At 51.8% G+C, this 66,668-nt stretch overlaps 1 protein-coding gene and 1 long non-coding RNA gene across 2 annotated transcripts; one reads left to right on the forward strand and one right to left on the reverse strand.

The window, feature by feature from the left end:
• Window positions 1–25,130: 25,130 nt before the first annotated feature.
• LOC135967322 (uncharacterized) lies at window positions 25,131–34,334 on the reverse strand. Its single transcript, XR_010581334.2, has 4 exons — window positions 34,321–34,334; window positions 31,933–32,151; window positions 27,538–27,678; window positions 25,131–26,226 (listed from the first exon to the last, which is right to left on the reverse strand). It is a non-coding gene; the product is annotated as an uncharacterized lncRNA (long non-coding RNA).
• A 16,297-nt stretch (window positions 34,335–50,631) lies between these two features.
• FCN1 (ficolin 1) lies at window positions 50,632–58,941 on the forward strand. The gene is made up of 9 exons (XM_005580478.4): window positions 50,632–50,775; window positions 52,065–52,178; window positions 53,719–53,772; window positions 54,085–54,120; window positions 54,900–54,932; window positions 55,371–55,498; window positions 55,906–56,035; window positions 57,249–57,383; window positions 58,482–58,941. The coding sequence occupies exons 1-9, from the start codon at window positions 50,673–50,675 to the stop codon at window positions 58,727–58,729; spliced, it is 981 nt and encodes a 326-aa protein (XP_005580535.2). The 5' UTR covers window positions 50,632–50,672; the 3' UTR covers window positions 58,730–58,941.
• Window positions 58,942–66,668: the final 7,727 nt, after the last annotated feature.

A 66,668-nucleotide genomic window follows, 5' to 3' on the forward strand; every position in this document is an offset into this window, starting at 1 on the left:
TGGGGCTTCTCTGTGCTCCGTCCGAATAATGAGGATTTAGTATTTGTCGGCCGCTGCGGCTTACCAGGCATTTCCAGGTCCACATTTCACACCCCAGCTGCAGTCCCCCATCTCCTCTTCCACGTGCAAAAACAGGGCCGGGCCAGGCAAGCTGAGGTCACAGACTGTCAGCAAAGGAGCTGGGACCTGAGCCTTTTCCGTCAACAGAACTTTCTGGCCCCTGCAGATGTTTGGATCTTGCAGAGATGAGGCCCTAGGGCTGTCCTCAGGAAATGTCTTTGTCCTGCCTCCTGGATATGCATGAAGTCTATGCAGCCGGACCCAGGAACTGTCTTTGGAACCAAGCAACTGGCCTTCTGGAGTGGGAGCTGCCTTGGCAACCTTGCAATGTGGTGGAGTGAGCTCGGGCAGGGAGACCCACATAGCGGATGGACTTCCCCTCTGCTGCTCCTTGGCCGTGTGACCTTGAGCAGCTCACTGCACCTCTCTGAGCCATGCTGGGAGATGTCAGTGAGACACTGAGACCTGGACATTGGGCACCCAGTCCTCCGCCTGGCATAGAGAGGGGCTCCTGAAATGCTCCGGTCCCTCGCACCTTCCTAGACACGGTCAGCAAATGCTGCAGTGTCCTGACCAGACACATGCCAGGCCCTGGATGTCCCTAGGGTGGCAACATTTAAAATGCACCCAAGGGACCGGAGTTCCTTCAGGTTCCCTGGAGGCATCACTGCCCGCAGCCCACCTGGACTCGTCTTCATTTCCTTTCATTACTCGAAGCCTGTGTTGGATTTGCTGCAATTGACAAGTGAAAGAGAGAAGGTGCTCAGCCCACTTTCAGTGCCATTGGGGGTGGGCGGAATTTGCAGCAATTAATTCCAGGGAAGCAGCTTCAGGACAGGGCCCCAGGGGCTCTGTGCAAGGCCAGGCAGCTGCTCCGGAGCTGGGATGGAGGATGGTCCCTCCTGCCATGGGAACAGTCAGGCCGCCCACATCCTGCTGAAATCTTGAAATCTGAACTCTGTTCTACCCCCATAGTCATTGAGTGCTTGTCCATTAAGTAGCACACAATTGCTTTTTGGGAGTACACCTTGAGGTTGAATAAGATAGCATGTATACGATAGAGAATTGTCCCAATTATGTCTCTTCTCTCTCTCTTTTTTTTTTTTTTTTTTTTTTTAGGAAAAGGGACTGGAATGTAGCACTATGGAAAATTAAAATCTTGAGAAAGCAGCATTAGAATAAAATGAGTCTGCTTACAGGCAGCCCTTCCTCCCCCTGATTAATCAGACGGGAGGCTGCTGTGAGCAGGCTGGTTCTGGGGAGGCTGCGCGAGAGCGAGCCCCACGTCCACGCGGGCGGATGGAGCTGCAGATGCCCGAGGGGCCTGGCCTCCTTGGCTGCCCGTTTCCAGCTCTGAGCTGACAGCAGCTGCCCACGCCCGGGCCACTGCCAGCTGCTACTGCCCACCGCAGACACAGGCGCACTCCCTCTAAACTCTTTCTCAGGGTTCCTTCTCATCGTCTGAGAAGGGAGCAGTAATAGTGCAGACAGGGAGTCGCCTCGGGGAGCCTCATTCTCTCCACCAGGACGAGCTGAGGGTGCACAGGAAGGTTGACCGCCTCTTGGGATGCAAGTGGCGCAGGCACTGCTGAGGGGCACCCCGACGTGTCTCCTAAAGCTGAGGACACACGAAGCCCACGGATCGATTGTGAAGCATGAATGTGAAACTGCCTGTCTACGGTGGCCTGCGAAGGCACCCCTGCCCAGTGATCCTGCGCGGGGTGCTGCCGTGGGACATTCTCCCTCCTTTCATCCATGCAGTGGCTCTGAGGGGGCATGGGGGCCTGTCCCTGTGTCACCGTTGAGGGACTTGAGTTGAGGGATGTGGATGGTCCAGCCCCCCCAGGAGGCTGCGTAATTGGGCAGCATAGCTAGAGGCTTTTCTCAGGATGGCTGCTCTCAGCCTGAGTTGAAAACCCCTTGGGCAACCCCTCTTGGCCCAGTCTGGGCTGGGAGGCACTGGGGGACCCATTTATTGCTTTCACATCAAGTGAGCCCAGCTGCAAAGCTGTCCCCGAGACCAGAACTGTACGTGGCATCTGCCGAACCCAGAGTCCACCAGCAGCCTTGAAGCAGAGGAGGAAACTGGCCCAAACATTCAAGAAAGGAGGGCCCAGGGCCACCAGAGGGTAGCAACCAGCCCAGACCTCTGGTGCCACTGCCCACCAAGCCTGGCAAGGCCATTGTCCCCCGCCAGGGGCGTGGCTGCTAAATGCAGGGCAGGCATTGGGTGAGCTGCAGGCTCCGGGTGGCTGGGAGCCCCCTCCTCCTCCTCTCTCCATCCCCCAGAACAAGGTCACAGACTGGCTGGTGCTGCCCATCCTGGCACACGGGGCCTGCAGGCCTCACCCATGAGTTCTCTTTGTCATGGGAGAAACGGGGGCTTGGAAAAGTGGTTCTTAAATAGGCAGCGGCCTCAGGCTATTAGGCTCCTGCTCGTCCCATAGGCGCATCAGGACCAGCTCCCTAGCGGCCTTTTCAGGAAGACCCTGATGTCAGCAGGCAGGAGGTCCAGTGAAGGGGAGGACACGCCCACCTGGCTCTGTTAAGCTTGCTGTCTCACCCCTGGTGCATTGGCACCTGGTCTTACCAAGCAACAAACCCGTTTCCACCCTTCTAATGACCCCAGGCAAACAACTCTGCATCCAGACAGTTAGGAGGTGAGAAAGGCAAGGGCGGTTCCACCCTGGCATCTCAGCTACCTCCCTAGAGGCGGCATCAGGAACTGGTCACCATGCGTCTTCCTGCTCATCATGGAGCCTTTGGAGTTATCGATGAGAGTCCTTGGTTCAGCTCGATTACTTTAGAAACTTTATTTCCCCAGTTTTAAAAGCCACGCGTGTTCATCGTGGAAGGCTGCACAGTAAAGAGAAGCCTGCAGGCCTTCCTTCTTGGCTCATTTGCCAAGAATTTACTGAGGGCTCTGCCGTGCCCCATGCTGGAGACACGTGTCGCCGTGGGTTTGGGCCTCGGAGAGGCAACAGTTACAATGACTCACTGAGGCGCGTGTCCTTGCAAAGGGATGGCTGAAGGGCTGGGCAGGACAGGGAGGCAGGCCTGGTAGCACCAGATCCAGGGGTTTCTCAGATTCTGCTGTGAGGGGATGCAGAGGGCAAGGATGGGGGAAGGCTGTGGCTGGCCAGCATCACCGCCCGTCACCTCACAAAGACGGTGTGTTTGTTATCTGCCACTGTGCGGCAAATTAACCCAAAACATAGAGATTTCAACAAGAAACATCTCTTATCTCAGGGTCTGTGGGTCAGGAATTGAGGTGCTTCTGCCCCAGGGTCTCTCATGAAGTTGCAATCAAGTTGTTGGCCAGGGCTGTGTTTATCAGAAGGCTCAACTGGGGTGGGAGGAGCTGCTTCCAAGGTGGTACACTTGGCCATGGGCAGAGGACTTCAGTCCACACCATGTGGGCCTCTCGGTAGGGCTGTTCCTGGGTCTCTGCAATGTGACAACTGGCTTCCCCAAGAGCCAGTGACCCACAAGAGAAAGCAGGAAGAGGCTGCAACGCCAGGCTTGACCAACTCTGAGGCCACACTGTAACCCATCTGGACACCAGGTCCAGCCCACGTTCAAGGGGAAATGAGTTGAACCCCACCTCTCGAAGTGAGGATTGCCAAAGAAATGGTAGCCGTATCTCAGAATCTCTGAGAAAATCTTTCCATATTTCTCTATGCTGGCTCATGCCTGCAGATGTAAATATTCAATTTTTATAAATTGGATGGCAGTATATAACCCGTGTTGAATCTTGATCTTTTCATTTAAACATGTCAAGGAGAAGGTCTTGCATCTGGAAATGTGGATATGTGTCATGAGGTTTGATATTTTAGGCATTATATTTCAAATAACACCATGCCCTAATAAATGTTTCTTAAGTGAATAATGGACAAATGCCTGGTGCCACCATTAAATGTCTTTAACCCCTCACCTACAGGGCATTCCAGTTGTATTCAATGCTCAATTATTTTAGAATTTAGATAAATATTGCATGAGAGATGGCTGGTGTTCCAACCATGCTCTCTTTCCCTGGTGCACACATTTCCCAGGCAGTCCTGTGTGTACTGGAGTCTGGTCAATGGGACGTGAGAGGAAGTGCTGTGCCCTGCTTCTGGTCAGCCATAAAACACCTCACTTGTGGTCCTCACATTCTCTCCCTCTCTGTCTGCTAAACCAGAGAAGGGTGGTGCCATTGGGCAGGCAGGACCTAGATCCCTGCATCTCTCTGTGGGTTTCTTTGTTGGATGAAACCGCCAAGGTTTGGAGCTGTCTCTTACAGCAGTAAAGTCACCAGATCTTTGTGCTCTTGTCTAGGGATCTGACACATTCTCCAAGGGAACTGGGGGCTGGATCAAAGGACACATGTATCTTCAGCGTGGACACCCACCATCAGACTGCCCTCCACACGTGGCCGTTTCTCCTCCCAAGGGCTCTGTGGCCTGGCCTCCAGCTCCTGCAGGCGTTCCACAAACAAAGCAAGAGTGTGAACCCCAAAATGCACTCCCCAGAGTTCAGGTCTTGATGTCACCCTCTCCTTTCCTGGACTGGAAACTGCCTAATATGGGCCAACTGGGTCATCTCAGCGCTCAGTTCTGAAGACATGAATATCCAAGGAGCTACTCTGCAGTCTCGGAACAGTGGGTGCCCTGGGGCTGCACTGCACATGGGGCCAGGGCTAACTCCTCCCCAGCTGGGGCACAGCCACACCCTGTCCTGCTGCTCTGTTGCTCCGTCCTCCTCCTCTGGGCACTGGGCTCCTGGCAGGCAGCTTCTGTCTTGGCCTAGCTTAGCACACGGTAGGCACCGGAGACATGCACCGTGTGAACGAATCAAAACAAGGATGCGTGAGTGAACGTGTGGCTGACGTGCATGTTAGGAGCTGAACCAAGCTGCCCCTCACCCCAAATTCACATGTTGAAGTCCTCACCCCAGCAGCTTGGAGTCTGTGATCGTATTTGGAGGTAGGATTTTCACAGAGGTAACTAACTTAAAATGCGGCCATTAGGGTGGATATTAATCCAATGGGACTGGTGTCCTTAGGAGAAGGGGTGGTAAAGACATGGACACCCACAGAGAGAGAAGACGGCACCCACAGGCCAGGGAGAGAGGCCTCAGAGGGAACCAGCCCTGCCAGACCCTTGATCTCAGACTTCCAGCCTCCAGAACCAGGGACAATACATTTCTGGCGTTTAATCCTTCACCAAACATAACGCTTCATACAGCCGCCGAGCAGACTCATACGGGGGCTCGGTAGCTTGTGGCTACACTAGGGAGGTCTGAGGCCTCAAAGCCGGCAGAGGCCAGGGGCCTCTGGGGGTTCCAGCGGGTTCCTGCGATGAGGGCCCAGACACCCGCCTGCGACCTCGGCCCCGCTCACTGCTGCGTGGGCTGCCCCTGGCCGCGGTGACAGCTCCCACCCGCGATCCCCATTTTGTCTCTCAAACCCTGCGGATTTGCCCTCATTAGCTGCTCCGAATCCCATTTTTAGTCCTTTTATTTCCACACCTCTGAAACGTCAGCATATTTCACTTCGTTGCCAGTACAGAGCCCTGGAAGGCCAATTATTCCCCATTTGGAACAAGTTCTCTTCAGCATGAAGAACTTCACATAAAAAGTTATTCATTTTATTTCAGGCGGCTCGGAGAGAAGTCATGCCCTAGGATGAGTTAAAGAGAAAAAAAAGGTGCAAAAAAACCTGCAGTGTCGTGTGTGGGAACGCCGCATGCATGTGCCTCTGAAGAACACGTGAGCGACCCACGCTGCGAGCGGCGTCTGGCTCCCGGGGCCTCCCGTGCTGGAGCCGCTGCGGTCACACCTGGAGTTAAAGACACTGGGGCTGAATCTGGGTTCAGCCACTGTTTGCATGCCCAAGGGTAAGTTACTTAACCTCTCTGCCTTGGGTTCCTCTCTGTGCATGTGGCTGAGACCATTTCCGTCTCAGATGCGTAAAGTGGCCAGCACAGTACCCAGCCCCACAGCCAGCCAGCAGCCCCATCATGATCATCCCTGTCTGGGTTGTTCCCACAGTCAGCCCATGAGGCAAGTGGAAGAGATCTTACCAATTACGCAGAGGAAGAAAGGAAGGTTCAACCATGTTAAGGAGCGGTCGGGCGCCGTGGCTCATGGTTGTAATCCCAGCACTTTGGAGGCCGAGGTGGGCGGATCACTTGAGGTCAGGGGTTCGAGAGCAGCCTGGCCAACATGGCGAAACCCTCTTTCTACTAAAAATACAAAAATTAGCCAGGTGTGGTGGTGCATGCCTATAATCCCAGCTACTCGGGAGGCTGAGACACAAGAATGGCTTGAACCCCGGAGGTGGAGTTTGCCGGGAGGTGGAGGTTGCTGGGAGGTAGAGGTTGCAGTGAGCCAAGATTACGCCACTGCACTCCAGCCTGGGCGACAGGCCCTGTCTCAAAGAAAACGAAAAAGAACAATGTTAAGGGACATGTTGAGCCAGGCCAGATGCGGTCTTCTGATTTCAAGCATGCTGCCCTGTAGGACAGGCAGGCCCTAGTGTTAGGGTGGGGAACCGTGAGAGCTATGCAAAACAGGACATGCCTTCCACAAGCGTATGTTGATGTGGGAGATATTTTCTTCTTGGTATTTCAAATCAGCACATGCTAATAGTCACCTTTATGTTCTGAGCAAGTTACCGAAGAGTTTCTTTAAGGGTGTGTATTTGCTTTTGTGGTCTTTAAAAAGCCCAATTAAAGTTTATGGCTTTGGCTGGGAAAGCCAGCCTCCCCTTTGTTATGAAGTCTGCAGGCTGGAGGCAGCCGGGCAGGAGGACTTCCTACCTTGCTGCTGCTGGCCTGAGAGCCCGCCAGATCGTCAGCCTCCCGGGAAGGGCTTGGCATCAGGAACTAACAGCACAGACAAGCAGGCAGGCAACCTGTTACACTGTCCTTGCTGTCATACAGGGAGCTGCAGTGAGCTAGATGTGCAGTTGCCCAGACTGTAGCTTGACGGCTGCTCCTGAGAGGCGGAGGCACAGGGCACCTGCACTGGTGACAAGACGAATGGGGCACACGCACCAAGGTCCCCACAGTGGCTCCGGGCTGTGATCGTGGTGGCGACTTCCAGCAATTCTGTCACCTCCCCGCTGAGGGTGTGTCTGTTACCTGTTGGAGGTAACAGACGTCCATTTCCCATGAAGTGCCCAGCCCATGGCTATGGGACCCCCATACAGCGGATAAGAGCTAGTGGGGTCCCTGTGGTGTGCTGAGCCAGAGGACCACAAGACCCGCCTGCAGTGTTTGCAGCGAAGCTGGGAAGGAAAGCCTCGTACCTGAGTTGACGTTCAGTGCACGACCCGGGTGCAAGCTTGTGGCCATGGACGAGTGCCAAGGTGGAGAGAAGGTGGGAGACCAGGAGCCGAATAGCCCACAGGAGGGAGGCCTGGGAGCATGTGGGTGGGGCAGGAGCCGAGGGGCCAGACTGGGGCAGAGAATTGGGAGCAGTGGCAGAAAGGAGTGCTGTGCCCTCGGACATTGGAGTCTGCTGACCCCACTGGATAGCAGCACATCATGAACTTGGCGGAAAGCCCCAGAAGAAGGCCTCGTGAGGACACTGATTTGACATCTCCGTCAGCATGTGCTGGTGGCAATTAGCGTTTTATTTTGAGCTGTAAATAGACAGCCATAGTCCAGGATCCTGGCCCCAGTTCAGCCACCGGCCTCTGCACGCCCCTGGTTGCAGCTGCTCTTGGCCTCACTGTCCTCGAGAAATCAGGAGGTTGGGAGGGTTGGCTTCTAAGGCAGGCAAGCTGGAAGGTTCTCTGTGATTTTATGGTATGTGGTGACATTTAGCCAAGAAAGGGCAGCTCGGCAGTGGGGGTCCCGGATGCCTGGCTGAGGGCTGACCTTCCTCAGGGGTCCACTTGCCTTCCTGGAATCCGGCGGGGACTGGCTGCAGGAGGCCGGCTCCCTCCCCTCTCCCGTCACACACATCAGGGAAGTGCTGGGTGGTTTGCTCTCCGCGTTGCCCGTGGGCTCGCTAGGACAGCCATTGCGTGAGCAACTGTCAGCGTCCCTTGTGGGTGAGGGGTACGAGCTGTGAGCTGAAGCCAGATGGGAGCAAAGGCCTGCAGTGCCCCCATGGTGGGGGCCATGCCCAGGAACAGAGAGGCTAAGCCCTCCTTCCCGGCCCAGCCTCGGTCCTCTCCCCTTAGCAGTTTTGACAGAGCCCCAAGTGCACCTGCAAAACAGACAGGCTGCCGCGGTGCCGGGTGGAGAAAGGTCACCCTGCCCTTGCCTGTTCAGCATGGCTCTGTGGAAACGGCCTAATGACTAATTAAAACCCTGCCGCCCGGGTTGGAATACTAATCCTTACAGCTGCACGGGCCTTCGTGACACGTCTCCCTGCACATTCTGAAGAGCAGGGAGATGAGGCTGGACGGGAAGGTGTTGGTTTCCGTCGGCTTCTTGTTTCCAGCCGGGGAGCGGCCTCTGTCTTCCAGTTCTCAAAGTCGCTGTCAAGAAGTTAGAGTCGCTCCTTCTTGCTGTCTTTTTCAGGGCCACAGGCAGAATGGAGCCTCCCGGAGGGTCAGGGCTTCTTCCTTCCAATTTACTTCTTGCTTCTGCCCAAGGAAACCTCTTCAGCCGGGAGATCCCAGCTGGGACCTGGCTTGGTGGGAGATACATTCCCTCTGAAAGGTCTGGCAGGTGGTGGGCTGTGCCCAGCTGTGCCCACCGGTGGCCCTGGGGTGGGAATGGCTTTGCCATCTGCCTCGAATTTGCCCACCTCTGGCCACCCAGCTGGTACTCAGGCCCCGCCCAAGCTAGCGCTGGGGGATGTACGTCCCTGGGGATCCAGAGAAGTGACTTTCACAGGCTCTCTGTGTGTGGGGGAGTGGTGAACAGTGAAGTCTGAGACCCGCAAGGGTTGACCTGGCTGAGAAGAAGAGGAGCTGATCGGCCCTTGACCCAGCAGGCCCCAGCATCTGAATGGATCTCCTCCCTCAGCCCCATCCAGCTAAGCACAGCGCCCCGCACCTCCAGCCTTCACACAGTCCTCCCCCTGCCTGGGGGGTGTGTCCGGGGCTTGCTTATTCCTAGGTCCTCTGGCTTCAGGCCCATCCAAGTGTCCGTGGAGAACACCTTGCTGCACCTATCGAAGAAGGACCCCCCGGCAGTGATGCTCCGGAGCCACCTCGCTTTGTTTTGTCCAGGGCCTTGGTTGCAATCTGAAATGGACCCACACGGTATGTGTTCAAGGGTGGGCTGTCCTGGCCCCTGGGGGGGCAGCCCCACCGTGGCAGAGCCCCATGTGGCTTTTGCTCACAGTCAGCTTGAGAAGTCAGCCCTGGTGCCTTTTGCTTAATGAGTGGATGAAGGCGTGGATGGACAGACAGTTTCCTGCCCCCTCTGTGGATGCCAAAGAGGCTGCTGGTGCCTCATAGGGGTCGGAGCTGTGGCCAGGACTGGCAGCCGCTGCAGCTGAGGTGGCGTGGGGCACCCCCACCGGGAGCCAGGTCTTCCTCAGGGATGTCCCACCTGACACCTACCAGGGGAAAATGTTCCAGAGATGGTCTTGGGAGGAGGGGCTGAGGACAACATGGCTATGACTCAGACCCTCTACTGACCCAACTCCAAGACCCCCCAGGGCACCTGAGGCCAGGCTGCACTCTACCCAGAGGCCCTAGGGCAGCACACAGGCTCCTGAAGTCCCACTACCTGGGCCCCGAGGTACCTGCCTTCTCTCCAGGATGATCATGAACCACATTGAACTGGTCAACAATGACCCAAAATGGTAGCAGGTTTCAGACGTTCAGATGCTTTGGGAATGATGATTCAGGTCACCTCACCAAACAAGGAACCACAACCCTCCGAGGGCCTTGCTGAGGGCACAGGAACTATAGACGGTCATGAGGAGGGTGGTTATAGGACAGCTATGGCTGCATGACCAGGTAGAGACACAAGGTGTAACAGTCACGAGTTCTTATGCCTTATTTAACTATGAATCTATCAGTAGTTACAAACCACACTTCTCCTCCCTCTTCCATTTCCCTGCATCCAACATATGTTGCATTGATAGTAGTGACCTTCTGTCTCAGCAGGCTGGGCAGCCTCTAAGGTGGGCCCATGAAACCCTCCTCTTTGTATCTATGGCCCTATGTAATCCCCTCCCCTGGAGCGTGGGCTGGACCTAGTGCCTCAATCCAAAGAATGGACAGAATATGACAAAAGCAAAGGGTTATGACTTCCAATATTAGAGGTTAAGTCACAAAAAAGACCATGACTTCCATCTTGCATGCAGTCTCTTGTTCTCTTTTGCAGCTTTTGCTGAAGGAAGCAGGCTGCCACATTATGATTAGCCCCAGGGAGTGGCCCGCATGGGAGGAAGCTGCTGATGCAAACCAACAGCCGTGCACGTGAGCCTGGAAGATGATCCATCCCAGTCCACCTTCGGATGAGATCACAGCCTTGGCTGGAAGCTTTGCTGAGGCCTGGTGAGGAACTGTGAGCCACAGGCAGCCAGTTTAGCCATACCCAGACTCCTGTCCACAGAAGGGGTGAGATCATGTACATTTACTGTTGTAGGCCTCTGGGCTTTTGCGGTGACTTGTTATACAGCAATAGATAATAAATATACTTGGTGTTTAGGCAGTTTCCAGGGGGCTCCTGCTGTCCAACCTGACATGCAGCTCTCCTGCCCCACCGCCCGCTCTTCTGGCTCTAGGCTGCCACAACCAGGCACAAAAGCAAAAGCCTTCTTTGACTGCTATCAAACATGGGCAAATCCTACAATAAATCCCTCAGTCACATTTCCCGGTGGTTCTGCCTCTGTGATCAAAGCCTAATATAAACCTAATCCCCGTATAGTGAAGCCCTGTTCCCCTGCTCCCAAAGGATAAGAAAGAAGCTCTTTGTGGTTTGCAGCCGTTGCCAGGAGGATAGCAGCAATGCCTGTAGCCAACCAGACTTTCCAGTGAGGGCATCACACAGGAACACCCACGAAACTCATAGACATCGGCTGTGCCCTTTCAGAAGCAGAGACCAGGCCCCTGTGCCCAGAGGGTTCTGTGCCCCTAGGGCTGGGCTAGGTGGCTGGAGCACCCATGTGTGCACATGCACAAACACACACAGACACACACAGAAATACAGACACAAATGCACACAGACACACATGGTACAGACACAAACATACACAGAAATACACACGGACACAAATGCACACAGACACACATGCACACAGACACAAACAGACACGGAAATACACACACACATGCACACAAACATGACACAGACACAGATAGACACACAAATACACACAGACACAAATGCACACAGACACACATGCACACAGACACAAACACACACAGAAATACAGATACAAATGCACACAGACACACAGAAATACACACAGACACAAATGCACACAGATATACATGCACTCACAGACACACACAGACACAAATGCATACGTACATGCACACAGACACACACAGAAATACACACAAATGCACACAGAGACACACACAGAAATGCACACAAATACAAACAGAGATACACATGCAGACACACACAGGAATGCACATAGACACAAATGCACACAGACACATACCGAAATACACACAGAGATACACATACAGACACACACAGATATACACAGACACTTACAGAGAGATATGCACACACAAAGAGACACAGACACAGATACAAGCACAGACACATACACAGAAACAGACACAGACACACACAGAGACATAGACACACACATACACACACATAGACACACACGTACGCACCCAAATATACAGAAACACATGCACACACATGAATACACATGAACATACATACATAGAAACCCAGAGACACACACATACACACAACACACATGAACAGATAGACACACAGCTAGAGACACACACAGATGGAGAGTTTACTGCAGCCCCGTTTAAAATTTTTAACACCATGCCATGAAAAATGGCACCTCCAGCTGCACCTTCTAGACTCTTTCTTAGTCATTCTCTGAAGTTGGAGGGAAAAAGGGGTTTAGGAAGTATTATTCCACCTTGCCATGGACCAGTGGTGAGGGTGAGCCCCACCATGGTGAAGGACTTCCCAGTGTGGCACAGTTTAAAAGGAAGTCCGAGTCGGGGCAGCATGAAGACCACGTGCTGGAGGACATGTCTCCTGTAGGTGTGATGTCCCTGAAGTGGGCAGCCCCTCTCTTGCCAGTCTAGGCTGCCCTTTTACTGCCTCCTCACCTCCTGCCAGGGAGATGGCATGGCCATGCCAAGCTGTGATGGCACAGACGTCCCTGGCCCAGGCCACAATCTTCTCCAGCGAGCTCCTTCCACAGCAAAGGCCAAGGGGAGGAGACACACTACTGTGGCACAGAAGCACTTGGTGACCCCGGGCTGGCTGGCCATGCTGGCACCAGCTGAGCCAGAGGGACAGGAGAGCCTGCCACTCTGCAATGTGGACTGCATCAGAGGAGGGGGTGCAGAGCTAGAGGCTCCTGGAGCCCTCCTGAGCGTAGATAGGAGTCACTGCAGGACCCACAGCAGCCAGCCGAGCCCTGCCTTCCAAGAAAGTCTCACTTATCACTGCTCCAGGATAAACCTCATTCATAATTTGTGTGTGTGCACCTGCATTATTGATGCTCCATCTGAAAACCCTGTCCTGGATAGGGTATTATGAATCTAGAGACCAGTTACAGACCAGACTGATGGAGAAACTACGTATTTGTGCATTAATCATCACCTTCCTCTGACATGGTGGCTCCCACAGTGACAGAAGCTGGGGTTTGGAACCCCTATTGTCCGGCTGTAGCACCTGCCACTCCAGCCCCAGGCCCAGGGTCACATAGAGGGAGACAAAAGTGAGCGTGGATTCTCCTTAATTCCCTACTCTGCCAGCTGCCTTCCCTCTGCTCTGAAATGCGGGACCTGAGCTCAGACTCTAGGGCACTCTAAGCCGTGGCTGCATGGTGGGGTCCCTGGTAATGCAAGTCTTCTGGACACACTCACTCAGCTGGGGAGAAGTTTGCCAAGTTCTGGCTCAGATGACTAGGACAGACGGCCTGGCCTTCTCATGCTCAGGCCCTGGCAGGGCTACCAGATGCATCTCCCCGAACCCACCAGGCTTAGGTGCCAGAGGGCAGGACTTCTATGTCTTCATTCTTTTTCCCCAGTGCCAAGTGCATAATAGGAGCTCAATAAATATTTATTGAGTAAATAAACTTTGCATGAATTGTTATAAAATCTCTGCCAGAGTCAGCGCTACTCGCAGACTGTGTTTCTCTCTCCTGACACTTGATGGTTGTTAAATCAGAAAGCATCCCCTATCTTCATCCATCCAGCCATCCTCCCAATGGCGCACTTCTAAAGGATTTGTAACAGCTACAAGTACAAAAGTAGGTGACATCTGAATACATTTTTGGGCATTTGCATAGTGCTTGTTCATTCCTCAAGGTCTCACCCTAACGACTGTGTTGGAGATTATTGTGCCATGGGGCCTTAGGCACAAAGGGCTTGGGTTTGGTGCTGAGATTCCAACTTTAGCTGATGCATTGAGAGTAGCATAGGAAGCAGCTGGTGGGTTTTATTTGCAGCCTGAAGGAGTTAGCACAGAGGAGGGTGGAGGGCGAGCATGAAGGAACAAGAGAAAGCAAAGGACGCTGGGGTTCATGGCCATTCAGGGGTCTGCTGAGAGCACAGGAGGGCTTTGCTTTGGCACCGTCTAAAAATACTCAGAGTGCTCATCATGCCCACAGCTAACTTCACACTTAATTCAGAAGGACTGAAAAAGCTTTCTACCTCTCATCAGAAACATGACAAGGATGTCCCTTCTCCCCACTTCTTTTCAACAATAGGGTTCTAGCAAAACCTAGTCAGGAAAAAGAAACAAAAGATATCCAGAGACGAAAGGAAAAACAATTTCAATTTGCAAATGAAATGATCTTCCTAAGAAATCCATGAAAAATACTCTTAGAACAAATAAACAAGTTTGGCAATGTGGCAGGATACAAGATTAATATACAAAAATCAATTTTATTTCTACACACTTGTGACGAAAAAGCCAAAAATTAAATGTAAAGAAATTTCCTCTTATAATTGCATTAAAAAGAATAAAATACCTAGGGATAAATTTAACAAAAGAAGCCCAAGACTTGCACACTGAAAGCTACAAAAGGTTGTTAACAGGAATGTTTAAAGACCTAGATAAACACCTAGATAAACACAATGTGGGATATCTATCCCACAATCTTGAAGGGGATGACTTGCTGTTGTTAAGATGGTGGTATGCCCCCACATTTACCTACAGATTTGATGTAATCCCAATCAAAATTCTGCCTGACTTTTTTGGTAGAAATAAATAAATTGATCATAAAATTCATACAGAAACTCAAGAGATCCAGAGCAACCAACATATTCTTGAATAGAACAAAGTTGAAGGACTCAGACTTCCTGATTTCAAAACCAACTACAAGGCAACAATAAAGATTGTGTTTATTGGCATAAGAATAGACATATGGATCAATGGAATAGAACTGAGAGTCCAGAAATAAACCCTCACATCTATGGCCTATTGATTTTTGATAAGGGTGCCAAGACCATTCAATGGGGAAAAATAGCCTTTTCAACAAATGGTGTTGGAATAACAGAATATCCACATGCATATTAAAAAATTATCCATATATAAAAACTAATTCAAATGAATCAAAGATTAGGCCAGGCTCAGTGGCTTGTTTACACCAGGCTCAGTGGGATTATGCCTGTAATCCCAGCACTTTGGGAGGCCAAGGGGGACAGATCACCTAAGGTCAGGAGTTCAAGATCAGCCTGGCCAACATGGCAAAACCCTGTCTCTCCTAAAAATTCAAAAATTATCTGGGCATACTGGCATGTGCCTGTAGTCCCAGCTACTTGGGAGTCTGAGGCAGGAGAATCGCTTGAACCCGGGAGGCGAAGGTTGCAGTGAACCAAGATCAAAGCACTGCACCCCAGCCTGGGTGACAGAGCAAGACTCTGTCTGAAAACAAACAAACAAACAAACAACAAAACATGGATCAAAGATTTAAATGTAAGAGCTAAAACTATAAAAGCTCTTAGAAAAAAAACACATAAATCTTTGTGACCTTGTGTTACTCAACAGCTTCTTAGACATGAAATCAAAAGCTCAAGGAAAAAAAGAAAAGACAGATGAATTGGACTTCACTAAAATTAAAAGCTTTTGTGCTTTAAGACACAATAAATTAAAAAGACAACTGACAAAATGGGAGAAAATTATAAATCATCTCTCTGATGAGACACTTGTATCTAGAATAAAGAACTCACAGCTGGACGCAGTGGCTCATGCCTGTATTCCCAGCACTTTGGGAGGCTGAGGCGGGAGGATCACCTGATCCTGGTCTTGACAAGATCGAGACCATTCTGGCCAACATGGTGAAATCCCATCTTTACTAAAAATACAAAAATTAGCTGGGCATGTTGGTGCGCACCTGTAGTCCCAGCTACTTTGTAGGCTGAGGCAGGAGAATTGCTTGAACCCAGGAGGTGGAGTTTGCAGTGAGCCAAGAGCAAGCCACTGTACTCCAGCCTGGTGACAGAGCGAGACTCCATTTCATTAAAAAAAAAGAAAAAGAAAGAAAAGAACTCACTATGCAATAATTAAAAGACAGATAACTCAATTTTTAAAAAAGGGGCAAAAGACTTGAATAGACATTTCTCCAAAGAAGATACACAACTGACCAATAAGCACATGAAAAGATGTTCAGCTGCATTAGCCATCAGGGAAATGCAAATCAAAATCACAGTAAGATACCACTTCACATCCATTAGCATGGCTATAGTCATGAAGACAGATAATAACAAGTGTTGACAAGGATGTAGAGAAATTGGAACTTTCATATGCTGCTGGTGGGATGTCAAATCATGCCGTTGATTTGAAAACAGTCTGGCAGTTCATCAAAAAATTAATTACTGAGTTACCATATGACCCAGCAATTGTACCCCAAGGTATATGCCCACAAAAACTGGAAACATGTGCACATAAAAACTTGTACATGAATTTCATAGCAGCCTTAGATCTTAACAGCCAAAAAGTAGAAACAACCCCAATGTCTACCAACTGACAAGTAATACCTTGGAATAGTATTCAGCAACCACGGAGTATTATGCAGCAACAAAAAAGGATGAAGTACAGTTGTGTGCTTCAACATGGATGAGTCTTGAACACATTCTGCTAAATAGAGAAGTTAGTCACTAAGAGCATCTGTTGTCTGATTCCATTTGTACAAAATGCCCAGGATCAGCAAATCTGTAGAGACAGAAAGGAGATTGGTGCTGGTCTGGGGTCAGGTAAGACCTAGGGGAAGTGTGGGATTGGGGAATGACTGCTAATAAATACAGGCCTTCTTTGGGAAGGGACAATGAACATGTTCTCACATTAGACTGTGCTGATGGTTGCACGGCTCCGTGGAGACAGTTACTAAAAAGCATTGAGTTGTGTAATTTAAATGGGTAAATTTGATAGTATGTGGATGATAGCTCAACAAAGCTGTTAAAACAATCGCAATGACCAAGAAAGATTCTGTACCTACCCCTGGTCCAGATCTCAACTGACCCGTGGCATACATGCATGAGTGTGCTGAGTGAACAAGCTGCATCTGAGGGTGAGGCCTTGCAGGGCATAAGCGGAGGCCAGCCCCAGAGCGCCGGCGGGGCTGGGATGTGCGGCACAGCTTTGCCCTACACAAGGTGCACTCTCGTCCGTTTCTATTTGAGATACAATTTAATACAATATGATGCACAGATCTTAGTTTAGTAAATTTTAACAATTGTAGACACCCACGTAACTACCACCCTAAAACCCCCAAATTGTGGCATAGTGCCACCACCCTAGAAAGTTCCCTGGAGCACACACCTAGCCAAGAGTTGTGGGAAGTCATGGAGAAGGAGTGAGAGAAAGGAGGATGGACTCCCAAGTGGGGCCGTGCCTGCAGCCTGCAGGATGGGTTTGCAGAGCGTGAGACAGAGATCAGGTAGCAAAAGGGACCTTTGTCCTCCCTGAAAACTGATGGAAACTGAAGGAAAGAAACCCTTCTGCTGGAGGAAACGCAGCAGGGCCCACATTCCCAAAGCCCCTGGATGATGATCTTTTGGTCATTCCTTGTCCTCACCCTTGGGGAAAAACGTCAGCCACCATCTCTGCCCTGAGTCTGGCAAGGGGAGAAAGAAGAGAGAGGAGAGCATTCCCGAATTCAGGGTGCATTGGCAACAGTTTCAGAAAGGTGGATGGATGGGTCTATCCTTCGTGACCAGGGACCACAGATGGGTGAGGATGATGCGGACCTTGCCGCCTGCCTCAGCCCGTCCTTGCCCAGTATGCACCCTTACACCCTGGTCACCAGCCAACTCCATGCGCCCAGGGAGGCGGACGCCCCACACACAGGGTCTTGAGGGCACAGTCGGTGCGTCTTCCAGGGCCATTTGGAGAAATAGGAGTTTTGTTGTTGCTGTTGTTTTCTAACACAGTTTGGTCTGGGGTCTCCAAAAGGCCAGCTACAGATGCTATAAATCGATGGGTTTCTAGGGAAACCTGTCAGGACAGAAGACGAGTTTCAGCCACTGTGGCAGTGACGGGGCCAGAGGCAGAAATGGCCTAGAGGTACCATATGCTCTCCTAATGGCCTTTGCTTCCTGCTATTTATGAGCGGAGGATGCTCTGAGTGCATTGCTCTCAATCAAGGACACGACCAGCAATCACTCTGTGTGACTCAGCTGCCAGTGGGCCACGGGGTTGACCCTGGAGAAACCTCAGGGCCTGGGAAGGCCGCCAGTCAGAGCCGGAACCCGGCCTCAGTCCCTCCCGCCTGCACACCCCTCTACAAGTGTGACCTTTACTGGCCTCAGTCCCCCCGCCTGCACACCCTTCTACAAGTGTGGTCTAAAGGTCCCGAAATATTTAGCCCCCCCACCCCTTGGCCTCTGGGACAAGAAGGGAGCCAGAGATCCAAGGGATGAGAGCCCAGCTTCAGAAATCAGACAGACAGGTGTGGTCTTAGCTCTTCCGGCAGGATGTGACCTTCAGCTGGGTGCCCCCGGGAATCTGTCCCCACTCACATTGCAGTGGAGAGGTGGCGCTCCACTCCAGGGGCGGGGCTCAGACGCTGGACCAAATTGAGGACCAACTAAAACAGGGATAGGGTAGAAGCACCTTTCCATAAGACACGCCCACCAGTGTGAGCTGACCGCTGCCATGGCAACACCTGGGTGTTACCTCCTCTTTCCAGGGCAACAACTTCAGGATCTAGAAATTTCTGCATAAACCACCCCTTAATCTACATGTTATTAATAGTAGATATAGACATGACCGCAGAACCGCCCTGAGCTGCTCCTCTCGGCGCACTGCCTGTGGGGTAGCCCCGCTCTGCAGGGACCGTCACGGAGCTGCAACACTGCCTCGTCAATAAAGCTGTTTCTTCCACCCCACCATGGGCTCGCCCTTGAAGTCTTTCCTGGGTGAAGAGAAGAACCCAAGCGGGCCCAGCCCCACTTTGGGGCTCCCTACTCTGCATCAGCATGATGGGCCTAATGGTCGACTCAACGTAGGGAGTACCCAAGTCAGCGCATGCTGGGGACTCGGCAGTGGGGCCGTCCTGAGCCGAGGAGGAATATCCTGGCAGACTGGCCGGCTGTCATCGGGAATGGGATTGTGGTCGGCACAGGAGCCCAGCTGAGGACACGCATGAGTCAGGGTGGCAGTGGATGCTCTCATGTTCCGGGACCCCAGGCAGGGGACGGTGTAGCTATGCCACAGTGTACACAGGAAAAGGATGAGGGGCCTCTGAAACGTTCATAGTTGTTATTTCTGGGCAGTTCTTCATGTTCTTTAAATTTTCTGCTTTTCTCCAGACTCTTTACTGAGCACGCAGGGCCTTTATAATCAGAAAGTCACTGCACTCAAAGCTGCACGGGGGCGTGGCACCATGGACATGGCACACTGTCAGCATGTCATATGCCTCACATACAAGCTCACATTTCTCGAGGTTTGCCCATGCACCCAGCCGCCTTCTGGGCTCTTGCTCAGGCTAGGACATTGATCTCATTACCCCCCAGTAGGCGAGGAAGGGGCACAGGTCGGGAAAGTTGTGCCAGGTCATGTGGTTCGTAACTTGTGCAGGGAAACCTCTTGTCTGAACTGTGTTTCTCCTCTACTGTCACACTTCAACAGTCATCAACACAGGACAAGACTTCTGTGACCCCCAAGGCTGCCCCCTACACACACCAGCCGCAAGTCTGGGCCCCTGGAACTTGTGACCAGCCAGCTTCAGGTTGGTGTTCCCATGACCCACTCTTTCCGATTCTGTTAATTTGCTGGGGCAGCTCGCAGAGCTCAGGCAAACACTTACATTTACGGATTAATGAAAAAGACTATTGCAAAGGACACAGATGAAGAGACGCATAGGCTTGAAGGGGTGGCCTGCCCCTCCACACCTGTGGGCGCTTCTCATTAGGTGGAACGAGAGACTTGAGAAAAGAAATGAGACACAGAGACAAAGTAGAGAGAAAGAAAAAGTGGGCCCAGGGGACCAGCGCTCAGCTTACAGAGGACCCAACCAGCACCGGTCTCTGAGTTCCCTTAGTATTTATTGAGAATTATCTTTACCATCTTAAAGATAAGGGAGTGGCAGGACAATAGGATCATCGAAGGGAGAAAATTAGCAGTGAGACATATGGACAAAGATCTCTGTGACATGAATAAGTTCAAAGGCAAATGCTGTGCCTTGATACGCATATACAAACATCTCCATAAACCTCTTAGCAGCATTGCACCAGCAAGTCCCGCCAGCAAGTCCTATCTCAGTAAACAGAGCATACAATCGGGTCTCACACCAAGATGTTCCATTGCCCAGGGACGGGCAGGATTTTTAACCAGCAAGCTGCCTTCAGGCACTTGTTTAACAAAGACACATCCTGCACAGCCCCAAATCCATTAAACCTTGAGTCACCACAGCACATGTCTCTTGCAAGGACAAGGTTGGGGGTAGGGTCACAGATTAACAGCATCTCAAATACAGAACAAAATGGAGTCTCTTATGTCTACTTCTTTCTATATAGACACAGTAACAGGCTGATCTCTCTTTCTTTTCCCCACATAGGCTGAGGCGGGAGGAGGGGACTCAGAGCTCCCACATGCTTCCTGGCTGCACCACCCTCCAGGAACCTCACTGAACCGAGTCCTCTTGGGATTTTAGGGAAGCTTCATGACGTCAGCATTCCTCCCCCCTTGGCGTAGGATGGGACCCTCTCATGAGAGGGTCTTAAGACCCACAATCCGAAAGGCGGGAGAAGTTTAGGGTGCCGCCTTGGGGCAGGCAAAAGGAGGGCAGGAGAGGTCAGAGGCTGCCCATGAGGCCCAACACCCTCAACATTCTAACGCAAATGGGAACAAGTGCTATGGGAGTTATAAGCCAGGAGCCGCAGACGAAAACCCGTCTCTATCCTAACAGCACCTAACTATACAAAATCTATTTCCTGGCCACGTAGTCGCTTCTTAACATAACCTTGGTTAACAGCACGGTGTTCAGTGCTTACAGAACACGTGGCCCTGGAGTGAGTGTGCCGGTCAGGTTCACGCAGATTTAAAGGACATGAAGGGAACCCTGGACGCTGCTCCACAAAACAGACCCAGGAATCCCTGTGGGTGGCCGGTGATGGGCCCCTCTCACCCCTGGGGAGATGGACTGGTTGCAACCTGTCCGCCAGCACTGCCAGGCCAGGGTCAGGGCTGGAGACATCCAGGGCAGGTGCAGAGGTGAGGAGGTCCCAGGTGAGCACCCTGGGAGTGGGGTGAGCGCTGTCGTGGCTCTCCTGGGAAGGACTGTGGGAGGCACAGGGGTGTCAGCAACGATCTGAGGCTGTGCTGTGGCCCTGAGGCTTGCTGTCCGTGGCCTTCGTGCTGCCTCTCGCCTCCTCTGGAAACGAGAGTAACTGACCCGGCTGCCCTGACCCGGCTGACGGAGAGCCTGGGCAAAGGGGTAACGGAGCAGGACCTGCTTTTCAGGTCAGGAAGATCGGTTTGAACCTTAGTTTCTCACGCAGCTGCAGGTGACAAGGACCTGCAGCTGTCCCTGGCAGGGCAGGGCCCTTCTGTCCAATTCTGAGCTGAATCTTCCAAGCCAATGGTCTCACACACGTGATGTCAGTGTTACAAAACCCGCGAGGCTACCAAGCCGCTGAGAAACTAGGGTCACCTGCAAGTGAGCAGGCGGGCGGCGCCGGGCAGTGTGGGGACAAGGACGCCTGAGGATAAGCCTTCTAGCACATTCTAAGGGAACCAGTGCCCTCTGCCCTGCTGGTGCTGCCCCTAGAGACTTTGATGGCTGGGTTTTGGGTGGGGCTCGGCTTCCGAATGTAAGAGGCCAGTGTGGGGTCCTGACGTGCAGCTGGGCTGGGGGTGGTGTTCAGAGCGCCGGGCTCCCTTCCGCTCTCCTCACCTGTCATGCAGGGACCTCCAGCCTGCCTTCCCCGGGCTGCTGGTTGGGGAGGGGTGTGGAAGTCTGTGGAGCAAACGTGGGTGGTCGACACTGCTGTCCGTCAAGTGGAGCAGCCCTAGAGCGGCACAGCCTGTCCGCCCCCAGCATCCTTGGAGACAGATGGCCGGAGCCTCTGCTGGGTGGGGGAGAATTCCGCACCCTCATGGCTGGAGGCGAGGCCGTGGGCGGCCGGCTTTGGGAGCTCCAGGCTCTGCCTCCCACGCCCACTGCTCTGGGCACGTGGCATCACTCTGTGGGGTGGGGATGGCGGCAGGCCTGATTGGCTCTTCCTGGCCCCCCAGTGACCTAGTGGGAACAAGCGCTGCAGGACCAGGAGAGAAAGTGGGCGAGGAAGCAGGGGAGTGTGGGGGTGAGCAAGTGTGAGCGTGCAAGCAGGTGTGCCCAGGCATGCATGAGTACAGTGGCTGTGTGCAGGGGTGTGTCTGTGTCGTGTGTGTGTCTGGTGTGAATGGTCTGTGTGTCTGTTGTGAATGTGTCTTTGCCTGTGTGTGTGTGTGTGTGTGTGTGTGTGTATGTGTGTGTGTGTATCTGGGGTGAATGTATCTTTGTGTGTGTCTGGTGTGAACGTGCCTGTGTCTGTCTGAAGTGAATGGTCTGTGTGTGTGTATCTGGTGTGAATGCATCTGTGTGTGTATCTGGTGTGAATGTGTCTGTGTGTCTGTTGTGAAAGTGTCTGTGTGTGTGTCTGGTGTGAATGTGTCTGTGTCTGTCTGAAGTGAATGGTTGTGTGTGTATCTGGTGTGAATGTGTCTGTGTGTCTGGTGTGAATGTGTCTGTGTGTGTCTGGTGTGAATGTGTCTGTGTCTGTCTGAAGTGAATGGTTGTGTGTGTATCTGGTGTGAATGTGTGTGTGTGTCTGGTGTGCATATGTCTGTGTGTGTGTCTGGTGTGAATGTGTCTGTGTGTGTCTGGTGTGAATGTATCTGTGTGTGTGTGGTGTGAATGTGTCTGTGTCTGTCTGAAGTGAATGGTTGTGTGTGTATCTGGTGTGAACGTGTGTGTGTGTCTGGTGTGCATATGTCTGTGTGTGTGTCTGGTGTGAGTGTCTGTGTGTCCGTTGTGAAAGTGTCTGTGTGTGTGTCTGGTGTGAAAGTGTCTGTGTGTCTGGTGTGAATGTGTGTGTGTCTGGTGTGAATGTGCCTGTGTTTTTGGTGTGAATGTGTCTGTGTGTGTCTGGTGTGAAAGTGTCTGTGTGTGTGTCTGGTGTGAATGTGTGTGTGTCTGGTGTGAATGTGCCTGTGTTTTTGGTGTGAATGTGTCTGTGTGTGTGTGTCTGGTGTGAATGTGTCTGTGTGTGTCTGGTGTGAATGTGTCTGTGTGTGTCTGGTGTGAATATGTCTGTGTGTGTGTGTGTGTCTGGTGTAACCCTGTCCCAAGGAGTGGCCCAGCCATCTTTCATGGGTCGCAGACTGTGACATTTGGGACCACCAAGCAGTGGGCTTCCACTGGTGCCCCCAACCCCACCCCACGCCCCTAGCACCAGGTGGCTTCGTCAGAGTCACGGCTGCCTGTTTGGGCGGCTCTGGGCCCTGAGCGGAGAGGGAGAGGGTCAGACACACTCAACTCACTCTTCGACCTTGGCTTTCGCAGGGGAGCTGCCAGAGGAGCCACATAGCCTCCCCAGCCCACGGTGACCACCCTCCTGCCGTGAGGCCACTGCTCGTGAACCTGAGTCCCATGTGCATTTGAGGGCACCTGTGGCCCCAGGCTCCGGGCCAGGGCCTGGCTCAGGGCAAGAACCAAGTTAACTGTCTTGTGAATTGGGGACGGGGTAGGCTGCGTGGGCAGAGGTGACGGAGGGCTTCCCCACCCTCCGCCCTGCCCTCTGCCCTCTGCCCTCTGTCCTCTGCCTTCTGCCCTCTGCCCTCTGCCCTCCGCTGTCCTCCCTCTGCTCTCCAGGTGACTTTCCCCAGGACCAAGTGCGGCTCTGCCCTGGGAAGAGAATGGAGCAAGGGTCTCCTGGCAGAAATTAGGAACCCAGGACGTTACCTTCAACCAGCCAGGCGGCCTGGGTCAATCCTCTCAAGCTCCATACCTAGTATTCCCATTTGTATAAAGAGGATCTCCATGCTCTTTGAGGGCCAGGATCAGATCTTACAAGTGCAAGGTTAAGGTCAGGCTTTCCAGTGACAAAAGGTGTGCAAGCTGACACAGGTGAGGTTTTGTCGACCTGCTTACTGGTTTTCTTCCTCATGAAATCCCTGCCTACTGTATCTCCCCCTCGCCCACCACCTGCCCCCCAAACATTCCCCGCCTGCCAGGTAGGGAGACCTGCAGTGAGGGCACCCATACGCAGGGTTTGTGTGTCCCTCAGGAGGAGGTGCGAGGGCGATGCCGGACAGAGGAGGTTGGCTAAGCTTGGAATTTCGAGCATGAGCAGGGGTGCCCTGTGTCTAAGCCAGGCATGGAGCAGGGAGGGGCAGGGAGCACTTCTCCATCCGAGGAACTCTCGGGGCAGCACGCAGCCTTGGGACAAGCTCAGCTGTGGGGCCCGGAGGATCCGGGTCCAATTCAGCGTCAACCTCCACTCATTCCATTTCTCCTGAGTCCCTGGGCCTCAGTTTTCCCATCTTTACACTGCACTATGGGGCTGCAATGTGCAGGGTGGTGAAGTTGGATGAGATGAGCCGACTTTGCCTATGTTAGTACCTCTCATACCCACATTCTCCACACACTAGGCCCGGGGCAATGGGGAGCTGTGATCCAGCAAACCCCTCCAGAAAGAGGGACCGCAAGACTCTGAAATAAGTAAACAAATCAGTCCCAGAACGAAGGCGGAAAGGAAAGCCGTGGGGACGCGCTTCTGAAGTCAAACACCCTGCACTCAGTAAGGCTCCTGGCAGAGGAAGAGTGAGAGCCCCTCCCAGGCCAGGCTGCCGGCTCCCCTGGCGCCTTCCCGCTCGATCCTATTAGCCAGCGAGCAGCAGAAAGAAGCAAAGCACACGCAGGAGGAACGCAGATATCAGAGACAAAAGACAAAAGGCAGGGTGGGGCTGGGAGGAGGCGCCGCTTGCAGGCCCGGCCAGGCCAAGCTCCCTGGAGAGGAGCCGCACGACGCCAGAGGGGAAAGCGGTTTAGCAAACTAGATGGATTCCTCTTATTAGACAAAGCCCTGTCTCCGCCACTCCCAGCTCTGCACAGGTACAGAAAAAGGCGCTCCATGGGGGGCATCTTACTCCCACCTCCACCTGGGAGGGGCTGGCGGGCTGGGAGACGGGGAGAGGGAGAGGGAGAGGGAAGAACCCATCCCCGAGGCTGGTCCCCAGGTCCAGCCCCTGGAGCAAGCTGGAGGCCTGTGTGATGAGCACCCTGGCTTCTTCCGTCTCCTGCAGGGTCCCAGGAAGCTGCGATGCCCCCATCAGCCCCGGACTCTTTTCTCATGTGGAAGGGTCATCTGAGAACCCAGGTCTAGTAAGATCCAGTAGGGGCTGCATTCCCTCCGGGAAACCTGGCAGGTGAGGTTGGGAGGGTCGTCCATCCACCTGGCCGTCGTGCACTTGAGCGAGGCAGACAGGGTGGAGGCAGAACGGCGGGGTGCTGCGGGGCAGGTGGGCGTGAATCCCCTGCCAGCCCGGCCCGCAGACAGGGATGCGTTAGGGTCCGTCGATGAGAAAGTGTGCCTGCAGGCTTGAGCGGGGCTGGAGCCTCCACCACCCACCTGTGCATGGCAGCTGTTGGTGGGGGGCAGTCTGGGCAGGGTGCCCGGCGGACCCTGTGATCTGAGTCACGGCGGATCCCATGTGTCTCATGTAATCCTCCCCGCCCGGACCTCCCTCGGCCATTTTCAGGACCTTGGGAAGGAAGAAGGCATTTGAACATCTTCAAGACCATTTGCAGGTGAGGAAACCGAGGCTCCAAGGAGGTGCTCAGGACCTTGCAGCAGGAACGTGAGTCAGGCCAGTGCACCTGCCAGGCTCTCATCCTTTTAGTCCAAGAGGGACGGCACCCTCCATTTCCACTTGGCAGGGCCCAGGAGCCAGGCTCTCCCACATGCCCAGCGCCCGTCCCGGAGGAAAAACACCACTTCCCAGGATCTGACCCAGAGCGGACTGTGGAAAGGGAACGGTGTGTAGGCAGAGAATCTCTCTGGAGACCTCCGCTGTGCCTCAGTTTCCCTCTATGTCAAATGTCAGCCTCTGAGCGTTGAGGGTAAACTCTATTCATCATTGGAAGATTGTCCAGAGAAAACACCGAAGAGAAGCCCTGTCTCAGAAAAGCCCCCTGCACGTGCCCCCTCCCCCATTTACACCTGCTCCCCACCCATGTGCCTGTGCCCCTGGCAAGTCACTGTCGTCTTGTTCCTCTCCCGGCCTCGGGGCACATCAGTCAGGACAGAGGCAGAGCAATCAGCTCCACATTGCCTGCCAGCTGCAAGGGGCGGGGGCAAAAGAAATGTTTAATTTATCACTGGTTCCGAGAACTGAGAAAAAAGTAATAATAATTCTGTCTTGAGCACCAAGAGCCTGTTATTTACGGCCGCAAAACTTTCACAACAATTTGAATGCAAAACAGGGTGCGCCGTATTCATAGCCGTTTGTCCCAATTGGAAAGGAAGGCGTTTGAGAGCGAAATAGCACTGCAAACTGCTCGCTAAGAAAATGGCAAGACAGTCTGTGTTCTGAGGGAGGCTGGGAGCTGGAAATGGGCAGGTACCTGAGAAAAACAGAACAAAAGCAGGTGCAGAAGGCGGTCAGTGGCAGCCTGTGCCAAGCAGAGCAGGGCGGCTTTCTTTTTATTTAAAATAACATTTTTATTGATTCCTGAATTCCTGCCCAGACGCGACTGGGGAGGCAGGAAGCCACATGGACGAGGTGCCTGGGGAGAAACCCCGTGGTCTCCCAGAGCACACCCTCCCGAGGCTGCTTCCACTCTGTGCCGTGTGGCGGGGGCGGTGGGCACGGCTGACTCAGTTTCCCTTGCTCTTACGGCGAGCACCAGCCCTTCTCTCCCAGGAGCTGAGATGATTCATGAACCACCGAGGAGAGATTTGAAGATGAAAAATGTCCTTGCCGTCTTGGGGATTAATCATCGCATAACGCATCCTCCCTCTCTGCGTGCCGACTTAATTACCTGCCGTCGACAAAATGATTCTCCTCCTGTTCCTCTCCGGAGAAACGCTCCCGTTCGGAGCCCGCGGTACAGATTCTCGGCAAAGAATCAAAGCTCTCTTTGCAGCAGCAGGAAGGCTCGGGAGTGTTTTTCTAGAATGAGAGAGAACAAAAGCAGCCTCTGCTGGAGAGGGGCCTCCCAGGTTCAGAGGGGACAGACCAGGGAGAGACAGAAATGGCTCTAATTTTGTGATTTAAAAAATAGAACTCGGTCCTGTTTCCTCCCAAGCCTACTGAGAGGAGTCCTCGGCCCTTCCGACAGCTTGCTCCAAGGTGCAGAGCGGGGCAGGGAGCATGACTTTGCCTGGAGTTGGACCTGTGTTGTCCTGGTTAGGGCCCTCCAGAGAGCTGAGCCTACTGTCTGTTTCTGTCTCAAGACTCGGTCATTGGAGAGTCTTAGGGATACAGAACTTGCCTTGCTGACCCTTCCTGGGGCCATAACCACTGGACACCCGGGCTTGCTTAGCCAAAGCCGTGTCCCACGTCCTTGTGGGTCACGGCCCTTTGATTTGTGTGTGTGTGTGTGTGTATGTGTTTTTTTCTTTTGTTTGTTTGTTTTTATTATTTGAGACTGAGTTTCACTCTTGCCCAGGCTGGAGTGCAGTGGCGCAATCTCAGCTCACCACAACCTCCGCCTCCTGGGTTCAAGCTATTCTCCTGCCTCAGCCTCCCAAGTAGCTGGGATTACAAGTGTGCACCACCATGTCCGGCTAATTTTTAGTAGAGACAGGGTTTCACCATGTTGGCCAGGCTGGTCTCGAACTCCTGACCTCAAGTGATCCAGCCTCCCGAAGTATGTGAGCCACTGCCCCCAACCTGGGTCATGGTCCTTTGTAAAGGGCCACTCAACACTGACCTGCAGCTTCTCTGTTCCCTGCAGCTGGGGCAGGGTCCACCTTGCTTGGGGCCATCCTCATTCTGCTTGTCTGACATTCTTTAGTATCTGTTAAGGTTTGTTTCACGCCTTTCACACGCAGATGTCCTGGTCATCCCAGTTCTAGAAAAGAAGACATTTGAACTAGTCTGAACGATCAGACAGGGTTTTTTGTTTGTTTCTATTTTTTTGCTCCTGGTAATGAAAGTAATAAATTCTCACTGCATAAAATTTGGAAAGTAAGAAGAAAATAATGTAAAGCAGTAGAAAAAGCCACACCGACTCGCTAATATCTTGGAATGTTTGCTTTCTGTCATTTTTCCTAGGACTGTAATTATTCCACCTGGCCAGGGTCATCCTGAACACAGCATCACACTTGACTGTCTCTAGGCAAGGAGACGGGAAGGGCTTTGGTGGGCAAAGCTAACAAGAAGGAAAGGGCTCGGATAGAGGGAAGACGGGGCTCTGCTCCTGCTACTAGCTGCTGTGTGTTCTCCTGCCAGCTGCTCACCCTCTCTGAACCTTGTCCTTTGGTCTGCAGAACTGGCACGGGGCTGCCACAAGGACAGATGAGCTACAAGTGATGGCAATGGGTTTCTGCACAGACGCCCCTACAGAGAGCTCTGAGATAGCACCCCCTGCGGTCCCCTGCCCACCACCGCCCCATTTTGCTTTTCTTCAAATTGATCTCCACCTGCCACAGTGCATGCCAATGCTGGTCTCCTTCTCCCCCGCCCAGGGGGAGGTGGGGAACCTTCTGAGAGGGAACCTGCTGTTGTGTTCAAGGCTGTGTTTCTGGGGCACATGAGGCCCGGGCTGGGTGCTCAGTGAAGCTCTGATGAGTGGATGCAAAGCTTTCCAGGAAAGAAGGGGAGGGCACGAGGATGGCTTAGGAGGAACGGGAGGGGACCAGCAGAGGAGCCCAAGGACAGGAGGTCACAGAGCACCCTGGCAGCTTGGGACGGGAGTGCCATCCTCTTCGTAAGCTGTGCAGCTGCCTCAACCCCTGAGCAGGCACACAGCGGGCACGGGTAGGAGGCCTTCCTCCTGGCACAGACAGTCCCACAGCCCATGGGGCGGCAGAGCCTCCACCCCGGACACTCCTGCTCCCGGATGCAGAGCAAGAGGTGGCTGCGGCCTTGAGGGATGTCACGCAGAGGCTGCCGAGAGCACGGTTCACTGAGAGAGAGAAGCCAGCAGGCCTCAGCCATGGAAGCCGGTGCCCAATTGGTGCCCAGTTGTGATTAGAGAGTCCTATTTCAATGTGGGCCCCTCAGGCCCGTGTCCAGAGGCCTCTGTCTCATGGAGAATTGTGCTCGGCACATCATTTCTGACCCTCTTGAAGGATTATCTGCTAGTCCTGGGGCCTGGGTGCCACGTTCTGCATAGACAGCCATGACTGGGATGGAACCTGGACCAGCCCCCGCAGCAGCTGAGGGTCCACCCATCAGTTCAAATAGAAGGACCCCGGATGTCTGCCTTGGACACCTGGCCCAGCCCTTTGTGGACTGATGGAAGCTCCCCTTTCCAGGGCTCTGGGCCTGTCTCCAGAGCTGGAAGCGCTGAGGACTCCCAGCCCTGGCCGTGATGAATGACAAAGCCCACACCTGCCCACCCTGTTTATGTCCACCCTCCTGTGGTGGATGCCCTTGTCTTGTCTCCGTGATACCGTGGGCTTCCCCTGGCAGAGGCTCCGTCACAAAACTCTGACTGATGTTTACTCATCCCTCTCCCCAGCAAGCCCCGGGGAGCATCTCGCAGGCGGCCACCCCGCCAGAGCCACCCACCTCTCCTAGTGCTGGGTCACTGCACGCACGCAGGGCTGAGTCCTCCACTCCCCCCATCTGCCTTCAGAGCCAGAAAATCACCCACTGGCATTCATCAAGTTCCCGAGTCAGTTTTAGGACTGGAGGGACCTCCTGAGACCTGCCTGTGTTCATTCACTTGTCCGTTCATCATTCATTTAGTGGCGGTTGTAGGTACATTGCTCAGGAAAGAGATGTGATCCCTGAGTGCCTGGCCTCAGTGTGCTGAGAGACACGTGAAGTGGTCCCAGGGCCACGGTGGGATTCTGAAGGTGCAGCGTGTCCTGTCAGTGGGGAGACGGGAGGGTTATGACTGGCCGGGGCAGACAAGACGGAAGGACGAGTAGCAGTTATCAGGCAAATACAAGTGCCCAGGGCAGAGACTCCGGCCCTGGGAGTCCTGGGGGTGGCAGGGTGAGTGCCCAGGCGAGGGCCATGCCTGGCACTCACACGATGAGTCGGGCAGGGAACGCAGCTGGACCCAGAGGGCCTAGAGGCTGTGAGGAGGGCGATCTGCCTCTCTCTGTAACAGGACAGCCCAGGAGGGTCTGTGCTCAGGGGTGCCACATGCCCCTTATGCTCCATCTCACAGCTGGGCCCAGTGGCGCAGGACTGCCCGGGATAGAGAGGCGTGCCAGCAGTGGAGGGGTGGGGGCGGCTGGGCCTGGGCAGTGGCAGCAGGGGAAAGGGACGTGGACAAAGGTGAAATGGACAGGTCTGTGGATTGTGGGGGAGCCTGGATGTAGGGTGGGGGGCGTCATGGTCTTCCCTGCCCCTGCAAATGAGGCAGCAGGCTCTTGGGGAAGCTGGGAGAGGCAGAATTGGGCTGCTCTGCTGAGGGCTTCTGCACAGAGTTCCAAGTTCCAGAAGCTTCTGGGGGTTGGGACCTGCCTGCATAGTGAGGTGGATGAGTCCAGGCCTGCGGTACATGGCCTCTGCCATCGGCTTTGCTCTCAGTGCAGAGCCGGCCTCGTCCTCATTGTGTAGCTCAGGATTTGGAGGCCCAGAGAGGCAAGGCCAGCACCCGCATGGGCCAGCTGCATAACCCAGGTCCAATTCCAGGTCCCAGAGCCAGGCTCCATGGTGACCCACTGCCAGGGATGACAGGCAGACTGCCACTCCCAACAGAGCCTCAGCTTTGTCACCTGCAGGGCAGGAGAGCAGCAAGACCTGCTTGGAAGTTGAGCGTCCCCGTGCCCAGCAGGCATCCCGCCCTCCTCTGCCTCTTGACAAAGGCCAGTCATCCCGTGCTTCCGACACCAGGGCCGGGAGGAGCAACGTCCCCCTCTCTGGGCCCGTAGGCCTTTGACAGGTGGGGACGCCTGTCCCTGCTGGGCCCCAGGTTTGTATTTGCAGCCACAGAGCAGAGCAGGAAAGAGCCAAAGTGACCCGCCAGGAACCTCAGCTCTTCCCTGTCTGGGTCCTGCCCTGACCACATCCGTCACTGTCAACACCAGGAGGAGAGCGTGCGGCGGCCCATGCTCCCTGACAGCAGCCTTCCCTGAAGAGCCAGGCCCACCCCACGGACCCCAACCTGGGGTCTCTCAAAGGCTCTGGGCACTGCCTTGGCTGAAGCCAGTCCTGAGCTCCAACTTAGGGACAGAACCAGCCACCCTGATAGACGGGGCTTGGCAACCTCCCAGATTCCCAAACACAGCCCATGGGCCCCTTCCAGCCTCAGGTTTGGAGAGGCAGAGGGGGAAAGTCCCAGCTAGCCAGCCAGGGGCAAGGAGAAGGTGCGCTGGTCTGGTCAGTTACCTCCCTGACTTCCTCATCCATGCGACAGCTGAAGCCTGTGACAGGAAGACGCAAGACCAAAACCAAACCTGTCCCTAAAGGTTAAGCTTATCGGTCCTTACGTGAGAGTGTAAAGTTTTTTTTGTTTTTTTTTGAGACGGAGTCTTGCTCTGTCGCCCAGGCTGGAGTGCAGTGGCCGGATCTCAGCTCACTGCAAGCTCCGCCTCCCGGGTTTACGCCATTCTCCTGCCTCAGCCTCCCGAGTAGCTGGGACTACAGGCACCGGCCACCTCGCCCGGCTAGTTTTTTTTTGTTTTTGTTTTTTGTATTTTTTAGTAGAGACGGGGTTTCACCGGGTTAGCCAGGATGGTCTCAATCTCCTGACCTCGTGATCCGCCCGTCTCGGCCTCCCAAAGTGCTGGGATTACAGGCTTGAGCCACCGCGCCCGGCCGAGAGTGTAAAGTGTTTTAATTGGGTAAGCTGACGCATCCTGTTAGCTGAGCTAAACCAGACGGAGCTGATTGGAGGAGGCAGAGCTGATTTGAAAGATGAACCTCCAGCCGAGAGTGCCCGTGAGGACACTCAGGGGCACCAGGGGCTTCCTCCTGCAAAGCTGCAGGTCCTCATGTGCCTGATGCTCTCCCGCTAATGGTTAGCTCTGCGACCGCCTCCAGGTTGCCTCAGTTTCCCCAAATGTAAAATGTACGGTGAAGTCTCCCCTCCCCTCTGCGGATGGGACACGGGTGAAGAAAGGCAGTCCGGTGACCTGCACCATCCCAGGTGGCTCTTACTGAAGGTCGGCCACTATTGTTAGGTCACATGCACATCCTTTACATGGAAAATGATTGCAACCTGCACCTGGACAGTGCTACCAGCTGTGGGCCACCAGCTCTGCAGGGACCCGAGGCCCCAGTGCAGGCTCAGAACGAGGCAGAAACAGCCCCATGCACCGCTCCAGGCATCCACATTCTCAGGAACCAATCACCCTCCTCCGTGCCTGTCTGGGCCCTCATGGGAGCGATTCGGGGCTGCTCAGGCCTTGGTCCTCTCGTCCTAAGGGAAGAAAGCCGAAAATACCTAGATGTCTAGATGGCCCTGGATCCATGACAGTCTCCATCAGGAGCACAGGAGCTGTGCATGACCACGCCACCGATTTCCTCTTGGGAGACTTCTAGCGGTGGGGGGCTGTGGTAGCAAATACAGCGTGTGTATGACCCCAGCATTAACCACGCAACTCCTAGCCTGCAACACTTAAAAGAGGAACCTGCCACCCTCCACGAGGCTGGGGAATCAGTGGGAGTTTCCAAAAGGCAGCTTTGATTTAAACCACAAGATAACGGAGGGATGTGCATTTTGCTGAAGAAACCGCAAGGTACCCTCCGACACTGTTTCACTTCTTATTTGTTGTTCCTTTTTGAACATCTCTTATTGAAGCAATTTCTGGGCAAATCACACAAATAAAGTGCTTGAGAAACAGGTTATAGCCCACTTACCCAACTTACTCATTAGATGTGGAAATTTCTAGAGAGACTTGAACTTCAGTGACCGGCCACCCTGGTTTGCCCTGGGGACATGAGACTGTCATTGCTAATACTGGGACAGTTCCAGGCAAAACGATGGGATGGTCAGCCTGCCTGCATCCTGGTCATTGTCTGCGCCCAGCAGCTCCACCCGTCATTTCCCTCAGTTGTGATGACTGGCAGGTGACTAGCCAATCAGATTCTTCCCTAGGATTCTTCACTGGGGATGGGAGGCTCACTTGCCCCCCTAACTCAGAGTATGATGGAGGTGACTTAGTGGTGACCATGGCTGGCTGGGCTCTCTCTGCCTCTGAGAGAGTGCTCCTCTGTAGAAGGAGAGAAAGAACCCAGGCAGGGACAGAGTGTGTACGTGTGTGCATGCATGTGTGTGTGTGTGTGTGTGTGAGCCTGCAAACCCACGTGCCCACCCCCCGGTGTCTCTTGTCACTGCCATGACCAGATCGGGGTGCTGGGAGGATGGAAGAAGCTGCGGTCCCGTGCTCTGCCCTCTACTGTAGCAGAGAACCCGCTACACAGAGGTGACTGTGCAGGGGTGAGGGAGGTGGAGGAGAAGGCATTTATGTGCAATAAATATTTAATTCCACCCAGCGCTCCTCCCATACCAACGTGGATCCTAGATTAGTTTTATACATTCCACCCACATCACCATACCCTTCAGCAAGGTTAATCCTGTCCTAATGCGAGTTTAAAAATTAAATCCACTTCGATGAATGAATGTCCTTTGCAGCTTCATCCCATTCTTTTATGCAGAGTAAATATGTTTGCACAATGGCTCTGGGAACCGCGCTCCAAAGCGGATCACACAGGCATCCAACACGGCTCCCGGCCCCGACTCCATGCATTATATATGACAGTCCCAATCCAGTCTCGCCACCGTGCTGGGGAACGGGCAGCAGCTTGTCAGCGCCTTTAAATCAAGCACAAAGCAGATTGTGAGCTGGTTCCGGGGAACAAAAAGCAATAAAATAATTTGGGATTTTGAGAACCACTGGTTTAACTTAGGTGAGAACGTGAACCTGGATTTTTCTCAGCTTTTCATAAGCTTTGAAAATATACACAAAGCTAAACAACAAAAACAAAACAACCACCACCAAAATACCAGCAATTGCCCCTTCCCCCAAACAGACCCTACTTCCCAGTTTGTTTTCCGCGGCTTCGCAGAAGGTGACGTTGACCTCTCTCCTACACAGAGCTGGAGGTGGAGGCTGGAGATTTGGTCGCGCCACCGTGTTCTAGGGCTTGGAGACTCAATTAAGATATTAAAAATAGGACTCGGGCCAGCAGGGTGCTTCTGTGGAGCTGTCTTTGTTTATGTCTTCAGCAAGCAGCCTGTGAAAGCCCCTCCAGTCCCAGGGAGGCTGGAGAGTTCTAAAGGGGATTATCTGCCTCCTGGGGTATAAATTCCAATTTACTCTGACACAAACTATTACCCTGCAAACACTGGTCATCCGTCTTCAGGTGCCTGGCAGATACTCGGCGCCGGTGTTATTATCTCTGGGAAATTAAAGTGGGCCTCAGGGTGAGGGATACCTCCTGCTGGAGCCCCAGGTGCCTCTGCCTCCAGGCCCCGGCTGACCTCCAAATAGTTCCAAGCATGAATGTGTTTGTCCCTCTGGCTGGTGCTGCCCGACGTCCTCACTCTCGCCCTCTGCTCCCTCGTAAGGGTTGATAAGCGCCTCACCTTTTGTAGCTGGTAGGGGGCTTTGTAAAGGGCAGTGTTGCTGTCTGCCCAGGGGTCTGGGCAGGGAGGAGGTGACAGTGCTGGGACAGAGGAAAGGGGAAGGAGAAAAGAAGGAAGGAAGAGGGGAGAGGAAGAAAAGACCATGTTGTGTAGCAGAGCGGGGCCTGTCCCACCCTGCAATCCTGGGATAGAGAAAATCCCCCCTTTAAAGTATTCAGAGTTAGGCTCCCCCACCTCGCCGTTTAAGAACCCCTGGGCCTGGGTGCTGGGGGAGGCCTACTCAGTACCTTCATCCCAGCACTCTTTGCAAAATGTAAAGTCTTTGTTGAGATGTAAACCACATACCATAGAATTCACCCATTTATTTTGTTTTATTTATTTACTTTTTTAAGACAGAGTCTCGCCCTGTTGGCCAGGCTGGAGTGCAGTGGTGCGATCTCAGCTCACTGCCACCTCCGACCCCTGGGTTCAAGCGATTCTCCTGCCTCAGCCTCCCCAGTAGCTAAGGTTACAGGCGTGCGCCAACGCGCCCGGCTAATTTTTGTATTTTTAGTAGAAATGGGGTTTCACCATGTTGGCCAAACTGGTCTCAAACTCCCGGCCTCAAGTGATACGCCCACCTCGGCCTCCCAAAGTGCCGGGATGACAGGCGTTGAGCCGCTGCGCCTGGCGGAATCCACCCATTTAAAGGGCACAGGTCCATGGTTTTCTGTATAGTCACGCAGTCGTGCAGCCATCATCATATTCTAGTTTTAGGACATTTTCCTCACCTTAAAAGAAACCCTGGACCCTTTGGCTGTCACCCCCCTGCCACCCTTCTTCCCATCCCCTGGCCACAAGGAATCTCCTCTCTGTCTGTGGATCGGTCCACTGTGGCGAGCTCCCATCAGTGGAATCCTGGGCCATGTGGCCTGGCTTCTCATGTGGGGCATGTTAGGAGGGCTGCCCTGTCGTTTCCTGGACCCATGTTCCGTGCCTTCTGTGCCTCACTCTTGCCCTCTGCTCCCTCATAAGGGCTGAGAAGCACCTCCCCTTTTGTAGCTGGTAGGGGGTTTTAGAAAGGGCAATGCTGCTGCCAGCCCAGGGGTCTGGGCAGGGAGGAGGTGACGGCGCGGGGACAGAGGAAAGGAGAGGGACTCTCCCCTGTGTGGGGAGACCACACTGTGTTCATCCCTTTCTGTCCAGGGTACCCGGGTCGCCTCCACCTTTTGCTGATTGTGAAGTGTGCTACTGTGAACATGCTTGGGCGAGGGTTTGTGTGGAGGCCTGTCTCATTTCTCTTGGGTATATCCCCGAGGTTGCTGCTGGGGGCAGTCGGGGGAGCTGCCAGCCTGTTTCCACCACCGCTGCCCCATCTCACATTCCCACCTCCTAAGCATGTTATTGGTCTGCTTTGCCTTAAGCCCTGGGACAAACCACCCTGAGGGCAGGTGTGTCTTTTCCTAAACCCATTCTCTACAGATGCCAGGATCTCTTACCGCAAAGGAGATCCCGACACAAGAGCCGGGGGACCCTTACCTGCCCATGAGGCCTGAGTAGTGGCAGGATCACCAGCTGACGGCGACAGTGACTCCTGGAACTGGAAGATGGAGCCAGCAGGGGGGCGGGGGTGGAGTAGAGGGTGGAAAGGAGCCTCAGCTTCAGCAGAGAAGGCTCTGAAATGTCATCTGGTCTCGGCGGGTTATACACGGGGACATTCCGCAGACTCTGCTGCAGATGACATTCCGCGGGTTATACACGGGGAAACCAAGGCTCCGAGCAGGGGAGTCCGTCCTGTTGCAGAGCCTGCTCAAAGCTGGACTGGAGCCCTGGCTTCTTGCCCACCCTTCCCCTGGCCCGGGCTGCCGCTGGGCATTGCAGCCTAGACTACCTGGAGTCAGGGAGTTCATGTGGCAGGAGGCACCCGTCCTCCAGAGAGGCCCGCCATCAGGTGTCCTCCAGTGAGGCTACCAGGGGCCGGGGACTGGGTCTGCCGGGGTGTCTCTTGCCTTTCCAACTTGGTAGCCACTCCCCAGTCACTCCAGGAAGAGGAATAAGACACCTCTGAGGCTGGAGGACAGAAATGGGAGAGAATTTGCTCCCTTGCTACCAGAACTCTATGAATACCTGGCCTGTTTGTTCAAGCAGGCTTGAGCTCTGCTGCCTGTGTCCCTGGTGTGCTGTGGATGGAGCACGAGACATGACACCAAGCAGAACCCATGAGGCTCTGCAGGGGAGAAGACAGACCAGGTGTATCGGGGATAGGGGGGTGTGCATGCATGCATGCGTTCGTGCACGTGTGTAAAGAATGAGTTCTTACCACTCTAGACAACGGAGAACTAGTTTTTCTGGGCTTCATTTTTAGCGAGTCATTGACTTCTTCCTAATCAAATGATCTACCTAGAAAAAAAGCCAGTAGGATTGACAGATACATGGCCTATTTCTGCTAGACATATTGGGCCTACAGAAGTCCAAACCATTCCTTTTCCCCAGCAATGCCAACTAGAAAATATAATTTTGTAAAAGATGCCATTCGCCGCAGGAGTAGAATTCATTAAGTATCTAGGAATCAACCAAAACTGTCCACTCTGATACAAGACGTGGAAGACCATCTGAAGACGGGCAGGGCTCTGCGTTTTCCACACTCTCAGACGCAGCAGCCTAATGTCAGGACAATGCCGAGTATCTCCAGACGAACTCACAAATTCAATGCAATCACAATCAACAGTGTTTGGGGAAATCAGACGTGATGGAGGAGTTAAGGTCCTCAGATGGCTAGCTCAACATCAGAAAAGAAGGGCAAAGGGCATAAGCTCGTCCTGTGAGATAGGAAGACGCCCTGCAAAGACACAGAAATAAATGCCACGTCGCACTGGCAAGAAGAGCGATGGCCTAGAACCAAGAGCCCAGAGACACGGCCAACACTGACCCCACATGGGAACTTAAATCCCAAAGGCAACACTGCAAATCCAATGGGGACGTTTGCTTAGCAGAGGGAGGTCAGCAATGCGTTTCTGCACCTGTGGGTCACAGACACGGGAGGACTCCATGGATTAAAGGGCCAGATTAGAAAAGTAGAAGAAGAAAGTCGGTAAACTAAACGACTGGAGAGTATTTTTAGAGCTTAAGGGCTACAAAATACTTCTTAAAGAAAATTTATTTATTTAGACAGGGTCTCACCCTGTCATCCAGGCTGGAGTGCAGTGGTATAATCACAGCTCACTGCAGCCTCCAACTCCTGGGCTTAAGGGATCCCCCCACCTCAGCCTCCTGAGTAGCTAGGGCTACTGGCGTGTACCAACACAACTGGCTAATTTACTTTTTTGTAGAGATAGGGTCTCACCATGTGGTCTTGAAGTCTTGGGCTCAAGCAATCCTCCTACCTCAGCTTCCTGAAGTGCTGGGATTCTGGTTCAAACTTGCTACACATAGGGAAACTGAGGCTCCAAAGGGGCAGCACGCATGGGCGTGCACACACACACACACACACACACAGGCACACACCTGGTCTGTCTTCTCTGCTGCAGAGCCCCATGGATCACACGCACACACCTGGTCTGGGATTACAGGCATGAGCCGTCACACCCAACTAAGAAAACTTTAGAAGCCAAAATTATTAGCTCAAAAAACTGTAGGGGCAAAGTCCCTGGAGAGCTGATAGAATGGAAGAAGAGATTTGCGATGTCTGAAGCACACAAAGGTTGACGTCTAGAGCTAAGGTATGAACAGTGAAAGGCAGCAGTCCCCGCAGAGAAAGCTGGGAAGGAGCAGTTTGCTTGATTGACAGCTGACATTGTCCACTGTGAAGCTGGTGAGTACCAACAGGATATTCCAAATCCCGGGCACACTTAGGAAGCAGGAGCATGCCAAGAGTTGGTGGGAAAATGTAGAAACCAGCACCGGGTCAGGTGCGGTGGCTCACGCCTGTAATCCCAGCATTTTGGGAGGCCGAGGCAGGCGGATCACGAGGTCAGGAGTTCGAGACCATCCTGGCTAACACGGTGAAACCCCGTCTCTACTAAAAAATACAAAAAATTTAGCAGGGCGTGGTGGTGGCCACCTGTAGTCCCAGCTACTCAGGAGGCTGAGGCAGGAGAATGGCGTGAACCCGGGAGGCAGAGCTTGCAGTGAGCCGAGATCGCACCACTGCACTCCAGCCTGGGCGACAGAGTGAGAATCAGTCTCAGAAAAGAAAAGAAAAGAAAAGAAAAGAAAAGAAAAGAAAAGAAAAGAAAAGAAAAGAAACCAGCACGGTCCCCACCAGGCTTTCAAAACAGTCCAGTTTTACTGCTCGGAAGTCCTCACCTTGGCTTGAGCCAGGAGGACTCTGGCACAGGTTCCGGCGGAGGTGCAGGGGTTGGGGGAGGCGGTGGAAGGGGTGCGGGGGTGGCACTGCAGCACTGGCGCTGGGAGTGGAGGTGAGCTTAGAGGCCACCTGGATCACCCAGTAGGTGCAGCCTGGGGAACGTGGCATGGCTGTGGAAAGCATCGGGCTGAACGCCGATGCACCACGATGCGTGATGGTAAAAGTCACACGTGCACGATGCAAGCTCGGTGGAGGAAGTAATGTTCAGAGCCAGGTGCCACAGATGCCATTTACCTAAGTTAAAAATACACACACACAGATTCATTTTGCAAGAACATGGTTAAAATAAAAAGCTATGCACTCAACGCATGAAAGTGGTGCTTAGGCATGGAGGAGAGGCAGGGAAAGAAGGAGTGCGGTATAAAGGCAGAGGGAGAGAAAGGAGTCTGTGGGGACGTGGCACTGGTGGATGATGGTGCCTACTCCAGCCCCAGGCCTTTTGAGGTTGGATTTTCGGCTTCTCTGGTGTCCGCTGGTGTTTACCGAGCCCCAGACCATCCTCGCACCCTGCTCTCTGCAGCAGCGTTCCCCCCAAGCACACCTACCGGGAGGTGGGGAAAGCAAATCTACCCACCCTTCCCTGGAGACCCAAGGAGGACTGGCATTCCAACCAGGTGGCTCCCTTTGCGGGAAGAACCCTCGGGAGGACTATGGCCGTCTCTCTGGGAGACGGAGCAAAGGGGAGGAAGTCCAAGAGAAACCAGTGCTTGGACATTGACTGGGAGACGGAGCAAAGGGGAAGGAGGCCAAGAGAAAGCATTGCTTGGACATGGGGACATGAGGAGAGGGGAGAGGGAAGACTGCTGTGTGTAGTACAACTGTCCCCCAATTCAGCATGACTGTCCCCCAAACTCAGCACCACTACTCCCTGCTCTCAGCATGACTATCCCAGCTGTCAGCAGGGTTGTCTCTCCCTCTCAGTAGAAGGGGCCGCAGCTCTCACCTGCCCTTATTGGCATGGCCTGCAGGGAGCTGGTCCGAGGTCCTGCGTCCCGGGTGGGGAGAGCCCAGGTCTGTGTGGGCCCACAGTCCCTGCTCCTCATGCAGGTGTGGGGCTGCCGGATGGCCTCCCACTCAGGGGGATAACAGGCGCTCAATAAACCTCATGCTCCCAGGTTGGGGCCTGGTGCCTGAGCCAGGAGGAAAGGATGGCCTGGGCTGTCCTGAGGACTGGGCGAGATGGGATATTGGTGAGGAAGAGGTAGTGGGGGTCAGGCTGGGTCAACTCTGTGAGCTGCTGGGTCCCTGCCCAGGGGTTGGGGATGGAAGGATTCCATGGGTCTTCCGAAAACCCCTGTCCTGGAGCTGGCACATGGTGACAGAGCGTGCCTCTCTGGAGGAGAGAAAGAGGAAGTGAGCCACCTTCGAACCTAGGGCAAGAGTAGGGCTAGTCAGCCACAAGGAGGAAGCAGGGGCAAACGTGGGGCTAGTTAGCCACAAGGAGGAAGCAGGGCCGTGTGTCCTGAGGTTGAGGAGAGGAAGCCCGTGGGTGTGGACATATCTGGCATTGCTCAAGGGAAGTCCTGGATTCCTCTTCCCGCCAATAGGAAATAACCAAACAGAGGTGGAGCAGGCAGCCCTTGATCCCTTTCCTGGGGTCTGGGCTCTGGTTTGACTCGGTAGAGAACCTCTCCCCAGCGGCAGGGCTGCAGGCATAGTCTGTCCTCACAGCCAAGCAGAGGTACCCTCTGGTTCCTCACAGGACCCTAAAGAGTAGTGTGTGCAGGGCCCCACCAGGTCCAGCCAGGTGAGCTGTCCATCTTCCCACCACCCACCAGACATGATAAGCGGAAAATGAGGGGGCAGGTCCCATCAGAGGGACTGGGACCGTCCAGCCCAGGGGACACGCCTGGCCTTGACACTGGTTCCAACCCCCACTCTGGAGGGAGCCAACTGCCCTGCAGCCGCTCTGGGGCCTGGAGGAGCCAGGTCTCTGGGTGGGTGCGGAGGGCACACCTGCTGCTCTCAGGTGCCCACTGAGGCCGGCAGGTCCTGGAAAGCTCCACCAGCAAGGGTGCACATTTCAAGGAGAATCTGGCTCTAGGTGTTGCTCTGAGTCAGTTCCTGACTCCACGGCTCTCCACTGGGCTTTTGGTGATGTTACTCGCCTACTGGGGCCACAGCTTGGACGTCTACCCCCAAGTCTGCATTAGCAGAACTTTAGTGTTCCTGGAGACTCTTGCTCAGGAGGATGAAACTTGCAAAGGACTTAACTGCTCATTGCAGGAATCTCCCTAAAGACCCTGTATTAGTCGGGGTTCCTTAGAGAGACAGAACTAATAGGACAGATGTATATATGAAGGGGAATTGAATAGGAGAATCGACTCGCGCGATCGCAAGGTGAAGTCCCGCCATAGGCCATCTGCAAGTTGAGGAACCAGGAAGCCAGTCCGAGTCCCAAAACCTCAAAAGGAGGGAAGCTGACAGTGCAGCCTTCAGTCTGTGGCTGAAGGCCTGAGAGCCCTGGGCAAACCACTGCGTAAGTCCAAGAGTCCAAAAGCTGAAGAACTTGGAGTCCGATGTTTGAGGGCAGGAAACATCCAGCATAGGAGAAAGATGAAGGCTGGAAGACTCAGAAAGTCTAGTCCTTCCATCTTCTTCTGCCTGCTTTTTTTCTAGCCGTGCTGGCAGCTGACTAGATGATGCCCATCCAGATTGAGGGTGGATCTGCCTCTCCCTGTCCACGGACTCAAATGTTACTCTCCTCCACCAACACCGTCACAGACACACTAGGAACAGTACTTTGCATCCTTCATTCTAGTTGACATTCAGTATTAATCATCACAGGCCCACCCCTTGTCAACTTGAACCCATACACATCTCCTGAGATCACATGTAATTTTCAAATAAAGAGAATAATAAAGTCATAATTAAGCCTAACATAATATTGCTGTCCTTCGTACAACTGGAAGCACACTAACGCTTAACCTAAATGGTATTACATGAAGTTAACAACACTTAAATATTGATATGAAGTCAATACATCTTATGTCACATGGTAGAAGGAAAAAGAAGAAATAAAGTGAAGATATTTTCTTAGTACAAGGGTATACATGCACAGACATATTCCTAATAAAATAAGGACGAAATACTCATGACTTGGCTCACTGCAATCTCTACTTCCCAGATTCAAGTGATTCTCCTGTCTCAGCCTCCGGAGTAGCTGGGATTACAGGAGCACGCCACCATGCCTGGCTAATTTTTAGTAGAGTTGGGTTTCATCATATTGGTCAGACTGGTCTTGAACTCCTGACCTCAGGCGATCTGCTCGCCTCGGCCTCCCAAAGTGCTGGGATTACAGACGTGAGCCACCGCACCTGGCCCATTTCACCATTCTATCAATCCAACTACTTCAGGACAATATTATGTTCTGCTGGCCTAGAGGTCTTACTTCCAACTACTTCAGGACAATAGGGAACATGGTAAGACCAGTGAATTCTGTGAATATGAGCCCACTGCCACAATTCCTTAGCTGTAAAGTGAGTGCCTTGGTCAGAGGCAATGCTGTGTGGAATACCATGATGGTGGATAAGGCATTTCGTGAGTCCACAGATGGTAGTCTTGGCAGAGCATTGCATACAGGATAGGCAAACCCATATCTGAAGTGTCTATTCCAGTGAGGACAAACCACTGCCCTTTCCATGATGGAAGAGATCCCATATAATCAACCTGCCATCAAATAACTGGCTGATCACCCTGGGAAATGGTGCCATATCAAGGGTTCAGTGTTGGTCTCTGCTGCTGGCAAACTGGGCACTCGGCAGTGGCCACAGCCAGGTCAGCCTTGGTGAGTGGAAGACCATGTTGCTGAGCTCATGTGTAACCTCCATCCCTGTGGTGATGGCCACTTTGCTCATGGGCCCACTGGGCAACGAGAGGGGTGGCTGGGGAAAGAGGCTGAGTGGCGTCCACAGAGCGGGTCATCCTATCCACTTGATTGTTAAAATCCTCCTCTGCTGAGGTCACCCACTGGTGAGCACTCACATGGCATACAAACACCTTCCCAGTTTTTGACTACTCGGAGAGGTCCATCCACATACCTCTTCCCCAGATTTCTTGGTCACCAATTTTCCAATCATGCTTCTTCCAAGTCCCTGAGCCAAACCATTGGCTACAGGCCATGAATCAGTAAATAATGGCACATCTGGCCATTTCTCCTTCTATGCAAAGTGCACAACCAGGTGCACTGCTCGAAGCTGCCCACTGGGAAGATTCCCCTTCACCGCTGTCCTTCAGGGATGTCCTAGAAAGGGGCTGCAGTGCTGCAACTGTCCACTTTAGGTGGTGCCTACCTATCGTGGAGAACCATCTGGGAACCAGGCCCTCGTCTTCTCTTCCTCTGTCAACTGATCATAGGAAACTCCCCATGAGGCCATCAGTGCAGGCTGGGGGAGAGAAGGGAGGGTGACAGGAGTGGAGACAATGAGCATTTGAGCCACTTCTTCATGTAACTGACTTGTGCCTTCAGGACTTGATCAAGCCCAATCACGTACATACCACTCCCATTTGGTGATGGGATGCTGCTGTGCACGACCCACTTTATGGCTAGATAGGTCAGAAAGCACCCAGTTCATGACACACAGTTCAGGTCACGTGGGGACTTGATGACCCATAGTCAAACTTTCAGTTTCCTCTAAAGCTCAGTCACAGGTCAAGAGCTGTCTCTCCAAAAGAGAGTAGTCATCAGCAAAAGACGGCAGGGCCTTGCTCCAAAATCCTAGAGGCCTCCGCTGTGATTCACCTATAGGGGCCTGCCAGAGGCTCCAGACAGCATCCCTGTCTGCCACTGACACCTCAAGCACCATTGGATCTGCTGAGTCATATGGACCAAGTGGCAGAGCAGCTTGCACAGCAGCCTGGACCTGTTGCAGAGTTTTCTCCTGTTCTGGACCCCACTCAAAACTGGCAGCCTGTGGGTCACTCGATAAATGGGCTGGAGTAACATATCCAAATGAGGAATGCATTGCCTCCAAAATCCAAATAGGCCCACTAGGCATTGTGCCTCTTTCTTCATTGTAGGAGGGGCTAAATGCAGCAGCTAATCCTTCATCTTAAAAGGAATATCTTGACAGGTCCCACACCACTGGACCCCTAGACATTTTACTGAGGTAAAAGTTCCCTGAATTTTAGTCAGATTTATTTCCCACCCCCCAGCACACACATGTCTCACCAATAAGTCCAGTGCGTTTGCTACTTCTTGCTCACTGGATCCAATCAGCATAATCTCATCAATGTAATGGACCAGTGTGATACCTCGTGGAAGGGAAAAACAATCAAGACCTCCGCAAACAAGATTACGACACGAAGCTGAGTAGTTGATATACCCCTGAGGTAGGACAGTGAGGGTATGTTGCTGGCCTTGCCAGCTGAAATTGCTTCTGGTGAGCCTTATGGACAGGAATGGAGAAAAAGGCACTTGTCAAGTCAATGGCTGCATGCCAGGTACCAGGAGATGTGCTAATCTGTTAGAGCAATGAAACCACATCCGGTACAGCAGTTGCAATTGGAGTCACCACTCAGTTAGGCTTACGATCATCCACTATCATTCTCCAAGATCCATTTGTCTTCTGTACAGGCCAAATGGGAGAGTTGAACAGGGGTGTGGTGGGAATCACCACCCCTGAGTCTTTCAAGTCCTTGATGGTGGGACTAATCTCTGCAACCAAGAGACTCTTCCCGTTGATTCTTCAACAGGAATCCACAGTGCATGCTCCAGGACTCTTGAACCCTCTTCATCTCAAGGTACTGACTGTACTGTGTGCACCCACCCTAAACTACTCCGTCGTGATCCCCTGACCCACACCACTGGAAGATCCACCCTAAACCAGACTTGGAGCTCTCGAGAAGCCAGACCTTCCCTTTCCTTCCTCTCCTGCTCCGAGTCACTGCTGTGGCACTCTGAGCTGGGACTGTCCCTCACTGCGGTGAGCCAGGAACTCAACTTTGTCCTGTCCACAGTTGTTGGGGATATTTGGACAGTGTCATTTGAGTCTCTGCCGTTCCTCCCGCATATGTGGAGTCCCCAGCTAAAGTGCCTGGGAGGGCTTCTCTGTGCAGTCATCAGCATGCAGCTTCTGGGGTGTGCAGACCCACAGCAGGTATGCAGCAAGCCCCCCCGTTCTCTTAGGTGGCTTCTTATTACGTGGCATTGTTAACTGTATTACCTGAGCTTCAACAGGTGAGCACAGTGTGGCACGCCCATGGCAAGCATAAACCGGTTATAAGGATGTTTCTTTATTTCAGGAACAGCAAGGACAGCTGGGCACAGTGCCTCATGCCTGTAATCCCAACACTTTGGGAGGCTGAGGTGGGCAGCTCACCTGAGGCCAGCCTGGCCAACATGGCGAAACCTTGTCTCTACTAAAAATGCAAAAAATTAGCTGGGTATGGTGGCAGGTGCCTATAATTCCAGCTACTCACAGGAGGCTGAGGCAGGAGAATCACTTGAACCTGGGAAGCAGAGGCTTCAGTGAGCTGAGATCGCGCCACTGCACGCCAGCCTGGGCAACAGAGCAAGACTCTGTCTCAAAAACAAAAAACAAAAAACAACACAAAAAACAAAAACGGAAACAGCAAGGACCCCCAGGTCCACTGAAGCAGAGGGGAAGTACTGCACGGCACACCCTGGGGGTGAGGAGGCCACAGAGGCTGTCCTGGGGATGACTAACTCCGGGAGGAAGTGGAGCAGGACCCCGTTGGCTGCCCTGGTTGTAATCTCGAGGGGCAGGGTGTGGTGAGGGCATCTCCACCATGATCCACACAGCAGCCTGCGACTGATCCTCTGTCATCTGCCAGAAGGACCCTTCCTGGGGCTTGGGCAGCCAGGCTTTTTGCTAGATTATGTTTTCATTTTGTTGCAGCCACACTTCTTCACTTCATGATAAACCGTCGCATTTTACCTCGTGAGAGTTTCTGCCTTGCTGACCCATGAGGTCGGCACCCCTTGGGGGTGACCATGGTCCAGGGGGAAGGAATTCCCTCTGTCCACTCCGACCAGCCCCACTCTGACCAGCCTCACTGGCTAGCCTCTCCCTCTGGATCCTTCCAAGGCTCATCTCAGGCTGCAGACCCAGCACGTGGAGCAACAGCCAGGCGAGGGGCTGCTCAACCTCCCAGAAGCCGGAGCCGCAACAGGGAAGCGAACCAGCAGCCGCTCAACCTCCCCAAGCCTCCTGGAGACAGCTGGGCTGCAGCTTGTGGTGGGAGCAATAAAGGACGATGATGGCCCTTATGTGTTCTGTTTATTTTATTTAAATAGTTTGTTTAAGCTTGCTCTTTTAAGTGAAATGTAATACCCTTTCACCAGAGAGCATAAACTAAACATGCATCACCCAATGAAACCATAATCCATCGCCAGCCCCCGGTGTGCCTTCCAGTCCTCAAGGCTCCCGCTCCTAAGGGAGCCGTCTTAAAGGGAGCGGTCGTCTCACTGGCCCCTCCCAAGGGAGCGGTCATCTGACTGGCATGGTCTGCACCTTTCCCTCCACATTGCCACTGAGTGTGCATTCCTTCACACTGCGGTTCAGCTTTGCCCACTTTCAAACTCTGTACAGATGCAACTGAACCGTTTGCTTTCCTTAGTGCTGGCGTCCTGGATGCTCCATGTGCTTGCGGATTTCAACAAAGCTTTTGCATGAAGCTGGAATCGATCATTGTATGGGTCCAGAGGATGCTCCAGTATGCACGAACCTTAGCTGACGGGCCCCTTCTGCTGCAGATGGATGTTTGGGTTATTTCCGGGATGGGGTTGGACATTTTCACACGTGTCTTCTCTCCAGCTGGGCATACCTTTCTGTTGAGGAGAACTGAGATGAACATCGCTGGTTATGGAATATCTCCAGCTGGGCATACCTTTCTGTTGAGGAGAACTGAGATGAACATGGCTGGTTATGGAATATGCTGGTCATAGGGAATTGTTGGGAATACGACCAGTTTTCCAAAGTGCTTGTACCAAGGTTTCCGACACATCTTCACCAAAACCTGGCAGGGTTAGCTGTTTTGAAAAATTTTAGTGTATGCAGTCACCTCATGAGATTGAAGTTTTCATTTCTTGGATTAGTTGTGAAGTTGAGCATGTTTTCATACTCCCATCATCTATTAAATATTATCTTTTATCAGTGTTTGTTGAAGTCACTTTCCCACTTTCTACAACATTGTTGATTTACAGAAACCCTTTATTCTAAATATAAGCCTTTTGTCACTTCTGTGTGTTGAAATCCCTCCTCCTTCCCTTCTCCCTGGCTTGTCTTTTCCCTCCCATGGTGATATATTTTGAAAAAGAAATAATGTACTTTCATGATCAATTTTTCGACTTGTCCTTTATGGTTTGTGATTTTCCGTCTTATATGAAATACCTGCAAGGCTATTGGAGATCTTGTAATATGATCTAAAACTGCTGTTTTCCCTCTCACATTTGGGTCTACCATTCTCCTGACATGAATGCTTTTCGTCTGATAAAATTTAAGTGTCACTTCTTGTTTTTCCATATGACTATCCAGTAGTTTGTGCCACTCACTGAAAGTTTATTCTTTCACTATTGCTCTGCGGAGCCACCATGTCATAAATCAAGGGTCCATATGTGCCTGGATTTGTTTCTGGACTCCCTACTCACTTCCCCAGGTTTGCAGTGTACGCCCAAGCCAGTACCACACTGCCTCCATCACTATCGCTTGATAACAACTGTTGGCATCACTTAAAGCAACTCGCCCTTCTTTTTTCTTGCTCAAGAGTATCATGGCTATCAGCCCTTTGCCTTTATATAAATTTTATTTATTTATTTATTTACTTATTGAGACAGAGTTTCACTCTGTTGCCCAGGCTGGAGTGCAGTGGTGCAATCTTGGCTCACTGCAAACTCCACCTCCCGGGTTCCAGCAATTCTCCCATCTCAGCCTCCTGAGTAGCTGGGATTACAGGCATGAACCACCATCCTCTGCAAAATTTGTTTTGTTTTGTTTTTTTGAGAAGGAGTCTCACTGTGTCACCCAGGCTAGAGTACAGTGGCTCGATCTTGGCTCACTGCAACCTCCGCCTCCTGGGTTCAAGTAATTCTCCTGTCTCAGCTTCCTAAGTAGCTGGGATTACAGGTGCTCAACACTGTGCCTGACTAAGTTTTGTATTTTTAGTAGAGACAGGGTTTCACCATGTTGGCCAGGCTGGTCTTGAACTCCTGACCTCAAGTAATCCACCTGTCTCGGCCTCCAAAAGCGATGGGATTTCAGGTGTGAGCCACTGCACTCGGCCCTTTATATAAATTTTAAATTCACCCTGTCAATTGTCACAGAAAATGGTAGTTTAATTGATAATACAGTGGATATCTAGATAAATTAAGGGAAAACAAATATTTTTCCTATATTTGGTATTCTAATCCACACACATAGAATATCCTTCTAATTATTTTAATCTTCTTTTAGGTCTTTCAGTTCCTGTTTGATAGTTTTGTACACAGAAGACCAGCATGGATGTTGTTAGATTTATTCACAGTTATTTGACTTCGGCATTGCTGATACAAATTTTTTAAATTTCATTTTGAAATTCTTTGAGGCTAATTTTTAGAAGCACAATTGATTTTTGCTAAACTTTTTATTCTGCTTGTTTATCTTTAGAATCTCTTGAATTTTCTACATCCTCAATCATATCTTCAGAAAATAACAATCTTGTGTCTGCCTTTCCAATCTTTTTATGGTTTTGTTTTCTTTCCTACTGCACTGGACAGTGACATGCAATACACTGTTGACCAGAGTGGTGATGACAAGCATCCTTATTTGTTCTCAGTCTCTGAGGATGGTTTTCCATTTTCCCTGTTAATTATGTCACGGCTTCAGTATCCACAGCTTCCAAACACCCCTTTCTATATTCTGTTGTTTCTGTTGGTCCTTATACCTGTTGTCTTTTATTTCCACGAGCCTGGTTATCGTTGATTGTGTTCTAAAATTTCATTTGAAAAAAATAAAACACTTTGCAGAAATAATGACCTGGGATGATGCCATTCTCCTTCACAGAAGATTTTTGTTTCCTTTAGCTAGGAGCCTGGGGTCACAAGCAATAATTCCAGGAGCTGAGGTTCCTTTCCTGGGGACATTTAGATGTCTCAAAACCAGTTTTCAGCCCATGTGAAGGTTGGTTATTGCTTCACATGGGCTGTTGCTAGGGTGCAGCCCTTCTGAAAGCCGACCCCAAACCCATACCTTTGGCAGGCCCTAGCCCCAGTCTTTGACCTTAAGCTCTGCAAGATGGTGAAATAACTGCCCAGCTTCTCACCTCTCTTTTGGAGATTGGCAAATCCCTGTGCAAAAAGAGGTCCCCATGACTAGTTTCACTTCTCTAAGATTTCTGTGGCTCCCAAGACCTTGGCAAAGTGATCCTTTACTACATCGCTAGCTTGATTGTGCCTTCAAGCAAATCTCTTTTTAAAGGTTTCGTCTGTTTGTTCTTAATAAGATGGCACCAAATACCTAAACTGCCATTGCCAGGAGTCAAATGAGGAGAACTGAGATGAACATGGCTGGTTATGGAATATGCTGGTCATAGGGAATTGTTGGGAATACGACCAGTTTTCCAAAGTGCTTGTATGACTTTTACTGATCTGATGTTAAGATATTTTAACTTGCCAGAATCTTGCATTCTTTCATACTCTTGGGCTTACATACTCTTGGGAACGTTAGCTTGATATCTGAATGTGTTGTTGACTTCTTACCTGAAATAAACCTATGGACGATGCAAGGAAGAGGAGGTCCCCTCACACCCAGGGGGCAGCTGGCAAATGGAATTGAGGGGCACAGACCTGCTGGCTCTCTCCCTGTTCTGACCCAATCCCAGGTGAATGTCACTCCTGAATTGGATCCTCTCCAATAAAGGAGGTCGCACCACTGACACCCAGACCTCTCCCGTCTGGGCCAGTAGCTCAGGGACATTAAGCGGTGTCTGAGGCAATGAAGCCCCCCGCCCCTGTCTCTCAACATGCTGGAGCCAACACACACAAACACACAGAGCCTAGAGTTGTTGTGGTGCCCACAGAGCCTGGACGCAAGGTTCTGTGTCTCCTGGGCCCCCCACCCCTGGGCCCCCCTCCACTTCTCTCCCATGTGGGGAGCCAGTGAGTTTGCAAACCCAGTTTACACATGCTGGCCCAGAGAAGTTGCAAACCACAAAACAGCACCTCTCCCTGCTCCTCGGTCCTGCTACCATCTGACTCTCCTTAGTGACCATTTCTATACCTCCTAACAATCCCACACAAAGTGCCCACAACGCGTCCTGGCTAAGCACGATTCACGGCACGAGATGTGGAGTAGGAACATGGCCTCAAGGATTTTGGGGGGACAAGAGGCATCCCCACCTTCAGGTGAAATGAACAATCCCGGTGATCCACAAGACATTAGACAGAGACAGACTTGAGTCCAATGCCTGGCTCTTACTAGTGGAGGGACTTCAATTTCTCCAGCTGTAACTTTCAAATAATTGATTCCACCCAATGGGGCTGGCGTAAGATGATATGATGGAAATAGTATTTGAGACATAACAGGTGCTCGACATTTTTCTCCTCCCCATCCACGTTAATCGCCTGATGCCTGACACACCCTGAATTTTCTGGGAATAGATGAGGCAAGGAAACGTCTTCAGCAAAGCCTTCCTTATCCCCCAAGGATAAGGTCAAGTTCTCCAATTATTGCTTGGGGACAGCTGGGGAATGGAAAGGGGTGTGGGAGTGTGCTCTCCTTAAGCCACAAACAAAGTCAACCCTTTCCAGCAGAGGGGTCTTGGGAGATCTCTGGACCGGAAGCAGCTTGTCTTTGCTGGGGAAGAGAGCCCAACGGGGCGGGCATCTTGCTGGAGCCTAGTGGAAGGAAACACCCTTTGAGATGACCTCATACCTCCTGTTGGTGCAACAAAGCAGCCCATAGGAAGTGGGTGTCCCCCAGGGAGTTGAGAAACTGTGGCACAAGGCGAGAGCTGGCTTCCTCTGCCCCATTAGAGCTGGGAGACTCTTCGGAGTCAAAGGCCAGAGAGCATGAAGCTGAGTGGAGCCACCATGGCCCGGGGGCTCGCTGTCCTACTAGTCTTGTTCCTGCATATCAAGGACCTGCCTGCCCAGGCTGCTGACACCTGTCCAGGTGAGAAGAACCCAGGTTTTCTGGTCCCAAAAAGCTGGTAACAACCCCATTCATTGACACTCGGGTGTCCCAGGCAAAACCTTTTATGCACATCTTCCTGCAAAGATGCCCAGCAGGTCTGTTCTATCCTCAGGCAAGGACATGGAGGCTCAGGGCAGCTGAGGCGTCACCCAGGGTCATGGAGGGATAGGGGAGGGATGTCACTTCAGGTCTGTCTGCCTCAAAAGCCCAGGATTTGCCCCATGGAGCTTCACAGATGGGTCTGGAATCTGTCACTGAGAAGGAAGAAAATACTGTTGACTTTATCTTCTTACGGGCTTACTGGAGAGGCCCTCTAATACGGTGGCTGCCACACTGACTTGGGGGGTTTGTTAAAAAGGCAGATTTCTGGCTCTCCCCCAAAAGAGTCAGAATCAGTCGATAGGGGCAAAGGTTTGGACAGTGACGAGGTGTTTCCCTCGTTGATTCAGGAGCAGGTGGTTCTGTGACAGTCAGTGAGAGACTGCTCCTAAGGACGGCCCGGCCTCCCTGGCTGATAACATATTTATGGAGGAAACATAAATAGTAAATTACAGCCTAGTGGAAGGAGGACAGGAAACACAGAGAGGAAACACCCCAAAGATGGCAGCTGCCGTGTCTCCAGTGAGAGCACTGCTCCGTTCCAGTCTCTAAGAGGGCCCTTAGCAGGGCGTGTAGATTTTGTAATGAACAAAATGAAAAATATTTCTTCAAAGAAGTAGACAACCTTGGTTTGGCTCCAGCTGCGCCACACTTGGCTCTGTGTCCCTGGACCCCACACTGCCTCTCTCCAGAGGATCTAGAAGGCCGCTTCCATCCCAGTAATTCCACAACCACATTCCCAAGGTCTGGGAGGGAAAAGGCTTTGTCAGCCTCAATTCCCCAAGTTTCTTAGAAACATTGATTGTCATTGGTTACTGCAAGAGCCCACTGTTTATTAACTCTTTCTAAATGCCACGAATTACACTAAGAGATTAAAATGCACATTCTCTAATACAGCCCTGGCCACAACCTTGTTATTATCCCCACTTGGTAGCCCAGGGCACAAAGCCCAGAGGAGTTAAGTGACTTGCCCCAGGACACACAGCACTGAGGAGATGAGGCTCCGCTACGTCGGGGTAGTCTCCAACGCAGGACTCTGCCCCCATCACGTCTCCGCCTCACCAGTGCCCGAGGGGCGAGGACAGACCAAGGCCCCAGCAGAGCAGAAAACCTCACTTTCCAGCCACTGTTGGGCCAGGCACTGAGTGGGCACCTGTGTTTCTCTGCAGAGGTGAAGGTGGTGGGCCTGGAGGGCTCTGACAAGCTCACCATTCTCCGAGGCTGCCCGGGGCTGCCTGGGGCCCCAGGACCAAAGGGAGAGGCAGGCATCAATGGAAAGACAGGTAGGTGCGGGCCGGGTGGGGAGGCCAGGCATGGCGGGGGCACTGGCTCTTGCTCTTTTTGAAGCTAGATGCTGAGTTGAGCAACACCCCCACCATGATTCCTAGATCGAGAGCCTGGGTCGGGCCCCTGCTAGAGCCAGGGACAGAGCTGACTCCCAGGGCCCAACAGGGTTCTGAAATGGAGGCAGTGTCTTTCCTAACTATTTCATGAGCTCACATTTGGACACACTTCTGTAGCTCTGTCTCCTAGTCCTTGATCCAGTTCCAGCTTTGCTCGGCCACTGGCATGACTTCTAAGCTCTATGTCCCTCCACCTTCTCACCTGAAAACTGAGGTGACCACTTTCTTCTGCACCTGCCTCATATGGGAAAACTGAGGCTCAAAGAAGTCAGAGACTTTCCTACTTGACAAACCAGTAAGGAGTGGGGATGGGACTTGGACCAGTCTACTTCAGGGCACAGAGGGTGCCCTAATCCTGAGCCCTGAGCTCTGCATGCGGGTCTGCAGGGAACGTGGGAGAGCCAACAGCAGGTACCTGCCTTGGGTGGTTTGGGGTACCCCCTAAGCATGGCGTAAGGCAGATGTGCATAAAAGCTCGGAAAGGGCGCTGCCTTAGAGGGTGAGCTCCCCATGCCTGGAGGCATTCAAGGTGATGCCTGCAGAGCACTTGGCGGGGATGTCCCAATGTAGATGGGACAAGCTCAAATGTCCCCATGACTTGGACTTTCGCTGACGTGTCCAGGCTTCCGTGTGGGTGTCCAGGGCCAGGTCCTCTGTGTCCACTCTGCAGGCTGGACCTGAGAGTGGGGTCTCTATCCCCTGTTGAGGGAACACTGGGGAGGAAGCCATTCCCTGGCAGGAGAAGAATCAAGTCTGGCTCGGACGTCCCTTGAACCAGGCTTCTACCAGTGGGCATGACTGGCCAGTATACCCTAAAGAAAGAACCAGTCCCCACACACTCTAGCCAGCAACTGGGATCAGCGAATGGACTGGGGGCTGCCTCTTGGCTGGCATCGGGGAACGGGAGGGTCCCCTTTCTGGTCGGAACCGCATGGAGGGCTGTGTAACACCACGGGAGTTCAGGCGCACGGTGGAACCGGATCCTCCCTGACAGCAGCGGCCGCATGTGGGGCTCACCCTCTCCGTGTGGGGATGTGGTAGAACGAGGCTCTCAGAGGACGCATTCATTGCTCCAGAACATGGTCCCTTGCTAGACAGTAGAGCTCTGTGACGGTGACTTGGGCCCAGGCTTATGGTCAACAAAGGGTGAAACCCAAGATGCTCCCAAGGCACAAACAGGAGCCAGGAGCACCTTGCCTTGAGCCCAAGGTGGAGTGCAGGCCCCTCCATCACTCCCTCACCTCCATCTGCGGTCACCCCCCGGCTAAGTCCACGGCTCGCAATTCTGAGGGTTCCTGGAACCAGAATGGGTTCAAGGCAGAGTTGGGGAGGGTCAGGACTTTATCACTTGGGGCAAAGATTTCCAGGGAGAATTGTTTAGGTTGCATTTTTCTCAATGATATGTCTTTGGAATTTTCAGGAGAACGCGGTATCCCTGGAGCCCCTGGAAAGGTGGGACCAGTGGGACCCAAAGGTAACCAGGGGGCAGAGAGCGAGGAGGCCTTGAGCAGGGACGTTGGAGCTGTCTGTAATGAAATGAGGGAGGGCGAGAGACAGGGTGGGGAGACATCAACAGAGAAAGACAGAGGAAGGTAGACAGGGGCCCTGTCATATTCCAGGCCTCGGGGCCCCTCCCCAACATTGAGACCTGAGCGTTGTGATGCCTCAGTGAGCCTGCAGGGCTGGGGAGATGCAGTGCCCCAGGCCAGGAGCCCACCCTGGGGCCGGCCTCTCCGTGGCCCACACGTCCGGGGCCAAAAGCTCATTCTCCTGCATCTTCCTCCAGGAGACCGAGGAGAGAAGGGGATGCGTGGAGAGAAAGGTGAGCCACCGGTGGACACAGGCAGGTGCCTCTGCAGCCTTTGTCCAGGGGAGGGGTCTCGGAGGCCTCAGTCCACCCACCCACCGCTCACCTCCCTGTCAATCTGGGCTGTGGGCAGGGAGGGGCGGAAGGAACCCGGTGGGCTTTGCTGTCAGAATCCGTGAGGGCTCAAACCCCGGTGTCTACAGCAGTCACTCCCAGTGGCCAGCAGGACCACATCAGTGTGTAGATGGTGACACTTTAATATTTCAATTTCTGTCTTACTTATGCTTATTTATTCAAAACTTGTAAAAGTTTAAAAAAGCCGAATGTGCAACACTCTAAGACACAGTCCCACACTCTGCCTACAAAAGCAAATGAGAAGCAGAGCCGGGGGCTGAGGGTCCACCGATATCTGTGTCCCAAGAAACAGATGCCAGGGCGGAGGCAGGGCAGGCTTGGAGCGACCCTGCCAGGCTTGAAGAGTTGTTCTGCTGTTATCAGCGGTGAAGGCTCCACTAGGGGTCCAGTTAGTCCAGCAGGACCCGCAGCACCTGCCACAGCCCGCGAAGCTCCCGCTGCACAGCAGGGGCCTACGGACAACCATGTGGCCGGTGCCTCTGGGGAAGCAGAGTGTGGCCACCCTCCCCTAGGCCTGTGCCACGTGTCCTGGAGACATCAGAGGAGCTGCCTTTGCCCATTCTCTATTCTGTGCTCAGGGAGCCACCGGGGCTGACCGGGACGAGGGTTCTGATGCTCTGATTTCAAGCTTATGACGAGTGTCTCCTCTCCCCACACAGGAGATGCTGGGCAGTCTCAGTCTTGTGCGACAGGTGACTGGTCATACCCTGACCTCAGTACCCAAGCCTTGCCCCGACCTCTAGGGCCAGCTGCACGCGTTCACGCCACAGACTCTAAGGAAGAACCCTGTCTGCACCTATCATCCCCCTCAATCACTCGAGTAATGGGCAGCCATCGCCTGAATCCCTTCCATGACAACCTGGGCTCCACTATTATAATCTACCCCAGAAGGCCGGGTGCCCAGGAGCCAAAGGTGGGGGAGACACTGGGAGCTGGGAGGGTCAGGCCGACTGGGCGTGGCCATCACAGCTGCATGGCCCTGGGAGCCATGTCCCTGTCTAGGCTTCGGAGTCCTGCTCTGTCCGCACAGAAGCCTGTGGCCCTGCTCCTCCCTGCCAGGTCTCCCTCCCACTGCCCCTGCCCTGCCCAGGGGCCCCATCCTGCAGCCATTCCCTGGGTTCCCTTCCCAGGTCCACGCACCTGCAAGGACCTACTAGACCGAGGGCACTTCCTGAGTGGCTGGTACACCATCTACCTGACCAACTGCCGGCTGCTGGCTGTGCTCTGTGACATGGACACGGACGGAGGGGGCTGGACCGTGAGTGGGAGACTGAGGGGCCCTGGGCAGAGGCAGTCAACCTGGGAGACCCGGAGTCCAGGCTGCACACCTGGCCGGAGAACACACTCTGGAATTCTCTATTCCCCTGGTCGGGGACAGAGATGATGGGGGAGGTGACCCGTGGGTAAAAGTCCAGGCCGTGGGAGAGGCTGGGAGGGGCCTGGTGCTCTCTTGCTGTGTGCCTTGGGGCTTGTTGCCTCCCCCATCTGAGCCCCCATTTCCTCCTTCATCCCGTGGGGTCTATGAGGAGACCAGGTGGGCGTGCTGGGGACCCCAGCCTGCGACGCTCTGCCAACTACAAATGCTGCTCCTCTGGAGGGCGGGTCCCCCGTGCTGTGGGACATCGGCCTGCCCCACCTGGCTCCTGTCCCCTGGCTTCTCCACAGGTTTTCCAGCGGAGGATGGACGGCTCCGTGGACTTCTACCGGGACTGGGCCGCGTACAAGCAGGGCTTTGGCAGTCGGCTGGGGGAGTTCTGGCTGGGGAACGACAACATCCACGCCCTGACCGCCCAGGGTAGGGCCGCTGCTGGGGCTTGGGGGTCAGGGGGCCCTGAATGGGGGTGCCCCTGCCCCTTAGGCCTGGGCCGCCAGGAACATAAGCGCCTCTTGGCCCACAGGGGAGTGGGCCCTGAGCACACTCAGGGGGGCACTGGGACCTCTAAGGGCTGCGTCCCCTGCCGTAGGCTCTGGCAGCACCGGGAAGGGAAATAGAGCTCTGGGCTGAAGGCCTCTTCAGGTCTTGGCCCCACTGGCATCTCACATCCTGAGAGTGGGAAGCAGGAGAGAGACCACTGGGGCTTGGGGTGGCCTTCATCTCCGGCTGTTGATGTGCCTCTGAAGCTTGCATCTTAGTCCCATGGAGAGCCCATGCTTGCCTCCTCCAGCCCACGCCTCAGCAGGCCCCCTGCAGCCGCACCCACCCGAGTGAGAGGGCCTTGCCCCAACCATCCGGGGCAGGGAATGAGTTTTGCAGCTGGCCCTGAGGCAGTCTGTATCATCGCTGGTCCATTATCCCTGCCCACTGCCCCATGGCATGATTGAAGGTATCCACTCAGGTGCCTCAAATTCCTGCAAGAGAAACTACAATTATAGCTTTGCCCACTCCTGCATTAGTGGCTCACCAACCCTTAGAAAGAGAAGGTACACTTTCAAAATGAAAGAATGCTCCCTTCCACCCAGTGAACTCCAGTGGGGCATGTTCAGGTCTCCAAAATAGCGGGAAAGGTGTTTAGAAACAGAAAGCCATCCCTGAGGGCCTGATAGCAACAAGAGATTTTCCACCATTCCCGGTTGATTTTTTTCCTGGATGCCACATTCAGATATCCCTTAAGAATGTATCCATCCCCAGCCGGGCGCAGTGGCTCACACCTGTAATCCCAGCACTTTGGGAGGCTAAGGCGGGTGGATCACAAGGTCAAGAGATCGAGACCATCCTGACCAACATGGTGAAATTCCATCTCTACTAAAAATACAAAAAAAAAGTAACTGGGCATGGTGACACATGCCTGTAATCCCAGCTACTAGGGAGGCTGAGGCAGGATAATCACTTGTACCCAGGAGGCAGAGGTTGCAGTGAGCTGATGTTGTGCCATTGCACTCCAGCCTGGGCAACGAGAGTGGAACTCTGTCTCAAAACAAACAAACAAAAAAAATTACCCATCCCCAGCTCTCATGCCTGGTGACAGAAAGATCTTGAAGGCTGGGACCTTAACATCTTTTTCCAACAGGAAGCAGCGAGCTCCGTGTAGACCTGGTGGACTTTGAGGGCAATCGCCAGTTTGCTAAGTATAGATCATTCAAGGTGGCCGGTGAGGCGGAGAAGTACAAGCTAGTACTGGGAGCCTTTGTTGAGGGCAGTGCGGGTGAGTGTCTGCTGGGGGCCGGGTGGCCTGAGTGGGGTTTGGGAAGCAGAGAGATCCTGGCTGTGTCTCCCCTGGTGACCTTGGACCCTCCCCTCTCTGAATCCCGTTTCTCCATCTGTCAAGCAGACACTAGCACTGGTGTCTCTATAGAGTGTGAGGCTCACAGGACATAGCGGCTGGCGTTCCTAAGGCTATGTCTGCCGCACAGTGAGCCGTCTGGGCAGGGCTGAGATGATCCACCGGCGTCACCCGCTGAAATCTGGAAGACAATGTCCTTTTCTCATGGGTGCCTTGGAGCTGTTTCCCAAACTGTGCTCCATGGAACACCAGCCTTGTGGGACATTCTCTACCAAAGGGAGTCTCGGGCTGCATGATTTGGGGAGGCATTTCCTACAGGGCGTCTGCTTGGGGAACTCCCAGGGCACATTCGTTCATGAAAGGCGCTGAGAATTGCTACCGCAGGAAGCCTGTGTAACTAACTGCTCCACGGAGCAACCCAGTCCCAGGGGAGCCTTGGAAATGACAGCCTTGGAGTCTGTGCGGTCCTCTCTCAGGCATGATCTCACGCGTGACCTCCAAGGAAGGCAGCAGGGCAGGGAATGTCATCCCCATTTTGCAGGTGGTAAAACCGAGGCTCAGGGGGTGACACTTCTCAGCTGTAGGAGCCAGGGATGAGCTTCGGGCTCAGGGCTTGAGACGGAGGAAGAGCCCCCAGGTGAGGGCTGTCCTGCACCTACCAAGGGCCACCAGGGCCCCAGGGGACGTGGGGAGAGACCAGAAGGAGCGGTGCAGGCTGGAGGAGGGAGGCCATCCCAGGAGAGAGCACGAGGCCGGACAGTTTAGGGGGGCCCTGGAGGAAACAGGTGGTTGCTGGAGCAGGGGCCTCAGGTTGTGGAGAGGAATTTCCAGACCAGATTGCCAGAGGTTGCCTCCTGCTTCCCCTTCCTCCAAGGCCTGGGTGGGTCCTTTGCGCACCTGTACCTCGGCTCATGCATCTCTAAAGTGAGGCTGGCTCTGCTCAGGGGCAGGATGTGGGGAGGGTCTCACGGTGGCACGGCTTTTTCTAGCATCTGCAAACCCCACATTTTCTGTGAGCAGGTAATTCTCTAGGGGCCCACAACAACCACTTCTTCTCCACCAAAGACCAAGACAACGATGTGAGTTCTTCGAACTGTGCTGTGAAGTTCCAGGGAGCCTGGTGGTACTCCGACTGTCACGCTTCAAACCTGAATGGTCTCTACCTCAGAGGACCCCATGAGAGCTATGCCAACGGCATCAACTGGAGTGCGGCAAAGGGGTACAACTATAGCTACAAGGTGTCAGAGATGAAGATGCGGCCCGCCTAGCTGGGCCAGGACCCCTCCACACGCACCTGCTGGTGGGGAGGCCACACCCACAAACGCTGCGGCATGGAAGTTACCCCGTTTCCCCAGCCAGACGCACTCCCATGACGCCCACAGCTGACCCTTTGCCCCCAGCCCGGTCAACCTCCCACATGCCCACAACCTCACCAGAGGGAGAATTATGCTTCTAAATATGTTTGCTTTGGGACAGACAAGTTTTTACAGTTTCCGTATGTGTTTCTTGAACACCAGTGGTTTAGATCACCTTCCTGCATCTGTTGCACGGCAGGTGTTTCCCTGGAATTGGCCAAGTCAGGAAGAGTCAGGACCTTCACTTAGCAGATGGCATTACCGATGTTCAGGGAGGTTGAGTGACTTTTGCAAGGATTTTCCACCTCTAGTAATTGACACAGGGTGATTACTCCATCCCCACCTCCGATTTTCCACCTCCAGTAATTGACAAAGGGCAATCCCCACCTCCATCCCCAGGCCTCCCCGTCCCCCCAGGCCTCACTCACAGCACTTCGCACTCCTTGAGAAAAGTCACTTTGGGGTCCAGAAAACACTTATGAAAAAGGGGGAGAGTTTAGTAGGAACTTTTCTGCTTCCCACCACGGCAGACTTCGTGCTTTGGGCCGGCTGGCTGCTGAGAAGAGAGAAACACTTAGCACTCACCCCCAGGAAGAGAGCGCCTGGTCAGCCACCTGCACAGAGAAGATTCCGAAGAGGCCTTCCTCCCACACACAGACCTCAGCTAGGGGGTACTGCGGACCTCAGAGGGAAAAGCTGCACAAGGCTGCTAGGAGATGATGGAGAAGGGGCTTCCCCAGCTCCCAGGCTCGGGAGATTTCTCAACCATGACCTAAGAGCCATCAAAGGCAATGTGGTAGTGTGACCCCATTCCAATCAAGAGCTCCCACTTACCAAAGGACACTGGGAGAACCGAAGGAAAGCCAGAGGGGCAGAATCGCTGGGTGGCACACACATCTTTAGTTTTCCACTATTGCCACAACCAGTCACCACAAACGGAGTGGCTTGAAACAACGGGAACTCGTCACCTCCTGGCTCGGTAGGTCTGGAGTCCCAGGGCCTTACTAGGCCAGCAGGCAGGACTCAGCAGTGGCAGGTCCTTCCAGGGTTCTAGGGGAGAACCTGCTTCCTTGCCTTTTCCAGCCCCAGGGGTCACTGGCATTCATTGGCTGAGACTCCTTCCCCCAACCCCAAAGCCAGCGGCACCACATGTCTCTGATCCTTCATCCATTGTCACCTCTCCCCCCAAGCCCCGCAGGACAGTCTCTCCACTCCTGAGACTCATGGGATTAGAGTAGGCCTACCCAGATAATCTGGGATCCTCTCCCACGTCCAGGTCTCTATCTCCAACCACATCAGCAAAGTGTCTTTTGCCATGGAAGGCATTTGCAGGCTCTGAGTTTGTGTGTATTAGGGCAGGACATCTTTGGCTGAGCAGTGGTGGGGGCGGGGAATTATTCTGCCTACCAGGCCCTATACAAAAATAAATATATCACAGGTTTCTATCTGAAAGAATTCCTGCAAATAATAAAAGAATTAGAGCAGCTCAGTTTGGAGGAAAAAAAAAAAGGTATGAGACGTGAACAGACACTTCACACAAGATGTCATGCAGAGGAGCAAGGTATTTATCAAAAGGTGCTCCACTTTTCACTTACCAGAGAAATACAAATTAGCACCCAAAGGAGTCGCTGCTACATCCCCCTCATCTGAGCCACAGAAGTTAGAAAGAGAGACAGCACCAGTGTCAGAGGTGACTGTGGGAGGGGGGTGTGCATACACTGCTGGTAGCAATGCAAATTCATGGAACCAACCTGGAAAATGGCTTGGCATCAACTGTTGGAGTAGAAGACACACAGTCCTGTAACCTGCCTATTCCACCTCAGGGCCTGGATGTGGCCATCTTGTGTCCCAGGTGGCATGGCCAGAAATCTTTACAGCCAAATACTCACCATAGCACCAAACTGGAATCAGCCCACATACCCATCAGGAAGAGAATGGATGTGAAAACGTGCAAGGATAGCCATTGGGTAGAACGCCAGACAGCCATGACAATGACACAGTGACACCTACACACGAGAAGCGTGAGTCTTACAAACATGGCAGCAAAAGGAGCCCTTTCAAGAGGGTGTGTGCTGTGGATTCCATTGTAGATAAAGTTTTTCAGAAACAAAAGTAGCCGATGGTATTTTGGATGCATATTTAGGTGGTAAATGTATACAGGAAAAATAAGAAAGTGATTGTATTTGAGGGTGGGACCGCATGGTGGCTGGGACAGGACAGGGGCAAGCCTTTGGGGACCTGGCAATGTTGTTTCTTGACCTGGGTGGTGACTGTAAGGATGTTTGTTAACCAGTGATAGAAATAATTAAGCTATACTTTTGCTTTATGCACTTTTGGATACATGTTATGTTCCACAATTTAAAAACTACTTATAAAGAAACTGCACTTGCTTAGATCCAGGAACATGAGCTACAGGCACATCCTTCTCTGATGTCCAGTGTTCTTGACTCAATACCTGTAAGGAGAAGTCCTTGTAGCCCACTGGGGGCCAACCAGACCCTACCACGCCCCTGCCACAATCTCTAGTCCATCACAAAATCCACCACTGGGAGAGTACTTTCGTCCCTCAGTAGGTAAGCATTTTTACAACCTAGGAAGACTCAGCGTTAAGTCTAGAAATGATTAATATAAATATAAAATATAAATACGATTAATATAAATATAAAATAGCCATAGAAATGTCTGTTTGTTTGTTTGTTTGTCTGTTTTTGAGACAGAGTTTTACTCTGTCACGCAGGCTGGAGTGCAGTGGCATGATCTCAGCCTCCCAAGTAGCTGGGATCACAGGTGCACACCACCATGCCCAGCAAATTTTTTGTATTTTTAGTAGAGATGGGGTTTCACCATGTTGGTCAGGCTGGTCTTGAACTCCTGACCTCAAGTGATCCACCCGCCTCTGCATCCTAAAGTGCTGAGATTACAGGCGTGAGACACTGTGCCTGGCCAAAATATGCCTTTTGTATTAAGGAATCTGGACAGGTTTGATTTTTCACAGTCTTAAAATGTTTACATAATTTGGCCTATTATGAAGAACCTCACAAATCCAATATAAAATGTGGAACTAGCTAATCAAAATCATCTTGTAATTTTACATGGAAATCTTAGTGCATTTATACACAGTATTGGAATACTTAAGAGACTTTGGCTGCACTGCATTTCTAAGTTAAATTATTAAATTTCTTAAGATTAATTAGTGCTAAGGAGATTTTTCTCATTAGACAACTGAAACACTGAAGGAGAAATTCGAGCGTATTCCACTTTTTATTGCAATTTAAAATGTTTGCAGGTATTTAAAGAACTAAATTTATGGTATCCAAAAGCTTTAAAAAGGTGACTTTTAAGATTTGCAGGTCTTATAAATAGAAAAACAAGAACTGTAAGCCAAACTTAAAATATTCAGGATGAATTGAGTTTTCGAATTTGTAGCTTTCAGAAACTGAACATTAATTTTAAGAAGCAAAGCAGGCTGGGTGCCGTGGTTCACGCCTGTAATCCTAGCACTTTAGGAGGCTGAAGCGGGTGGATCGCTTGAGGTCAGGAGTTCAAGACCAGCCTGGCCAACATGGTGAAACCTTGTCTCTACTAAAAATACAAAAATTCACCAGAAATCGCTTGAACCTGGGAGGTGGAGGTTGCAGTGAGCTGAGATCGTGCCACTGCACTCCAGCCTGGGCAACAGAGCGAGATTCCATCTCAAAGAAAAAAAAAAGAAAAGGCCAAGTGCAGTGGCTCAAGCCTGTAATCCCAGCACTTTGGGAGGCCAAGACGGGCGGATCACAAGGTCAGGAGATCGAGACCACCCTGGCGAACACGGTGAAACCCCGTCTCTACTTAAAATACAAACAAATTAGCCGGGCGTGGTGGGGGGTGCCTATGGTCCCAGCTACTTGAGAGGCTGAGGCAGGAGAATGGCGTGAACCCGGGAGGCAGAGGTTGCGCAGTGAGCCAAGATCGTGCCACTGCACTCCAGCCTGGGCGACAGAGCGAGACTCCGTCTCAAAAAAAAAAAAAAAAAAAAAAGAAGCAAAGCAAGCTTATGAAGAGATGAAGAGTCTTTTCCCATCGCCAATTCCTCCCCAACTCACATCAGCAGAACTGAGAGAGCCTTTGTGATTTGAGGGATGAAACTGAATGGGTGAAAAGATATCAAGCCCTCCTCTTCTTGGGCCAGTGCTGTTCTTCCCGGCCACGGGAACTCTCAAGTAGGAGTGTAGGTGTGGCCCCATCCAGCAATATTTGGGCATTTGTGGACGTCCACACAGTGTTGTTTCTGTTCTTTTCCTCTCCTTCCTCATCTTCTCTCGTCCTTATTGAGTATTTTTATTATCCTCTCACCTCCTCTATCAGCTTATAACTTGTTCATTCTTTTCCTACTCTTTTGGTGTTCATGCTTGCCATTGCAATATATAGCCTTGATTTTTTATGGTGTACTATAAATTATTCCTTCTACCGCTTTACCAATGAAGACTTTGAAACACCTTTAACTACATTAACTCCCTTCTGCTTTTTATGCTATTGTTGTCACCCATTCTATGATACATTTATTTAAAGCCCTGCAAGAAATGGCTATCAGTATTGTTTTGTGCAGTCAGTATACATCTTTACCACATTTTTACACTTTATGTTGCCCTTTATTCCTTTTTCTATTTCTTTTTTTTTTTGTTCTGAGATCATCTTTATTTTTATTTTTTGAAACAGGGTCTCACTCTGTCCCCCAGATTGGAGTGCAGTGGCATGATCTCAGCTCATTGCAACCTCCACTTCCTGGGCTCAAGCAATTCTCCTGCCTCAGCTTCCGATGTAGCTGGAGCTACAGGCATGCATCACCATGCTGGGCTAATTTTTGTATTTTTTGGCAGAGATGGGGTTTCACCATGTTAGCCAGGCTGATCTTGAACTCCTGACTTCAAGTGATCCACCTGCCTCAGCCTCCCAAAGTGCTAGGATTATAGATGTGAGACACCATGCCCGGTCTCATATATCTTTTGATGAAAGTCTGCTGAGGATGAATTCTGTCCACTTTTGTTATCTGAAAACATCTTTATTTTGCCTCATTTTAAATAGTATTTAGATTGGGTGTAGACTTCTATATTGCCAATTAGTTTCTTTCAGCACTGTAAATACAGATGTCCAGGATTTTCAGATTTAGTTATTTCAGCTGAAAAGCTAGCTGAAAGTCTTGTTGCTCCTCTGAAGGTAATATGACTTTTTTCAAAAAATACATTTATGAGTTTTTTTTTTCTTTGCCTTTATAGTTTTACTACAAGGCGCCAGGATGAGACTTTTCTCTGAATTTGTCTTGCCTGGGGTTCATAGAATCTGTGACTTGATGTCTTTCATGAGTTTTGAAAAATGCGAGCCATTATCTCTTAAATATTGCTATTACTCTGCTTCCTCTTCTCTTCCAAATATTTCAGTTACACCGATGGTCAATGTTTGCTCATGTCCCATATGTCTCTTCTGCTAGTTTCTGGATTTGTATTCTTTTTTCCTTTTCACATTCAGTCTGGATATTTTCTCCTGACCTATAGTCCAGTTCACTAATAATGCTTTTCACTGTATCTAATTTGCTTATAAGTAGAAAACCATTTACTGAGTTATTAATTTCAGTTGTAGAATTGCCAGTGTAGGCTCCAATGCTTGGCTCCACTTCTCCACTTTTTCACGTATTTTTTCCACCATCTTCCATTTTCTTCAACATACCAGTCAGAGTCGTTTTTAAAGACATTTTAAACACCTCAGTGGCCTGTGGATCTTATCTTCTGTTTTTGTTTGTTTGTTTGTTTGTTTCTTTTTAATCTTAGCTTTTTGGCTAATGTCTTTATTACGCACTTGTAGGGTTTTGATTGAATGCTAGACATAGTATACAGGAAAGCAGACAGGATTTTCTTTTTAAGTCAGATTTTTTGAGGTGTAATTTAAATACAGTAAAATTCACCTATTTTAGTTCAGTTCTAAGAGTTCCCTCCATGACCTTTCCTTTGGCCCATGGTTTATTTAAAATTGTGTTCCTTTACTTCCAAATTATTGGGGATTTTTCTAGACATCTTTCCATTCTTGATTTCTGGCTTATCTCTGTCAGGGTCAGAGAACATACTTAATATGATTTTGATTATTTTAAATTTGCCAATGTTTATTTTATGGCCCAGAATATGGTCTATGTTGGTGAAAGTTCAATTTGAACTTGAAAAGAATATATTTTATGCTGTTGTCTATTGACATGTTGAAATGTCTGTATAAGTAAAATAGATGAATAAACTGATTGATAGCGTGGTTCACCTCTTTTATAGTCTTACTGATTTTTCTGTTTAGTCATTCTGTTGATTACTAACAGAGAAGCATAAGCTTTCTAACCATAATTGTGGGTTAATCTGTTTCTCGTTTCAGTTCTAGCAGCTTTTTGCTGATTTTTTAAGTTGCATTTTTTTTAGGTGAATGCACTTCTGGAACTGTATTGTGTCCTTGTTGAATTGTCCCATTTATCAACATGTAATAGCATCCTTTATTCTTGATAAAAGTCTTTGCTCTGAGTTTTACTTTGTCTGTTATTCATATAACCTTTCTAGTTTTCTTTTGCTTGGATTTTACATATGTTTTTTCCACCACTTTACTTTTAACAACTCTATATTTTTTAGTTGACGTTGGGTTTCTCATAAACAGCATATAATTGGGGTTTTTAAATCCAATCTGAAAATTAATGTATTTAATTTCGTGTTTATACCATTTACACATAATGTAATCATGTATGAGGCTTAACTGAAACCTACTATCTTGCTAGTTGTGCTGTACTTGAATTTTTTTTTAGTATTCTGTTTTAATTGACCAACATTTGACTGTATCTCTTTGTGTAATTCTTTTAGAGGTTGCTGTGGGCATGACTATGTATACTTAACTTTTCTCAGTATACTGAGAGTTGAAATTGTACTACTTAAAGGAAAACACAGCAACCTTGCAATGATATAGGTTATATTATACTACCTCCATATTTTGCAATTATTAAATGTATTAGATCTGCCTACCTTGAAAACCCATCAGACAGTCTTTTAACTTTTGCTGTCAACAGTCATACACATTTTTAAAAAAAAACCTTAAGAGGCAAAAAATAGTGTGATTTTTTATTCAATTATTTGTCATATCTGTTGCTCTTTCGTTTCTGAAGTTCTGTACTTTCCTGCTTTCATTCTCCTTCCAACCTAAGAACTTTCTTTAGCATTTCGCTTAAAGCAGCTCCATTGATGATCAGTTCGCATAGCGTTCCTTTCCTTGAGAATGTCTTTATTCCACATGCACACATATGTTTATACGGGCACTATTCACAATAGCAAAGACTTGGAACCAACCCACATGTCCATCAATGATAGACTGGATTAAGAAAATGTGGCACATATAGACCACAGAATACTATGCAGCCATAAAAAAGGATGAGTTCATGTCCTTTGTAGGGGCACAGATGAAGCTGGAAACCATCATTCTGAGCAAACTATCACAAGGACAGAAAACCAAACACCACATGTTCTCACTCATAGGTGGGAATTGAACAATGAGAACACTTGGACACAGTAAGGGGAACATCACACTCCAGGGCCTGTCGTGGGGTGGAGGGAGGGGGGAGGGATAGTATTAGGAGATATACCTAATGTAAATGACGAGTTAATGGGTGCAGCACACCAACATGGCACATGTATACATATGTAACAAACCTGCACGTTGTACACATGTACCCTAGAACATAAAGTATAATAATAATAAAGAAAGAATGTCTTTATTCCAAGTTTATATCTGAAGAATATTTTCACTGAATATAACGTTCTGAGTTTACAGTTATTTTCTTCCCATGCTTTAAACATGTTAT

This window comes from Macaca fascicularis, chromosome 15, assembly GCF_037993035.2.
Source record: "Macaca fascicularis isolate 582-1 chromosome 15, T2T-MFA8v1.1".
In the NCBI taxonomy this organism is placed as follows: Eukaryota; Metazoa; Chordata; class Mammalia; order Primates; family Cercopithecidae; genus Macaca; species Macaca fascicularis.

Coding starts and splice junctions, on each gene's coding strand:
- FCN1 (XM_005580478.4), top strand. CDS start 50,673: ATGAAGCTGAGTGGAGCCACCATGGCCCGGGGGCTCGCTGTCCTACTA. Junction 55,499..55,905: donor CGGACGGAGGGGGCTGGACC/GTGAGTGGGAGA, acceptor GCTTCTCCACAG/GTTTTCCAGCGGAGGATGGA. Junction 56,036..57,248: donor CCACGCCCTGACCGCCCAGG/GTAGGGCCGCTG, acceptor TTTTTCCAACAG/GAAGCAGCGAGCTCCGTGTA.